This window comes from Bufo gargarizans, chromosome 2 (assembly GCF_014858855.1).
Source record: "Bufo gargarizans isolate SCDJY-AF-19 chromosome 2, ASM1485885v1, whole genome shotgun sequence".
Lineage (NCBI taxonomy): Eukaryota > Metazoa > Chordata > Amphibia > Anura > Bufonidae > Bufo > Bufo gargarizans.
In genome coordinates this window covers 514,407,825-514,479,913 of record NC_058081.1, presented here as the reverse complement: position 1 = coordinate 514,479,913, position 72,089 = coordinate 514,407,825, and positions in this window count along the sequence as shown.

The window sequence follows — 72,089 nt, the reverse complement described above, 5'->3', positions numbered from 1 at the left end:
CTACAAACCGGATTCCAAAAAAGCTGGGACACTAAAAAAATTGTGAATAAAAACTGAATGCAATGATGTGGAGATGGCAAATGTCAATATTTTATTTGTAATAGAACGTAGATGACAGATGAAACGTTTAATCTGAGTAAATGTATCATTTTAAAGGAAAAATACGTTAATTAAAATTTTCACGGTGTCAACAAATCCCCAAAAAGTTGGAACAAGTAGCAATAAGAGGCTGGAAAAAGTAAATTTGAGCATAATAAAGAGCTGGAAGACAAATTAACACTAATTAGGTCAATTGGCAACATGATTGGGTATAAAAAGAGCTTCTCAGAGTGGCAGTGTCTCTCAGAAGCCAAGATGGGTAGAGGATCACCAATTCCCACAATGTTATAGTGAAGCAATATCAGAAAGGTGTTACCCAGCAAAAATTGCAAAGACTTTGCATCTATCATCATCAACTGTGCATAACATCATCCGAAGATTCAGAGAATCTGGAACAATCTCTGTGCGTAAGGGTCAAGGCCGTAAAACTATACTGGATGCCCGTGATCTCCAGGCCCTTAAACGACATTGCACCACAAACAGGAATGCTACTGTAAAGGAAATCACAGAATGGGTTCAGGAATACTTCCAGAAACCATTGTCAGTGAACACAATCCACCGTGCCATCTGCCGTTGCCAGCTGAAACTCTACAGTGCAAAGAAGAAGCCATTTCTAAGCAAGATCCACAAGCTCAGGCATTTTCACTGGGCCAGGGATAATTTAAAATGGAGTGTGGCAAAATGGAAGACTGTTCTGTGGTCAGACGAGTCACAATTCAAAGTTCTTTTTGGAAATCTGGGACGCCATGTCATCCGGACCAAAGAGGACAAGGACAACCCAAGTTGTTATCAGGTTCTAGAACATATGCTCCCATCCAGACGTCATCTCTTTCAGGGAAGACCCTGCATTTTTCAACAAGATAATGCCAGACCACATTCTGCATCAATCACAACATCATGGCTGCGTAGGAGAAGGATCCGGGTACTGAAATGGCCAGTCTGCAGTCCAGATCTTTCACCTATAGAGAACATTTGGCGCATCATAAAAAGAAAGGTGCAACAAAGAAGTCCCAAGACGATTGAACAGTTAGAGGCCTGTATTAGACAAGAATGGGGGAGCATTCCTATTTCTAAACTTGAGAAACTGGTCTCCTCGGTCCCCAGACGTCTGTTGAGTATTGTAAGAAGAAGGGGAGATGCCACAAAGTGGTGAAAATGGCCTTGTCCCAACTTTTTGGGGGTTTGTTGACACCATGAAATTCTGATTCAACATATTTTTCCCTTAAAATGGTACATTTTCTCAGTTTAAACTTTTGTTCTGTGATTTATGTTCTATTCTGAATAAAATATTAGAAGTTGGCACCTCCACATCATTGCATTCAGTTTTTATTCACGATTTGTATAGTGTCCCAACTTTTTTGGAATCCGGTTTGTACAAGAAAGTATATAATTTGTACCAGCTCTACATATATAATTATATACAGAAGATGGCCAGGTTATACCAGCATGGTGCATATTACTATATACAAGTGTCACGGGCAGTGGGAGTGGACACACTGTGCCACCTAACTGGTTTGGCTTTAGCCTAAACCTACAGTAAAGGCGTTATCTTGATGGTCCCCTGGTATTCACCCTTTAACCCCTATACAGGGATCTGGACTTTGCTGCAGGGAACCAAACAGGCTGCTACTTCTTGGAGTAGTCTTGGTATATTTGGTCACTGACTCACGGGCATCAGAGACACCAGAGCAAGGCACCGAGAGGTCAGGCAATATATGCAGTCAGAAGACAGGCCGAGATCAGGGCAGGCAACATACTAGCGTATTAATGAGACAAGTCCGAGCTCATGGCAGGTGGCAGTAGGGCAGTCTAAGAAACAGGCTAAGGTCTGGGCAGGCAGCTAGATGCCAGAGTTAGTAGTCAGGCTGTAATATGGCAATCAGTAGTCAGACAGAATACATATTTGCTGGTCTCTACCAACTGCGAATCCCAAAGCTCAGGCACCCTCCCACTAAGGAAGGTGCTTCAATTACCCAGGGACTGTCAGACATTGGCTGGGGAAGAATTTGAATGTACGTGTGCTGGCCCTTAAGCTGCCAAGAGTGATCGTGTCCCCTAAAGAACAGACTGGGAGGCCTTAGTAACAGGATGCAAACTGCTGTCAGCAAGAATAAGACAAAGACAGGCTGCAGGTCAGAAGGGGAATCGGCTGGGTGAGTAGCATGGCGCCTGTGCCCGCCAGGAGCAGCGTGACTACAATAGCAACAAGTTCTTGAAGGAGATGTTGGATTTTGGCACCCTTTCTCTTGTATTTTACTTGTTCTTGTACTGCGCAATAGACTGACTGATCCAGTTAATGCAATCTTATACCAGATCACTGAGGATGTCAGAAGATGATAACATTGAAAAAATCATTGAGTAGATATCTGTTGAGATTTCCAAAGCAGTAGAGTACATTCAACTCAAATTTGGTGTCTTTAACTTGGATTAAGTTGTACACACCTAACTCTCTGAACCGGGATTCACATCAACAGATGTCATAGAGGTATACCTGCTATGCTCAAAACACCCCTAATAGAAAAATACCTCCACTTAACTTATGAGAATAAATTAACTTTATTGAATAAAAAATACAAATATATAGGAATCAATATAACAGCAGTCGATATTTCAAGAGAGGACAGTGTCAGTCGCCTTAAATCCACATATCCAAAATCCTAATTAATAACTACAGTATAAACCCAGCACCAGCAACAATCATACAAAAGGCTCCCAAAAGAGCCTAATTTAGTAGCTTTAGCATAGTGTTGGAAAGGCAATATGATTACAAAGCAAAAAGCAGACACATGTGGATTACTGACCGACACCGCAGCGTCCTCCTCTCAACGCCATTTCGCCCTAAGGCTTCTTCCGGGGATAGAGAACCACAATCAAACCTTCCTCTTTTTATACCTAACTTAATTAATTAAAACTCCAAGGCTGTTGGTGGATAGACCGACCGGAAGACGTCAGGGAGCGCATGCCAGGTCAAAACAAGGCCCGGAACGACAGTCACCACATACACATCCAGCCGCAATCTAGGATGACTGTGCATTTCAAACTGGAACCCACATGAAATGTCCGGCTACTGTGGTTATGCTTTCCACCACGTGGAATGTAAATAATATTCATTGTCAACCCGTCCATTATACTAACATCAAACATCATCTAGATGCAATTATATAGAATGTAAAACAAGATATCCTACTTTATATATCAAACATTTCTACATTTTAGTAATATGGTTAAAAACATAATTCGTGAAACAGGGACATGAATATACTCCTCAAAAAAACAGTGCAATAATTGCATATCATATGTGATTGAAAAACATAATTAGTGTTAAAAACATAATTGTACTTCTTAATAATGTACTAATTCAATCTCATATTTCATCAAATTTCAATACCCAGTCACAAGATTAGTAAACTTCAAAATGATTTGAATGACCTACATAGTAATTGTTAAAAATAAAAAAAAGATACAAAAATAAGTCTACTTCACACTGGCGTTTTGGCTTTCCGTTTTTGTGAGATCCATTCAGGGCTCTCACAAGCGGTCCAAAATGGATCAGTTTGCCCTAATGCATTCTGAATGGATAAGGATCCGCTCATAATTAGGGATGAGCGAACCCGAACTGTATAGTTCGGGTTCGTACCGAATTTTGGGGTGTCCGTGACACGGACCTGGACCCGAACATTTTCGTAAAAGTCTGGGTTCGGGTTCAGTGTTCATCGCTTTCTTGGCGCTTTTTGAAAAGGCTGCAAAGCAGCCAATCAACAAGCGTCATACTACTTGCCCCAAGAGGCCTTCGCAGCCATGCCTACTATTGGCATGGCTGTGATTGGCCAGTGCAGCATGTGACCCAGCCTCTATTTAAGCTGGAGTCACGTAGCGCCACACGTCACTCTGCTCTGATCAGTGTAGGGAGAGGTTGCAGCTGCGACTGTTAGGGCGAGATTAGGCAGTGATTAACTCCTCCAAAAGACTTAATTCAGTGATCGATCTACAGCTGTGGATCATTGAACTGCTGCTATTCAATTGCTCACTGTTTTTAGGCTGCCCAGAGCGTTTTTCAGTCACTTTTTTCTGGGGTGATAGGCGGCCACTTTGTGTCTTGTGGTGCGCCAGCACAAGCTGCCACCAAGTCCATTTAACCATCAATAGTGTGGTTATTTTTTTGCTATATTCTACATCAGGGGTTTGGCTGTGCTTGCTATTTTATTGAGGGGTGAAATACAATTGGCAAAATAGCAGTACCCTAAATCTGGTGTTTCAGCTGTGGCCAGCCAATTGTAATACTGTCTGCTGTCTGGCAAAGGATATATTTTTGTTCTAGGTTGAAATACAACTCCCAACTTAGCAATTCCCTAAATCAATGGTTTCTGCTGTATCAGGCCAAGTTTAAATCTATCCATAAAAGGGTATATTAGATTGAAGGTGCGGATAGCGTCATCCTCAATAACTTCACACGGTACCGTGCATTTCCAAGTTTAATTCTGTCCGTAAACATATACCTGTCACCCAGCGCCTAAATAATAGGCCTCAAATTTATATTCAGCTAAATCTGTGTTTATTGCTGAGGTTGGTCAATTCATTTAGTGTCCGCCAAAGCACAGTTTTTGTTCTGGGTTTAAATACAATTCCCAACTTAGCAATTCCCTAAATCAGTGGTTTCTGCTGTATGAGGCCTACTTCAAATCTATCCATAAAAGGGTATATTAGATTGAAGGTGCAGATAGGGTCATTCTCAATAACTTCACACACACGCTACCGTGCATTTCCAAGTCTAATTCTGTCCGTAAACGTATAACTGTCACACAGCGCCTAAATAATAGGCCTCATATTTATATTCAGCTAAATCTGTGGTTATTGCTGTAGCTGGGCAAGTTATTTAGTGTCCGTCAAAGCACAGTTTTTGTTCTGGGTTGAAATACAATTCCCAACTTAGCAATTCCCTAAATCAGTGGTTTCTGCTGTATCAGGCCTACTTTAAATCTATCCCTAAAAGGGTATATTAGATTGAAGGTGCAGATAGTGTCATTCTCAATAACTTCACACACACGCTACTGTGCATATACCAGTCTAATTCTGTCCGTAAACGTATACCTGTCACCCAGCGCCTAAATAATAGGCCTCAAATTTATATTCAGCTAAATCTGTGGTTATTGCTGTAGCTGGTCAAGTTATTTATTGTCCGTCAAAGCACAGTTTTTGTTCTGGGTTGGGTTGAAATACAATTCCCAACTTAGCAATTCCCTAAATCAGTGGTTTCTGCTGTATCAGGCCTACTTTAAATCTATCCATAAAAGGGTATATTAGATTGAAGGTGCAGATAGGGTCATTCTCAATAACTTCATACGCTACCGTGCATTTCCAAGTCTAATTCTGTCCGTAAACGTATACCTGTCACCCAGCGCCTAAATAATAGGCCTCAAATTTATAGTCAGCTACATCTGTCGTTACTGCTGTGCCTGTATTAGTGTAATACGGTACCTAAATAGATAGCCAGATAGTGTTAGGTGTCTGTTAAAAATGGCCTGAATTTGAATTCAATACATTGGGCCAAATAATATTTTTCTTATTGTGGTGAACGGTAACAATGAGGAAAACATCTAGTAAGGGACACGGACATGGTCGTGGTGGTGTTAGTGGACCCTCTGGTGCTGGGAGAGGACGTGGCCGTTCTGCCACAGCCACACGTCCTAGTGTACCAACTACCTCAGGTCCCAGTAGCTGCCAGAATTTACAGCGATATTTGGTGTGGCCCAATGCCGTTATAAGGATGGTAAGGCCTGAGCAGGTACAGGCATTAGTCAATTGGGTGGCGGACAGTGGATCCAGCACGTTCACATTATCTCCCACCCAGTCTTCTGCAGAAAGCGCACAGATGGCTCCTGAAAACCAAGCCCATCAGTCTGTCACATCACCCCCATGCATATCAGGGGAAACTGTCTGAGCCTCAAGTTATGCAGCAGTCTCTTATGCTGTTTGAAGACTCTGCTGGCAGGGTTTCCCAAGGGCATCCACCTAGCCCTTCCCCAGCGGTGGAAGACATAGAATACACTGATGCACAACCACTTATGTTTCCTGATGATGAGGACATGGGAATACCACATCAGCACGTCTCTGATGATGACGAAACACAGGTGCCAACTGCTGCTTCTTTCTGCAGTGTGCAGACTAATCAGGAGGTCAGGGAGGAAGACTGGGTGGAAGACGATGCAGGGAACGATGAGGTTTTAGACCCCACATGGAATGAAGGTTGTGCCACTGACTTTCACAGTTCAGAGGAAGAGGCAGTGGTGAGACCGAGCCAACAGCGTAGCAAAAGAGGGAGCAGTGGGCAAAAGCAGAACACCCGCCGCCAAGAGACTCCGCCTGCTACTGACCGCCGCCATCTGGGACCGAGCACCCCAAAGGCAGCTTCAAGGAGTTCCCTGGCATGGCACTTCTTCAAACAATGTGCTGACGACAAGACCCAAGTGGTTTGCACGCTGTGCCATCAGAGCCTGAAGCGAGGCATTAACCTTCTGAACCTTAGCACAGCCTGCATGACCAGGCACCTGCATGCAAAGCATGAACTGCAGTGGAGTAAACACCTTAAAAACAAGGAACTCACTCAGGCTCCCCCTGCTACCTCTTCTGCTGCTGCCGCCTCGGCCTCTTCTGCTGCTTCCGCCTCGGCCTCTTCTGCGGCTTCCGCCTCGGCCTCTTCTGCGGCTTCCGCCTCGGCCTCTTCTGCGGCTTCCGCCTCGGCCTCTTCTGCTGCTGCCTCGGCCTCTTCCTCCGCCTCTGGAGGAACGTTGGCACCTGCCGCCCAGCAAACAGGGGATGTACCACCAACACCACCACCTCCGTCACCAAGCATCTCAACCATGTCACACGGCAGCGTTCAGCTCTCCGTCTCACAAACATTTGAGAGAAAGCATAAATTCCCACCTAGCCACCCTCGATCCCTGGCCCTGAATGCCAGCATTTCTAAACTACTGGCCTATGAAATGATGTCATTTAGGCTGGTGGACACAGACAGCTTCAAACAGCTCATGTCGCTTGCTGTCCCACAGTATGTTGTTTCCAGCTGCCACTACTTCTCCAAGAGAGCCGTGCCTTCCCTGCACAGCCAAGTATCCGATAAAATCAAGTGTGCACTGCGAAACACCATCTGTGGCAAGGTCCACCTAACCACAGATACGTGGACCAGTAAGCACGGCCAGGGACGCTATATCTCCCTAACTGCACACTGGGTAAATGTAGTGGCGGCTGGGCCCCAGGCGAAGAGCTGTTTGGCGCACGTCCTTCCGCCGCCAAGGATTGCAGGGCAACATTCTTTGCCTCCTGTTGCCTCCTCCTCCTACTCGGCTTCCTCCTCCTCTTCTTCCACCTGCTCATCCAGTCAGCCACACACCTTCACCAACGTCAGCAGGCCATTCTGAAACTCATATGTTTGGGGGACAGGCCCCACACCGCACAGGAGTTGTGGCGGGGTATAGAACAACAGACCGACGAGTGGTTGCTGCCGGTGAGCCTCAAGCCCGGCCTGGTGGTGTGCGATAATGGGCGAAATCTCGTTGCAGCTCTGGGACTAGCCGGTTTGACGCACATCCCTTGCCTGGCGCATGTGCTGAATTTGGTGGTGCAGAAGTTCATTCACAACTACCCCGACATGTCAGAGCTGCTGCATAAAGTGCGGGCCGTCTGTTCGCGCTTCCGGCGTTCACATCCTGCCGCTGCTCGCCTGTCTGCGCTACAGCATAACTTCGGCCTTCCTGCTCACCGCCTCATATGCGACGTACCCACCAGGTGGAACTCCACCTTGCACAAGCTGGACAGACTGTGCGAGCAGCAGCAGGCCATAGTGGAGTTTCAGCTGCAGCACGCACGGGTCAGTTTCACTGCGGAACAGCACCACTTTACCACCAATGACTGGGCCTCCATGAAAGACCTGTGTGCCCTGTTGCGCTGTTTCGAGTACTCCACCAACATGGCCAGTGGCGATGGCGCCATTATCAGAAGATAAAATACCACTTGAGAAAACAGGGCGATGATGGAAGAGGAGGTGGCCCAGGAGGAGGAGGAGGAAGAGGGGTCATTTTTAGCACTTTCAGGCCAGTCTCTTCGAAGTGACTCAGAGGGAGGTTTTTTGCAACAGCAGAGGCCAGGTACAAATGTGGCCAGCCAGGGCCCACTACTGGAGGACGAGGAGGACGAGGATGAGGAGGAGGCGGAGGAGGATGAAGCATGTTCACAGCGGGGTGGCACCCAACACAGCTCGGGCCCATCACTGGTGCGTGGCTGGGGGGAAACGCAGGACGATGACGATACGCCTCCCACAGAGGACAGCTTGTCCTTACCTCTGGGCAGCCTGGCACACATGAGCGACAGTGCCTGCACAACGACAGCTTGAGTTGCCCACATTTTAACGTGTGCGGACTACTGGGTTGCCACCCTGACGAAGTTCGGTTCGGATTCAGATCCCGAACCCGAACATTTCCGGGAAGTTCGGCCGAACTTCTCGAACCCGAACATCCAGGTGTTCACTCAACTCTACTCATAATGCATCAGTTTGCCTCCATTCCGCTTTGGAGACGGACACCAAAACAGCATTTTGGTGTCCGTCTGATGAAACTGAGCCAAACGGATCCGACCCCATGACTAACATTGCTTGCCAGGGTGGATCCGTTTTCACTGACACAATCTGGCACAATAGAAAACGGATCTGTCCTCCATTGACTTCAATGGTGTTCAAGACAGATCCGTCTCGGCTATGTTACGATAAATTATGCTGAGAATCGATGTTCATTATGCTGAGAAGCAGTTAGATAAAAGCACAGTATTGAGGATGTGCGATCCAGTTCTGTTTCTTGTATATACATTGTAACGGTCACGTACACACACACAGGTGGGAGGATAGTGACCACTGTGCTCCACCCTCACCCCTGGCCCTGCCTACTTGCCTCACGAGTCCTGATGACAGGGGACAACTGGACGGCAGTCCCTAACTTAGGATACGTGCGGCAAGGACAGACAAGACAAATAACGGATAGTGAACGGACCGGGTCAAAACCAAGAGGACAACGCAGTACAGAGGGATAAGCAAAGAAAGGTTTGGAAAAGCCGGGGTCATAAATACCAGGAGAGTCGAGAAGTACCAAATGAGTCTGCAAAGAATAGTCAGGTGGAAGCTGAGGTCAATATACCAGGAAGGATGCGCAGTACAGAAGGAGCAGGCAAAGGATCGTCAGGGAACAGGATCAGGTAAGTACACAGGTATCCAACAACTGCCAGGAACCTAAATTAACAGGCAACCTGTGGCCAGCAGGCTGCCTGTATTTATAGTGGGGAGTGAGGGTTATGTAACGTGGCCAGCGTCACATGACCGACAGACTGACCAGTCGAGCACCGATTGATCAGCTCGGCGCTCAAGGCAGACCTAGGAGCAGGGAGCCTCCCAGCTAGCAAAGCCGCCCTGGGAACGAGGTCAAACACAAATCCTCGCTCCCGAAGCTAGCAGCAGGTCTGCAGCTGATGGGAGACCGAGTGCGCCTTCGGCACCCCTTTACAGTACCCCCCCTTTAATGAGGGGCCATCGGACCCAAGACTTCAGGCGATGGCCATTCAGGGCGTTCTTAATGAAATTTTCGAACAAGTCTAGGACCATGAACCTCCCTGGCAGGTACCCAAGATCTCTCTTTAGGTCCATACCCCTTCCAGTGAATCAGGTACTGCAAGGAATTACGCACCTTCCTGACACCACATACTCAACAGCATTATTAACAAGAATCGGCAGAGACGAGGCCTTCGATGGTACTACCGGTTAAAAATATTTTTTAAGTAGAGATTTATGGAACACATTATGAATGTGGAATGACTCGGGCAGCTCCAACCTAAATGATACCGGGTTAATCACCTCCGTGATCTTATATGGTCCAATAAAACAAGGAGCAAACTTTTTAGAATCTACCTTAAGAGAGAGATTCTTGGAGGACAACCATATCTTATCCCCAACCTGAAAATTCACTCCCCTTGAACGTCTCCTATCGGCCTTGAGTTTCTGAAAACTTTGAGCCTTTTCTAAGCTCGATTGAACCCGGGCCCAAACTGTGCACAGTTCAGAGGAGAGCCTATCCGCCTCAGGGTTAGAGGAGGAGACGGATGACCCAGAATGAAAACAGGGATGGAAACCATGGTAACAAAAGAGAGGTGAAACCCCAGCAGAAGAATTGACATGGTTATTCAAAGCAAATTCAGCCAATGGAAGAAATTTCACCCATAATTGCTGGTCATCACCAACATACAACCTCAAAAATTGTTCCACAGACTGATTAAGGCATTCAGTCTGCCCATTACTCTCAGGGTGGTAGGCAGAGGAAAAAGACAATGAAATTTGACATTTTTGACAGAAGGCCCTCCAGAATTTGGACACAAACTGCACACCCCTGTCAGAAACAATATTTTCCGGGATACCATGCAATCAAACAATTTCTTTCACAAAAATAGACGCCAGGGTTTTGGCATTCAGGAGTTTAGACAGGGGAATGAAATGGACCATCTTGCTAAACCTATCGACCACTACCCAAACTACAGTTTTACCCTCCGCCGGCTGTAGGTCAGTTATAAAGTCCATCTAGATATGGGACCAGGGTCTACTGGGAATGGGTAGGGGTCGTAGGTTACCAGCAGGGCGAGTTCTAGGTGTCTTGGACCTGGCACAAACCTCATAGGCTGACACGTAGGACTTGACATCCCTAGTTAGAGTGGGCCACCAATAAAATCTAGAAACCAGATCCTTAGTGCCCTCAACACCCGGATGTCCACAAAAGGCAGAATTGTGACACTCACCCAACAGCTGGAGACAATATTGTACGGGAACAAACAACTTATCTGTTGGGGTGGATACCGGTGCCAGATATTGTTCAGACCTAATGCGAGCCGAGATATCCTGGGTTAGAGCTGCTATGAAGATTTTTGCTGGTAGGATGGATTCAGGTGGTACCTTAGTAGGTTGAAAAGCATGGAAGCTCTCAGATAATGCGTCTGCCTTCACATTTTTACTTCCCGGCCTGAACGTAATGGAAAAATCAAAACGAGTAAAAAACAGAGCCCATCTTGCTTCACAGGGATTTAACCTCTTAGCAGACTCGAGAAACATAAGGTTTTTATGGTCAGTGACAACAGTTCCACAATGCCTTGCCCCCTCCAGAAAATGCCTCCACTCCTCAAATGCCCATTTAATGGCCAGCATCTCCCTATTCCCAATGTCGTAGTTTCTCTCCGTGGGAGAGAACTTCCTGGAGAAGAAGGCACATGGTCTCAGGTTAGTGAGGCTAGCAGGACCTTGTGAAAGGACTGCTCCTGCGCCGTCCTAGGATGCATCCACCTCCACAATAAAAAGTCTCTTCTGATAAGGCTGGATCAGAATGGGAGCGCTACTGAATGCCTTTTTTAATTTTTCAAATGAAGAAATGGCCTCAGTAGACCAATTCTCCAAATCCGCCCCTTTCTTAGTAACGTCGGTCAACGGTTTAGCAATTACGGAAAAATTCATAATAAATTTACGATAGTAATTGGCGAAACCTAAGAACTGTTGTAAGGCCTTTAAGGATGAACGTCTGACCCATTCCTTAATTGCTAGTACCTTACCAGGATCCATCTTGAAGGCGTGAGGAGTCAGAACATGCCCTAGAAACAGAATCTCCTGTACACCAAAGACACATTTCTCTTGCTTAGCGGATAGCTGATTCTCCCTCAACACCTCTAATACTTGTTTAACATGAGACACATGGGATTCGAAGTCAGGAGAGAATATCAAAATGTCGTCAAGATAGACAATAACAAATTTACCTAAGAACTCCCTAAGAATGTAATTCATGAAGTTTTGGAACACAGCTGGGGCATTGCTGAGTCCAAAAGGGATCACCTGATATTCAAAGTGTCCTGCTGGAGTATTGAACGCCGTCTTCCATTCGTCTCCCTCCTTGATTCGGATTAGATTGTATGCCCCTTTCAGGTCAATCTTGGAAAACCAGGTTGCCCCCAGAACCTGGTTAAATAAATCCGGAATCAATGGAAGGGAGTATCTATTCTGGACAGTGATTTTATTTACTCTCCGGTAATCGAGACATGCCCTTTACCAAGGCTCTCCTTAATATAATCTTCCATGGCCTTGCGTTCGGGCTTAGAAAGATTATAAATTCGCCCCTTAGGAAAATTGGCCCCCTCTACTAGCTCTATAGTACGATCATAAGGTCTATGGGGGGGGGGGGGTAGAACCTCCGGGGTTGGTGATGAGAATACATCAGAATATTCCCTAACAACAGTGGTTAAAGTATCAGACTTTACTGAGACCCGAGCCTGTATCACGGACAAACACGAGTCACACTTAGGCTCCCATCTCACCAACTCCCCCTTGGACCAATCTATAGTGGGGTTATGTAGTCGGAGCCAAGGCAACCCTAGTACCACCTCAGCCGGTAGGTTCTCCAGGACTAAAAGGGAACATCTCTCTGAGTGGCACACACCCACGGTTAGAGAAATCTCTGAGGTACATGAGCTCACCGTACCACCAATAAGAGGAGTAGCATCAATAGCCATGACATGGATAGGAGTTGGTAAAGCAAACATTGGAATACCCAATCTTACAGCGTACTCAGAGTCAATAAAGCTGGCTGCTGAGCCAGAATCAATAAAGGCCTTACCCGGCCATTTATCTACCCCCAGAGAAATCGTAATGGGTACCAAAAGCTTACATTTAGAAAAATCAGGGTGTACCTGGTCTTTAGGTTGCCTTGCCTTAGGAGAATTGACAGAGAGGACCTTCTTAGGACACTGGTTGATCCAGTGGTCAGGATCTTCACAGTAAAAGCATTCTCCATGTCTGCGGCGAAGATTCCCTCAGGTCATGCCAACCTGCATGGGTTCCTCGGTGGAGACCTCAGCATTGTCTCTGGGATAGGCCTCTGGCTAGACCACCATCTGGGAAGAGAACTGTTGTTCCTGTCGTCTCTCTCTAACCCGTCGGTCAAGTCGGACAACAAGGGTCATCATCTCCTCTAACGTCTCTGGAAGTTGATAACTGACCAGAAGATCCTTTAAATGATCAGACAGACCTGACCTGAACTGACTCTTCAGTGCTGGTTCGTTCCATCCTGAGGGGACACACCACCTTCTGAATTGGGTGCAAAAATCCTCCGCAGGTAGATTGCCCTGAACCAGTGCCTTTAGAGCTGTCTTGGCTACTAGAGCCCTGTCTGGTTCATCATAGAGGGTACCCAGGGCCTGAAAGAACCCCTCCACAGAAGTTAAACAACTGGCGCCAGTAGGTAAAGAGAACGCCCAGTCATGGGGATAACCCTATAGTCGGGAAATGATAATGTCCACGCGTTGACTCTCGGGGCCAGAGGACACGGGGCGCAAACCGAAGTAAAGTCTGCAACTCTCCTTAAAAGAGAGAAACGTCTTCCAGTCTCCAGAAAAGGGTTCTGGGAGTTTAATCTGGGGCTCAAAATGCAGACTGGAGGCCTGAGGAGTGGAAGAACCTTGCCCTAACTCGAAGAACATAGTTTTTCCCCTAGCTCCTGCACCATCTGTGTCAGATTAGATGGTCAGTCAGGGTCACCAGAGGATTCATTATACAGTGGTTATTGGGCCTGTTAATCTGCAACTGTCACGTACACACACACACAGGGGGGAAGGATAGTGACCACTGCGCTCCACCCTCACCTCTGGCCCTGCCTACTTGCCTCACGAGTCCTGATGACAGGGGACAACTGGACGGCAGTCCATAACTTAGGATACGTGCGGGAAGGACAGACAAGACAAATAACGGATAGTAAACAGACCGGGTCAAAACCAAGAGGACAACGCAGTACAGAGGGATAAGCAAAGAAAGGTCAGGAGAAGCCGGGGTCATAAATACCAGGAGAGTCGAGAAGTACCAAAGGAGTCTGCAAAGAATAGTCAGGTGGAAGCCGAGTTCAATATACCAGGAAGGATGCGCAGTACAGGAGGAGCAGGCAAAAGATCGTCAGGGAACAGGATCAGGTAAGTACACAGGTATCCAACAACTGCCTGGAACCTAAATTAACAGGCAACCTGTGGCCAGCAGGCTGCCTGTATTTATAGTGGGGAGTGAGGGTCATGTGACGTGGCCAGTGTCACATGACCGACAGACTGACCAGTCGAGCACCGAGTGATCAGCTCGGTGCTCAAGGCAGACCTAGGAGCAGGGAGCCTCCCAGCTAGCAAAGCCGCCCTGGGAACGAGGTCAAACACAGATCCTCGCTCCCGAAGCTAAGCAGCAGGTCTGCGGCTGATGGGAGACCAAGTGCGCCTTTGGCACCCCGTTACATACATGTATTGTAGAGTCTACGCTCTGTTCCCCTCTGGTATCAGCACTCCTCCCCATTTGGCCCAGGTGCTTTTAATTAGCAGGAGCCTGCATAAGGGTACATATTCCTACCTCTCAGTTGGAGCTCCTGAGAGTATGTGATAGGGTGAGTTTCATACCTGTTCACATGGTGAGAGTATGTGATAGGGTTGGTTCTACACCTGTTCACATGGTGCAGTACTGCACGGCGGCCATTGTTGCTTTAGTGCTGTCCTGGTGGGTCGGTGGGGCCCAGTGCCTGGGTGGCTTTGTCATACAGCTGGGGCATTGTTTGACTGCTGGGTCCCGCTGCCTGTTGGGGTGGTGCTGCCGCGTCGGCGGTCCCCGTGCAGTGCTGCGCCAAATTTAGAATAGGGTCCCATTCAAAGAGGCAACCTTGTCGCAGTGAGAGGGCCTATGCTTTTTGATCAAATTGTATACTAATGCCTCATGTACAACATGCAGCATAGGGGAAGGTATACGATAAATTACGCTGAGAAGCGATGTTCATTATGCTGAGAAGCAGTGAGATAAAAGCATAGTATTGAGGATGTGCGATCCAGTTCTGTTTCTTGTATATACATGTATGTTAAAGATAATACAAACGGATCAGTTCAGAACAGATACAGATGGTTGTATTATCTGAATGGATCCATCCATAAAGGAATCCGTACAAAACGCAAATGTGAAAGTAGCCTTAGAAGACAGTGAAAAGAAAAAGAAAAAGTGAAAAAAAGTGCTGTGCTTAGTGCCAAAAAGTAAACGAAGAAAGGTGAAGGTACACAAAGTGTTGAGGAATTGTCTCAAGTGTATGAAAAAAATGTAAAAAGACTAATTAATATAATCTTATCCAACGTTATATTCTACACATTGTATATCTCCATGAAGCAAAAATATAAAGTATAAAATGAGGGTGGTCCCAGTTTGAAGTCTAATTCCCTCTCATAGATAGGTCAATACCACGCCCCATATCTGTATGCTGAATTTGTTGGTAATATAGGTATAAGCAGCCTAAAGCAAATGTGAATAAAAAATAAAAATAATTAAAATATTAAGGTATAATTAAAAACAAACAGACCATTGCCGGACAAGAACAAAAGAAAAATCACAAATTATAAGTATGGGGAAAAATATCTCTTCATTTAAGCCCCCAGGGGCCACACAATCCAGTTCATAAATCCATCTTACCTCGGAATTTCTTGAAATGTCTGGGAATAGATCAATGCCAAGAACGTGTTCACTAACACGTCTCCTCAATTCTCTTGAGGTCATGTCCACAGATACCAGTTGGCATGGACATTGTGACAGTTTGGAACGCACAGTCATCCTACATTGCGGCTGGATGTGTACGCAGTGACGCGGGTTCTGGGCCTCGTTTTGACCTGGCACGCGCTCCCCGATGTCTTCAAATCTATCCACCATTACTATTCGGCCTGTCAATTGCCGTACGATGCCGTGATAATAGGTAACAGCCTTGGAGTTTTAATTAATTAATTTATTAATTTATTTATTAAGTTAAGTATAAAAAGAGAAGGGTTTGACTGTGGTTCTCTATCCCCGGAAGAAGCCTTAGGGCGAAACGGCGTTGGGAGGAGGATGCTGCGGTGTCGGTCGGTAATCCACATGTGTCTGCTTTTTGCATAGTAGTCATATTGCCTTTCCAACACTATGCTAAAGCTTCTAAATTAGGCTCTTTTGGGAGCCTTTTGTATGATTATTGCTGGTGCTGGGTATATAGTTATTTATTTGGACTTGGGATACGTGGATTTAAGGCGACTGACACTACAACACCCTCTATGTCCTCTCTTGGAGTATCGACTGCTGTTAATTTAATTTAATTTAATTTTTTTCTCATAAACTACATGGAGGTATTTTTCTATTACGAGTGTTTTGGATTAAGTTGTAGTCTCAGCTCAGATGCGCCATAAGGTGACTTGGATCTATGATTGAATGTTTGAATATCAGTTTTGGTACAATTTCATCTTTAATTGACAGAAACATTCATGACTCCTGCAGGGGCATGGCTAAATATATAGTGATCCGAGGGGTCTACTAATGGTTCTATAGTATTTACTGTTCAATTAAAATGAAAAAGTTTCAAATCTATAACATGAACAGTATCCTATACTAGATCTTTGGGGTCAGAAGACTTAACCAGTATTGGCCATATATATAGGACAGTGTAATAAGAAGATCATAAAAGCATTGAACCCATTCTAATCCTAACCTACTCACCCTAAATTTTTATCGCAAATTTTTCAATTGCCGATTTATGCAATCAAGAGAATAATGACCGCGATAACGAATTCTCGAGTATATGGCAAATATTCGCCCAAATATTCATGAAATATCACAAATTCAATATTGCCCTGATGCTCATTAGTGTTCCTGACCCACTAGCCTAAATCCGTACTCATTCATTCTAATACACTATCCCTCATCCATTCCTATTCTTCCTAACAATTACTCACATCTCAATGGGCCAAGATTTGCAGTGAACCCCTACAGATGACAAAATTCAAACACATGACTCCCAGCTATGGAAAGCCCTTGTAACAACCTTCTATAGGTTGGTGGCTAATGATGCTATCACTTTTTCATAATTCTGGATCATGTCTATGACACATTTGCTCAATTAATAATGCCATGAGACATATCAGGTTACACTGGCATGATTTGGTTTTAAGACCCCCATGGATCACTAAAATGATAATCCTAGGCCACTTCTTAGAGCACTGTGCCTCTCATACTACCAAGGAAGCACTATGGAAGGAAGGATGTCCTAGTGTCTGTGAGATTTGAAAAGATGTCCGCAGAAGGTGATAATGTAAGGGAATTTTTTGGGGAGGGGGGATGGTCGATGTAACCTTGCTCATGATGAATTGCATAGCTCATTAGTGACCCAGCCCATAATATAGTTACCTATGCTGTAGTTATTGGTACTCATCTAAATGCCAGTAATTGTTTAAAGCTCACTCCATACAGAAAACAAAGCCCTGGCAACCTCTTCTCCGATCATCTCGTTTATATGCCATCGATAATTGAATAAGACAAGAGAGGCATCACTCTGAGCTGTTGGGCTCTTAGCGACTATTTTCTTCAACCTTTCTACAAGTAAACAGAACATGTAAAGTATTAAGACTGCTCAATGTTCTCAAGTGTTACCGTGTGTGATTGTCCCTGGCAGCCATAAATTAATTAAAAGTAGACGGGAGCTGGAGAAGAAGAAGAAGCAAGGCCTATGTTTTCTTGCACGCTTCTCTCTGGTGTGCAAAATAAGTAGCGTGTTCTTTTGTTCCTGCATGCCCTGTTTCATTTCAACTCTCATTGTCCTCATTGTTCTGTGAAACAGGAGGGGTCTGGGCTAGGAGCAGCCAAGGTCCCCGCTAATGACGGGAAGTCTTTAAAGTTAGCACTACATTTCATCTTCTCTGCAGGAGAGATAGGATGCATCTAGTGTTTGATCCCCACCGTGCAAGTTTGCTTCTAGTTAATTAACAGATCCCTATTACACACTCTCATCTCCAAGCACATAGGAGGCCCATAAGGAGGTGATTCAAGGCCAGTCGTGAAGAATTAGCAAAACCAGTTGTTTTAAGACTAATGTTCCAAGAGAAGAAAGAAAAAATCCTCCATAAATGTCCTTTCTCAGGTTCTGGCTGTTTTTCTGCTTTGTTCATGTCAGTTGATATCTGATCCTTTATCTTCTGCTCCTTCTCCGAATGTTTTAATTTCATTTTTTTATTATTAGAAGTTTTGTGATTTTTCAGAATATTTAAAGTGTTGATAAGAGATGAGCAAATCAATTCTAAATGAATCAAGCTCATCTTGAATTTCCCTAAAATTCAGATTTCAGACAAATCAGACTCTTTTATTCGATTCTGACAAATCTCTCAAAATGGTGGACACCATTTCAAAGGTCAGAAAACACAGAAGAAGGCATCTGCCACCAAAAAGGGATATTTTGTGTAACATTACTAATGCTGTCATGGAAGAGGGTTGGATACAGTCCCAGGAAATCCCAGAGTGCTGTACACATTTTTTTAGGGCAATCTGAGCCCTTCTATCTGAGTGCAAATTTTATTCATCTTCAAATCAATTCTGCCAACTGATTCAATAGAATCGAGCCCAAAATTAATTCCACGAATTTCGCTTATCTCTAGTGTTCACCTGAAAACAATTTTATAACCATGAATGAAGTCATTGCCCCTCCAAGTCATATCCAGCACAAGAGGCCTCACCTAGATGATAGCACGGTATTAAAATTTATGGACATTATAGAAACCAATAAGAGAGACTACTGAAGGGTATTCATAATTCTTTTCAAAGTAGAGGAGCCAGGATTGTGCTGCTACCTCTCCATCAAGGCTCAGGACTATATTATATTTTTAGAAGACATTAAGGAAGATTTTTGTAACAAAAACATTTATCTGTGGGCACTCGCACCCTGGAAAAGGTCTATGGTGTACCAATATTCCTTAGACTTTTCCTGCTATTGATCAGCACAGGGCGCACTATGAATAGCACAGGCAGCGCATTGAATGTAGGCAGGATAGTATAGCTAAATAATAAAGTACATGGAAGATATACTATATTGGTATTCAGGTTAAATTGCCATGTTGGCACTTTGCGATAAATAAGTGGGTTTTGGGTTGCAGATTAGGTACTCTGTCGGTAAAAGGTTCACCATAACTGCCCTAAGATAACACAGTGCTAGACATTTCGAAGAAGAAAGCTAATAGTTTTGGGGCCCTTTGAAGAGCCCTCTGGCCTGTTCAGTTTGGGAGCCCTGCTACTCCTATCTTCTGACTTAATGTGTGATTTTTCTTTAATTCAATCCTTCACCTGTGAATCCTGGCACAATGATCAGGGTTATGCTAGAAAAACAGCATTTCTTACTTTAACTATGACACAAATATGCTATTAACCCATGATAAGAATAATAATGGGGGATGTAGATTTATTAATAGTTCCAACCTTGACTTACAGGCATAGTATTGGTGCCTAGGTACTATATGAAAATAATGGGAATTGTTTTTGTATCAGCACAGGCGTCCTGTCCTCAGCTTTTAAACAGACCCAGCATTATTCCCTGTATATATGGATGATGTATGGTGTAATTATAGCAGTATATTTGCCCTAGCCTTGGCTTTTACAAACACTGTATTAGTCCCATAATATAGGAATGATGGTGAATTGTATAAAAGTCGAATCCTAGACTCAACTTTTATAGACATAGCCTTATTTTCTTGGTAGCAGAATGATGGGGAATGTGGTTATGGAGCACAATAGTTCTAGTCTTGACTTTTACAGACACAGTATTAGCCTCCTGGTATGAGAAGCACAGTAGTCCACCACTCAGAATGATGAGAGGACTTCCGATTCCGGCACCAGCATGGAAGGCAGCATGTGCTAGGAGCTCCAACCCCTGTAGCACCACAGATTACTTTATCCCGTACAAACTGACAGCTCCAACACTACAATCAGTTGGGAAAATCTACTTGAATAACCAATCACCGGTGTATGGACCAATTAGTTATACCCATGGGGAACAAATCTAAAAGAAACCCTGCAAAGCTCTGCAAGGTGCCAACAGAGACCAACATGTCGGCGCAAATAGAAGAAGACGGAGGCTTGCAACCCCCGGTCATAATGGGCTCTGAAAACCTTAGCCCAGATATGGAGGAGGACAGGCTGGACATAGACTATAAACATATAGCTGTGGAAGGTGCTGCCCGCATTTTACCTGACCTCCAGGAAGCTCTCTCCTCCACAGTGTCACAGTCCTTTGTGGCCTTGCAATCTAAAGTCTTGCAACATATCACACGCCTCGACTAGTTGGAGGCCAGAGTGGCAACAGATGAAGCTGAAAATTAGTTGATCCAGGCTCACCTCATTAATGCCCTGGCTGAAAATGCCAGACACTGGAGTAAGATAGATGACCTCGAAAACCGGCAGAGTAATCTCCGCATAGTTGGCCTCCCAGAAAGTATCCCAGTCAGAGACCTCACCACCATCTATGGGTCTGACCTCCTGGAGCCCCTGAGATTATTAACCCTCTGTAAGGTGGAAAGGGCACATAGAGTGGGCCAAGGCGTCCCACCTGAAACCAACAACAGACAAAATAGACAATCTTGGACTTCATCCCGGGGTAACAGACCACGTCAAGTAATTGCAAAGTATCTAGATTACTCAGACAAAGCGGCCATATTAAGAGCTTACAAGCAGGGAGTTGGTATGGAGACACTATGAGGTCATCAAATTCTAATATTTGGAGACTTTTCTGCTGAAGTGACTCGCTGCAGACATGCTTTTACCCCTATTTGCTCCACACTCTTTAAAAAAGGAACCCGTTTTTCTTTATTATATCCCGCCATCTTAAATATCTTCCATCTAGATGGATCAACAACAACCTTTGTCGATTCAGAAGAGGCCACCCGCATCCTAATGTGCCCCCGCCAAGGAACCAGAACACTCCTGCCTCTCACCTATACAGAAGGAACCTCGACATCTCTTCCAAAAAGGAGTGATAGGATGGCCACAAGATGCCCTCTGCCCAGAAACGAGGATCTCTTACTCCTGGTCTTCAGATATAGGATAACTGAACAGTAACACGTCCCTGAGGGAGATAAGTATCCCGCTTCACACTAACATGCTGGGGGTCTGTTGTTGTTAATATGTTGAGAGTATGTCCTGAAAACTGTGATTGGAAGCAGACACTAGCTGGGAAACCGTTTGTTGAACTTTAATGTTCGATTTTGACTTGATTTTGCTTATACACCTAATGGCGCCCACGCTGATGGCAGGCGCTGTAAAGACCTACCGGTGGGAAAGTCAGCATTTGAGTTAGCCCCTAACAACTCCCAGCGAGTTATTGATGATGAGGCTGGGAGCTTTAGAGTTTATTGCGTACTATTTCTACAAATTTTTCTTTAAATTTTTTTCTTTTGCCATTTTTCTTAGCATTTTACATTGTGATGCTTTGTGGAAGCTGATGGGTGGGGACACTCATGTTTTGGTTATATATATTGTTCCTTCTGCTGGAAAAAAGTAAAGTCCGATATAAGGTGCCAGTATAGATCTCTCTACTATCAAAGGTTGCAGGGAAAAGTTCTACCCTTAGCAACCCATCAACCCTGTTACAGGTTAAAGTTAAAGAAAGGGGTGTTGGGGGGAAGGGTGCTCTCTCTGTTTTGATGGGGTGAATTAGTTCAGTGCAACGAAGATTTCCCCAATGACTAGTCCTTTGAAGATAGTGTCTTGGAATACAAAGAGTTTGATGTCCCCTGCCAAGCAGGGACCTAAGGATATGAGATGGTCCAATCTCATCAGAGATGCAGACTTAATTGACACATAGCGGTTATAAAAATAGTCAACCTTGAAGGTAGGTAGTACACGCATTTCTTGCATGCCCATCGTTCATGGTCGCGCCTAGACTACATATTAATTAATAGTAGGAGTATGGGGCACTTCTCAGAGCCAAAAGTAGAAGACATGGTTATCTTTGATCATTCACTGGTCTCGATAATGCTCCGGTATGGTATACCCAGGGGAGAAGACTTCTTTTGGCGATTTCCCTCTAACTTGATTAATGATAAGGACTTCCGAGACCTCCGTTGAGGCTGGTGCCTAGAGTATAATCATGATAACGAGGGAAAATCCGATTCTCAACTAATGTGGGATGCAGGAAAGGTGGTACTCCAAGGAAGAATAATGGCCTACATGTACAATAGGAAGCGTTAAGTCAAGCTGAAGCTCACTCAGTTAAGTGACACTCTGAGAGCTGCTTTCCAGGGAAGTCCATCTCATTCCTTGCAGAAAAGGTGGCAACAAGCTAAAGTAGAATATGAGATATGGCTTCAATGGGAAAACTTATCACAATCACGGTGGGAAGCATATTTATTTCGCCCATGGAAATAAAGTAGGTAGTCTACTAGCTAGATTAGCTAGGGGACAAAGACCCTTCGACCAATATATAAAGCCTTAGAGATAGACATGGAGGGGTGAGCTCTTAACAGAAAGAAATAAATTAGATCCTGAGAGACTTTTATGACAATCTGTACGGATCTTCTCTGAAACCAGCAGAGGGAATGGAGGAATGATTGAAAGACATCCCATTACCAACACTATTAGAACTAGACAGAGAATCACTTAATGCCCCAATTACCACAGAAGACGTCACTAAAGACATTAAAAACCTATCCTTGGGTAAAGCTCCTGGACCAGATGGTTATACAGGGAAATTATTTTGCATATTATCCCAGAACATAGCCCCAACTGTCTCTCCCAAATATACACTGGAACTATGCATGGTACAGGTATACCAATCCAAACAAATACGGCACATGTAAAGGTTTTGCCATAGCCTGGTAAGGACCCTACATTAGCAGCTTCATATCGCCCGATCTCATTGATCAATGTAGATCTTAACATAGCTTCTAAAATACTAGCTGACAGACTGGCACTCATACTGCCATGGTTGATATCCCCAGCGCAAGTAGGCTTTGTACAAGGGAGTACAAGTTTTAATAATACTCAGGTTGGGCAGGAGCAATAGGCTGCTATTTGTTATAATCGATTGTGTCCACCTACATTTGTGAGTATTATTAAAAAAGGTTTTATCTACTGAATAGCTGCTCTTCACTATTGGAGCTTTCATGTTATATATGTGAGGCAGGGACATGCCTCATGGTTGTTAGGGGAGATATATGGCAGGATTTGCTGTGTCTTCCCTCAGAATCGCCAGGTCTGAAGAAAGACCAGGTGCAGTAATCACCTGGGGATAAAGGAATCCTCAGAGTGAGAGGGGTGGGGACTTGCACACAGAAGGCTGGAATGGCTCTGTGTGGTCTGAGCCGAGAGGGCTGAGAGACCTCTATTCCCAAGGAGACATTGTTGTGGGAGCAGCCAGGAGGCTGAGGGACATTGGCTGACAAAGCCGCATGGGTTCACAGGGTGTGGACTGTGACTTAGGTGAGTCAGGAACGTCATGTTTAGTTAGAGCCCAGCCGGGCAGGTGTTTATTTTGTATTTGTGTTTGGTTTGCTGAGGCGCAATAAATGCACTGTTTGGACCTGAAACCTGGTGTCCTGAAGCCGTATCTGTGAGAATGACCCCGAAGAAGAGCTAAACCCCCACAATTGGTGTCGGATGCGGGCAGGTGTCCCTGCTGATGAGTAAAAGTGCTGGAAGCCTGCTAGTTTGCAGAGCAGAGACTGCTGGTGTTAAACTGGACGTTTTTTTTTTCTGTGGTACAAACAGTGCAGGACTTAAAGGGCCAGTAGTCAGGTAAAAGAGACTGATCAGTGGAAATGGCTGCAAAATGGTATAGCCCGTGGGAGAAATCCTGCGAGTTAGTGATCGGCGGAATCCTGCTGGGGGTCATTCTAGACTCCCGCCAGCAAGTGTCTCGGGTCCTGCCTGTAATTCTGGAATTTGTAACAAGGGGGCCAGAGACAAAAACTACGGTGTCACTGACCTTTGTGGCGGACTATGGCTCTGTGCAATGGGAGCTGTTAAAATGTGAGACACTGGAAGTGGAATTTGTACTGGGCAAGGACTTTCCATTTTTTGGGCAGTTGTGGAGCGGAGTTCCTGATAAAAGGCAAAGATGTGCCGTTGCCAAGGGCAACCGTCGGGAAGAAAAGGAGGTGAAGAGCGGTGCGGTTCTCGGGAGTGCATATCTTCCCTGCGACTGTGCCCGGAGTCCTAGAGAGGAAGTGCGGAGGTGCAGTAAAGCTGTTGCTAGGAGCAACCACAAGCTTGATGAGTCCGCGGGAGAGAATGTCACTGCTTTACCAGAATGGTTGATTACAAAGGGTAAGACAGTTAATAACAGGATCAATGTGGCAGAGCCAGTGACAGTGAGCCTGCGGCAGGGGATACCTGCTGGGCCAGTAGGTAATAAGTCACACAGAGAAAAAACTGTGTCTGAACAGGCGGATAAGCCTGCTGTGATTGCTCCCTCGCAGAAACCTGCAGGGGAGAAGGTTTCTGTGTTTCCTCAGTTGCCCATGACCAAAGCTAGTTTTGGGATGACAAGGATCCGGGATCCCATGATAGCCCGGGTAAGAGGTAGCACAATATTGAAACCTGAGACTGGTAAAATAATAAAGGTGCTGGACAGTCGTGCGGAGAAGGACTATCCACTGATTTTCACTGAGCGTGAGACTCCACTGAGAACAGAGACTGATGAACTTGATGTTACAGATACACTCATGCATGAGGGAGTGTTGGGGTGTACTTTTCCCTTATGCTGGGAGTTGTGGAGTAATGGAGACACTTCTGCAGAGAGTGCAAAAACTCCTGCAGAACTTGTACCTGTACCTTTAAGTGAGGATCTAAGGGACCTGCATGGGAAAAGCATATTGACCATTGGAAACAATGGTGCTGGTCAAATACAAAGTGATGGTGACAAAAGTGCGGAAATGCATAAGGAAAATGTGATGTCATATAAAATATGTGATAATAATGACATGCCTTTTCCTTTGCAGGCTGTGATTGGGGAAAAAGCTCCCCCTGTGGGTAAACATGTGTCTGATATAAAAGGGTTGATAAATGTTGAAGAAACACCGCTAGGAGACCCCATTGTAGACAACGTGGCGGGGCTAGAGGGTGTACCACACGGACCAGAGGTGGATGTGCAGTCTCCACAGGTTTCTATGATTAATAAAATGTCCCAGGTGGGGATTGACTCAGGGGTGCCCCTAGAGGCCAGGGTTAATAATGACACGAGCCGTATAAGTGGCCTATGTGCCGTGACAGTTAGCAACTCCGAGAGTGAGGCTACCATGTCAAGACCCAGCAAAACTAAAGTCGTTACTAGTAGCAACCAGGTGACAGTTATATCTGACGAGACGAGAGTTCAGTCGGGTGACAGCCTAGTGTCTGAAGCTCATATCCTGACAGTTGTAGATGACCTGACAGGACAGTACAGCTACAAACTTGATGTTATCGCTCGCTCTGCACAGTCCCTAGATACACTAGAGACGGGGCTAGCGGTTCTCGCAGAGCAACTGCAGGAATCTCCAGAGGAGTCACAGAAAGAGATGAATGAACTGAAGGAACTAGAGTCACTAATAGAAGCGGAAATTCTCCAACTTCAAGAGGAACTTGCAGTTTCTGAGCAATCCAGACTTCATGCAGAGCAGGAAAGAGATGAGCTGGCTGATGAGGTTCTAAACAGCGCCTCAGAAAAATCTGCTCTCTTGGAGGAGAAAAGACATTTGGAAGCCAGGATGGCTCAACTTGATCAAGAGTTATGTGATCGCATGGTGGACCTGGACCACCAGAGACAAACTGTGTCTAGATTGGAGAAGAAACAAAAGAAGTTTGACCAGCTCTTGGTTGAAGAGAAATACATATCGGCTCGATATGCCGAAGAACGCGACCGAGCGGAGGCTGATGCTTGGGAGAAAGAGTCCAAGACCCTCTCCTTGGCTAGAGCCCTTGAAGAAGTGCTTGAGGAGCAAAATGAATTAGAGAGGCTGAACAAGCAACTCAGAGCAAAGATGGAAGCTCTCATGAGCTCAAAAGATGCCATCTATGAGGTGGAGAAGCATAAGTGTGCTCCTGCACAGCAGGTGGAAGAAAGTGAGAAACCAGAAGAGGAAGATCCTCTGGAAGGTGCCTAGAAGTCAGAGCCTGGTAAGAGTGGTTCTGGAGATGGTGGTGCCAGGGTACTGGCCAAGGCAGAGAAGGTGGAAAAGGTATCAGCTGAACCAGTTGATGGGGCTGATGTCGATGCAGAGGCCAAGAGTCTCATGACAGTGCGTAACCAGGACCAGGTCGCAAAAGACATCCCCCCGCCTACAAGGCCTTCCAAGTAGCCAGCTGCCTGCTGGGGAAGAAATATGAGGAGACGGACGACCAGTATGCAGATCCGGGCTATTGCGATGGGCTGTCTCTCCTGACTCCTCCCCAAAAGGAGACCAGTGTCCTGGGGAAAACGCCAGAAGACAAGAAGTATGCTGAAGACCCCAGTGCCTTGATGCGAAAGGGAAGGAGGAATTAAGAAACCAAGGATATGATGCCATGTCCCTGAATGGGGAGAAGGCTAATAAAGTAAAGGCCAAAGAGACAGAGGCCAAGGAAGCTAAGGCCGAGCTCTTGAAATGGGAGAAAACTTTGGATGTCCCAGAGACCAAGGTTAGGGCGGAAAGAGCGACTGCTGAAGTGGGAAAAGCCACTGAAGACGCAGAAGACTCTGAAGCTGGCTCCAAAACACCTGCTGAGAATAATAGTAAAGGGGTCCAGAGGCGTGGAAAAGGAGCGAGACATAAGAAACCTGCTCTGCTGAAGGAGCCCTGCAAGGCAAACGAGAAAGGGTTGGGACACGACCATGACTGGGACCAGTTCAGTCAAGAGTTGCCGCAGTCCAAGAAAGGACGTGAGGGGCCTGTGCAGAAGCCAGGAAATATAAAAAGACAGTACCTGCTCATGAGATGGACAAGAAATACCCAGAGGCCTTGTCAGCTCTGTAATAAACTCATGAGGGGGACAAACCAAGCGCTGTTGTCCTGGGTCTGGCAGAATAAGGGGAAGACTGTAGGCCAGATTAATGCCCGTTCACGTGCATCTGGATTTGATGCTAGTGTTCACCCCTACAGGCTTGAACAAAGGGGGAGGTATGTGAGGCAGGGACATGCCTCATGGTTGTTAGGGGAGATATATGGCAGGATTTGCTGTGTCTTCCCTCAGAATCGCCAGGTCTGAAGAAAGACCAGGTGCAGTAATCACCTGGGGATAAAGGAATCCTCAGAGTGAGAGGGGGTGGGGACTTGCACACAGAATGCTGGAGTGGCTCTGTGTGGTCTGAGCCGAGAGGGCTGAGAGACCTCTATCCCAAGGAGACATTGTTGTGGGAGCAGCCAGGAGGCTGTGGGACATTGGCTGAGAAAGCCGCATGGGTTCACAGGGTGTGGACTGTGACTTAGGTGAGTCAGGAACGTCATGTTTAGTTAGAGCCCAGCCGGGCAGGTATTTATTTTGTATTTGTGTTTGGTTTGCTGAGGCGCAATAAATGCACTATTTGGACCTGAAACCTGGTGTCCTGAAGCCATATCTGTGAGAATGACCCCGAAGAAGAGCTAAACCCCCACATATACAGGGAGTGCAGAATTATTAGCCAAATGAGTATTTTGACCACATCATCCTCTTTATGCATGTTGTCTTACTCCAAGCTGTATAGGCTCGAAAGCCTACTACCAATTAAGCATATTAGGTGATGTGCATCTCTGTAATGAGAAGGGGTGTGGTCTAATGACATCAACACCCTATATCAGGTGTGCATAATTATTAAGCAACTTCCTTTCCTTTGGCAAAATGGGTCAAAAGAAGGACTTGACAGGCTCAGAAAAGGCAAAAATAGTGAGATATCTTGCAGAGGGATGCAGCACTCTTAAAATTGCAAAGCTTCTGAAGCGTTATCATCGAACAATCAAGCGTTTCATTCAAAATAGTCAACAGGGTCACAAGAAGCGTGTGGAAAAACCAAGGCGCAAAATAACTGCCCATGAACTGAGAAAAGTCAAGCGTGCAGCTGCCAAGATGCCACTTGCCACCAGTTTGGCCATATTTCAGAGCTGCAACATCACTGGAGTGCCCAAAAGCACAAGGTGTGCAATACTCAGAGACATGGCCAAGGTAAGAAAGGCTGAAAGACGACCACCACTGAACAAGACACACAAGCTGAAACGTCAAGACTGGGCCAAGAAATATCTCAAGACTGATTTTTCTAAGGTTTTATGGACTGATGAAATGAGAGTGAGTCTTGATGGGCCAGATGGATGGGCCGGTGGCTGGATTGGTAAAGGGCAGAGAGCTCCAGTCCGACTCAGATGCCAGCAAGGTGGAGGTGGAGTACTGGTTTGGGCTGGTATCATCAAAGATGAGCTTGTGGGGCCTTTTCGGGTTGAGGATGGAGTCAAGCTCAACTCCCAGTCCTACTGCCAGTTTCTGGAAGACACCTTCTTCAAGCAGTGGTACAGGAAGAAGTCTGCATCCTTCAAGAAAAACATGATTTTCATGCAGGACAATGCTCCATCACACGCGTCCAAGTACTCCACAGCGTGGCTGGCAAGAAAGGGTATAAAAGAAGAAAATCTAATGACATGGCCTCTTTGTTCACCTGATCTGAACCCCATTGAGAACCTGTGGTCCATCATCAAATGTGAGATTTACAAGGAGGGAAAACAGTACACCTCTCTGAACAGTGTCTGGGAGGCTGTGGTTGCTGCTGCACGCAATGTTGATGGTGAACAGATCAAAACACTGACAGAATCCATGGATGGCAGGCTTTTGAGTGTCCTTGCAAAGAAAGGTGGCTATATTGGTCACTGATTTGTTTTTGTTTTTGAATGTCAGAAATGTATATTTGTGAATGTTGAGATGTTATATTGGTTTCACTGGTAAAAATAAATAATTGAAATGGGTATATATTTGTTTTTTGTTAAGTTGCCTAATAATTATGCACAGTAATAGTCACCTGCACACACAGATATCCCCCTAAAATAGCTAAAACTAAAAACAAACTAAAAACTACTTCCAAAAATATTCAGCTTTGATATTAATGAGTTTTTTGGGTTCATTGAGAACATGGTTGTTGTTCAATAATAAAATTAATCCTCAAAAATACAACTTGCCTAATAATTCTGCACTCCCTGTAGAACTACTAAGGAATAAGGACATCGGAGGATTTGTGGTGTTTACTGTGTCTGAGGTGCCTGATTTCCACCTGCCCCTGTAAGTATAATAGGGAAAGGTACAGGTGAGAAGCATATACTGTGCTACACTATTGGTGCGCTTTTCCTACATGAGCTGTAGTGGAAAGAGGAATATTTGGAGTATACGGCATCCCACTAGTGCTTGCATACCTGGAGGATCTTTGAGAGAGGAGGAAGCAGTGAATAATTGCGCGGACCTGAAAAAACATATGCTAATATTGTGAATTGAACCAACTTAACTCCTGGGACCCGCAGCGGTAAAACCATTGTGAAACCACAGTTTGGAACTTTTGTGACTTTTTTTTTGTACAAGGGAAGGCTGCAGTTACAAACATTTGTAGGGTCCTGACAGTCCTATACGAGGTAAAGATGCACCCTGCAGCTCATCCATCCCCAGCTAGTCACTATTAATGCTGAGAAAGCTTTTGACAATGTAGACTGGGGTTGGATGGGAATTGTATTGGATGGTATAGGCTTCCATACTATCTTATGGCACTATATACTAACCCTCAAGCTAGAATACAAACCCCTGGATTTCTCTCCAGCCCTTTCTGCTTGAACAAGGGCACCAGGCAGGGCTGCCCGCTCTCCCCACTTATATTCAACCTGTCAATAGAACCCCTGTCCCGCAAGCTAGGAATGAAAAACAAAATAGAGGGCACCAGATAGGTAGAACAGAGCTCAAACACACACTCTTCGCTGATGACCTGTTGGTCTTCTTGAAACACCCACGCAGAGACCTGAAACATCTATTCCAGCTTTTGGCACAGTTTGGTAACTTGTCAGGTTTCAGGGTAAATACAACCAAATCTGAGCTTTTGTTCTTGGGCTACAACAGGTCGAGGGAAGATAGCCAACCTCTAGAAGTGTCAATACAAATAACTTCCAGATCCATAAAGTAGACCATTCCTCTCCTTCTCAAACACTCCAATATTAACACTCTAGAAACCGCATTTAGGTCTTTCTCATAGGCAGGAAAGAAGCCCAGTATATCGCTGGCTAAGTTGCAACTACCAAAAACCTTGGGAGGCCTAGCATTGAGGGACTTAAGGTGTTATAACTTGGCCAGCCTTATGAGGCACTGCATTGACTGGATCTAGAGGCATTATTACACACCAAATTTGCGGCAATACCTTCTTCAGTTAGAACCAGCTGCTTGGAAAGGGTCACGTAAAATATTCAATCTACCTTTCATGCTCTCAAAATACATGGGCATCTAGGGACAACCGGAATTACCAGCAAGGTTAGAATCTAAACACTTTGTAAGATGGAGAGCTGTAGATATCAAGTATGCAAAGGATATGTGGAATATGCAAGAAAAGCAATATTATTCTTTCAAGGGGTTCCTCAGGAATAGAGTTCTTGATCTCACTAAGGAGTTCATCTGCAATAATTTTAACCATCTGCTGGGTCAGGGTCATAGGAAAAAGTCGCTATCGGGACTGTATCAGGGAATTAGGCATACCAAGCAGAAAAATACTGCGGAAAAGCTCTTCTCCCAATTGAAGGAGTTCCCCTCCATGGGTAGTAGAAAAGTGATTCTGTAGGGCTGGGACAAAATAAGAAAGGCAATTACTAATGAGGGATGGAGGGCAACACATTTCAGGATGATTCACAAAGCCATATATGGATTTCAGTATGTCTCCCACACTCAATCCCAAACCAGATTGACTAACTGCCCAAAGTGCCATCTTGGAGGCTCTGATATGTGCCAAGGGGTGTGGTCTTGCCCGGAATCGAAGAAATTTTGGAAGTTAATCGGGTTTCAAATTAAACAACATCTGAGAATATCGATTCCATTGACTCTCGAACTTGTCCTGTCCCATGTTCCTCCTGAGGGAAAGACAATACCCCCAATAATCCACATATCACTCCTAGCGGCTAAACGTTTCCTCTTCAGAGACTGGCTACAACCCCCGAGTCCCGTCAGCGACGGATGTTTTCCGTCACATTAAAATATGCTTTGATATGGAAAGAGTAGAGGCAGAACAATACAAAGGAAGATATGTTAAAACATTTTTTAGGAGATGGGAGGTCTTTGTCAATGCTGTGTTCTCGGATGCCGAATTCAAAGAACTGATGAAACCCTTTGTGTCTTCTGAATGGTACCTAAAAAGGAAAATTGCAAACACCCTGGGGAGACTTCAGGTGGATTACAGATTAGCAGGGAATATGAAATGGAGAGAGAGCACTAAAATGGGGAAGGGGGGAATGTTGAGGGTTCACATGTTATTATGCCTGATCATATACGATGGACTAAATGTTCAACCTAAATGAGAACTTTCTTTAGGCTTACTATGTGATTGATCTAATATATGTTGTATTGACATGAAAATGTAAAAACTCCAATAAAGATTATATTATAAAAAAGAATGATGAGAGATGCGGTTCTGGTATCACAATAGTCCTAACTTAGGTTTTAAAGGCACTCTCTGTATCCTGGAATATGAGAATGATGGGGTAAGTAGTTATAGCAGCAGGGTAGTCCTAGCCTCAGCTTCTACAGACAGAGGATTAGATCCCTGGTACCAGAATGATAAGGGATGTATGGAAGCACAATAGTCCTGGCCTCAGATTTCTCAGACACAGTATTATTTTCCTGGTATGAGAATGATGGAGGATGTAGTTATAGTAGCGCAGTTGTCTAGGCCTTGGCTTTTACAGACACAGTATTAGTCCCCTGGTATGAGAAGCCATTAGTGATGTTCTGTTCCATTTCTCTGGGCCATTAGATCGATACCACTAATGCTTTCCCACTATAGAGACATCTCTGTCCTCCGCTGTCCCCCGTATACGACTCCGTGCTGTCCTCACACAATAAAACACAAATCTCCTTGTGGAATCAATAATTAGCAGCTTTAGGGGGGCGGTGAGGTTCACGTTAACCATTCTGCTTAACAAGATTCACATTCATACCCATGTCTCCTGAAAGTAAAGGTCCCCTGGAAATATCAGTCCTGGAGTCATTTCTAAAGATATCTGGATCTGGGAAAGCTGGGTGACACAAATGTGGCAGCCATGACAGCTAACACATAGTTTTGCCTTTCTGGACTGGGAAAGCTGAGTGAAAAAAGCAACTCTTTTGGAATCTGTAATGGTGCTATGTTATTTGTCACCCAGAAATAATATATAAATGCAACTAAGAAATAGCAGAATGGAAATTTCGGTGGGCGACTCCAGGAAAATGTTCTTTTTTATGACTTAAAGGAATTCATTTTATTAGGGAATTGCTTCCTTCTTTTCCAATTTAAAGCACGCATGCTGGAAATAATAAAAAAAAAAAGAAATATGAGACCTGTGACCTTTCCTTGTTCTATCATTGTGAGCTGTTGCCTTCTTGTGTCAGCCAGTCTGTCTCTTGACTTCTTCTTCTTGCAGTTTGGTCATGGAATCACCCAAGCTCCATAGAAATGCACAATCCCTGCACAGCCATGTTTTTGGTCTCCCACACAGGTACGACATGTTGGATAGCTACCATTAATGGTCACTGTTGCAGTACCCATAAAGGTTTTAACTTGTTACCCAGCTTTTTACAGACCCCAGCATATTAATTTCATTGTTCTTGCTTCCAGATGTCTGAGGGGTCCCAGCAACTGTCAGTGTTCCTTGGTGGTTTCTATTTGACATCAAGAATAACGCTTTCTGCTAGTCTATTCTTGTGTGAAATGTGTTGGTACTGCCAACTGAGGCTTGGACAGCAGTGTAAACATAGCCTAACTATCAGTATTCACTCTATTTCTTGCAACAACTAGAAGGCCCAGGATGAACAATGTGGAACACCACCAGAGGTGCGCTACAGTGCCTTGAGCTGGAGTTATCACCAGTAAGCCAAGCAGCACCTGTCATTATAATTTATGAGGACTTTATATTCACTGTTCTTCACAGTGCAGCCACTGGCAAGGAAGTGTCAAGCCGAGCACGGATCACGAGACGATGAGAGTCCTCCTCTAGATATCACACCAGTAGGGATGAGCGAACTCGAACTGTATAGTTCGGGTTCGTACCGAATTTTGGGGTGTCCGTGACACGGACCCGAACCCGGACATTTTCGTAAAAGTCCGGGTTCGGGTTCGGTGTTCGTCGCTTTCTTCGCGCTTTTGTGACGCTTTCTTGGCGCTTTTTGAAAGGCTGCAAAGCAGCCAATCAACAAGCGTCATACTACTTGCCCCAAGAGGCCATCACAGCCATGCCTACTATTGGCATGGCTGTGATTGGCCAGAGCACCATGTGACCCAGCCTCTATTTAAGCTGGAGTCACATAGCGCCGCCCGTCACTCTGCTCTGATTAGCGTAGGGAGAGGTTGCGGCTGCGACAGTAGGGCGAGATTAGGCAGATTAACTCCTCCAAAGGACTTGATTAACTGATCGATCTGCAGCTGTGGATCATTGAGCTGCTGATCCTCAATTGCTCACTGTTTTTAGGCTGCACAGACCGTTTGTCAGTCTCATTTTTCTGGGGTGATCGGCGGCCATTTTGTGTCTTGTGGTGCGCCAGCACAAGCTGCGACCAAGTGCATTTAACCCTCAATGGTGTGGTTGTTTTTTGGCTAAAGCCTACATCAGGGTGAAGCTGTCACACCAAGTGCATTTAACCAGCAATAGTCTGTTCATTTTTTGGCCATATACAAAATCAGGGGCAAGCTGCGCCTGTCACCAAGTGCATTTAACCCTCAATGGTGTGGTTGTTTTTTGGCTAAAGCCTACATCAGGGTGAAGCTGTCACACCAAGTGCATTTAACCAGCAATAGTCTGTTCATTTTTTGGCCATATACAAAATCAGGGGCAAGCTGCGCCTGTCACCAAGTGCATTTAACCCTCAATGGTGTGGTTGTTTTTTGGCTAAAGCCTACATCAGGGTGAAGCTGTCACACCAAGTGCATTTAACCAGCAATAGTCTGTTCATTTTTTGGCCATATACAAAATCAGGGGCAAGCTGCGCCTGTCACCAAGTGCATTTAACCCTCAATGGTGTGGTTGTTTTTTGGCTAAAGCCTACATCAGGGTGAAGCTGTCACACCAAGTGCATTTAACCAGCAATAGTCTGTTCATCTTTTGGCCATATCCCAGTCTAATTCTGTCACTAAATCCATACCGGTCACCCAGCGCCTAAATACTAGGCCTCAAATTTATATCCAGCTAAATCTGTCCCTAGTGCTGTAGCTGGGCGAGTTATTTAGTGTCCGTTCAAGCACATTTCTTGTTCTGGGTTGAAATACAATTCCCAATTTAGCAATTTCATAATTTAGTGGTTCCTGCTATATCAGAGCTATTTGAAATCTATCCCAAAAAGGGTATATAATATTGAAGGTGCACATTGGGTCATTCAGAATAACTTCACACACACCCGCTACTGTGTATTTCCAAGTCTAATTCTGTCACTAAACCCATACCTGTCACCCAGCGCCTAAATACTAGGCCTCAAATTTAAATCCCTCTAAATCTCTCGTTACCCACCGCTGTACTGTTGTTGCTGGGCAAGATATTTAGTGTCCGTCAAAGCACATTTTTTGTTCTGGGTTGAAGTACAATTCCCAATTTAGCAATTTCATAATTTAGTGGTTTCTGCTATATCAGAGCTATTTGAAATCTATCCCTAAAAGGGTATATAATATTGAAGGTGCACATAGGGTCATTCAGAATAACTTCACACACACGCTTCTGTGCATTTCCAAGTCTAATTCTGTCACTAAATCCATACCGGTGACCCAGCGCCTAAATACTAGGCCTCAAATTTAAATCCCTCTAAATCTCTCGTTACCCACCACTGTACTGTTGTTGCTGGGCAAGATATTTAGTGTCCGTCAAAGCACATTTTTTGTTCTGGGTTGAAGTACAATTCCCAATTTAGCAATTTCATAATTTAGTGGTTTCTGCTATATCAGAGCTATTTGAAATCTATCCCTAAAAGGGTATATAATATTGAAGGTGCACATAGGGTCATTCAGAATAACTTCACACACACGCTTCTGTGCATTTCCAAGTCTAATTCTGTCACTAAATCCATACCGGTGACCCAGCGCCTAAATACTAGGCCTCAAATTTAAATCCCTCTAAATCTCTCGTTACCCACCGCTGTACTGTTGTTGCTGGGCAAGATATTTAGTGTCCGTCAAAGCACATTTTTTGTTCTGGGTTGAAGTACAATTCCCAATTTAGCAATTTCATAATTTAGTGGTTTCTGCTATATCAGAGCTATTTGAAATCTATCCCTAAAAGGGTATATAATATTGAAGGTGCACATAGGGTCATTCAGAATAACTTCACACACACGCTTCTGTGCATTTCCAAGTCTAATTCTGTCACTAAATCCATACCGGTGACCCAGCGCCTAAATACTAGGCCTCAAATTTAAATCCCTCTAAATCTCTCGTTACCCACCACTGTACTGTTGTTGCTGGGCAAGATATTTAGTGTCCGTCAAAGCACATTTTTTGTTCTGGGTTGAAGTACAATTCCCAATTTAGCAATTTCATAATTTAGTGGTTTCTGCTATATCAGAGCTATTTGAAATCTATCCCTAAAAGGGTATATAATATTGAAGGTGCACATAGGGTCATTCAGAATAACTTCACACACACGCTTCTGTGCATTTCCAAGTCTAATTCTGTCACTAAATCCATACCGGTGACCCAGCGCCTAAATACTAGGCCTCAAATTTAAATCCCTCTAAATCTCTCGTTACCCACCGCTGTACTGTTGTTGCTGGGCAAGATATTTAGTGTCCGTCAAAGCACATTTTTTGTTCTGGGTTGAAGTACAATTCCCAATTTAGCAATTTCATAATTTAGTGGTTTCTGCTATATCAGAGCTATTTGAAATCTATCCCTAAAAGGGTATATAATATTGAAGGTGCACATAGGGTCATTCAGAATAACTTCACACACACGCTTCTGTGCATTTCCAAGTCTAATTCTGTCACTAAATCCATACCGGTGACCCAGCGCCTAAATACTAGGCCTCAAATTTAAATCCCTCTAAATCTCTCGTTACCCACCACTGTACTGTTGTTGCTGGGCAAGATATTTAGTGTCCGTCAAAGCACATTTTTTGTTCTGGGTTGAAGTACAATTCCCAATTTAGCAATTTCATAATTTAGTGGTTCCTGCTATATCAGAGCTATTTGAAATCTATCCCAAAAAGGGTATATAATATTGAAGGTGCACATTGGGTCATTCAGAATAACTTCACACACACCCGCTACTGTGTATTTCCAAGTCTAATTCTGTCACTAAACCCATACCTGTCACCCAGCGCCTAAATACTAGGCCTCAAATTTAAATCCCTCTAAATCTCTCGTTACCCACCGCTGTACTGTTGTTGCTGGGCAAGATATTTAGTGTCCGTCAAAGCACATTTTTTGTTCTGGGTTGAAGTACAATTCCCAATTTAGCAATTTCATAATTTAGTGGTTTCTGCTATATCAGAGCTATTTGAAATCTATCCCTAAAAGGGTATATAATATTGAAGGTGCACATAGGGTCATTCAGAATAACTTCACACACACGCTTCTGTGCATTTCCAAGTCTAATTCTGTCACTAAATCCATACCGGTGACCCAGCGCCTAAATACTAGGCCTCAAATTTAAATCCCTCTAAATCTCTCGTTACCCACCGCTGTACTGTTGTTGCTGGGCAAGATATTTAGTGTCCGTCAAAGCACATTTTTTGTTCTGGGTTGAAGTACAATTCCCAATTTAGCAATTTCATAATTTAGTGGTTCCTGCTATATCAGAGCTATTTGAAATCTATCCCAAAAAGGGTATATAATATTGAAGGTGCACATTGGGTCATTCAGAATAACTTCACACACACCCGCTACTGTGTATTTCCAAGTCTAATTCTGTCACTAAACCCATACCTGTCACCCAGCGCCTAAATACTAGGCCTCAAATTTAAATCCCTCTAAATCTCTCGTTACCGCTGTACTGTTGTAGCTGGGAAAGTTATTTAGTGCCCGTCAAAGCACATTTTTTGTTCTGGGTTGAAGTACAATTCCCAATTTAGCAATTTCATAATTTAGTGGTTCCTGCTATATCAGAGCTATTTGAAATCTATCCCAAAAAGGGTATATAATATTCAAGGTGCACATTGGGTCATTCAGAATAACTTCACACACACGCTTCTGTGCATTTCCAAGTCTAATTCTGTCACTAAATCCATACCGGTCACCCAGCGCCTAAATACTAGGCCTCAAATTTATATCCCGCTGAATTTGAATACAATACATTGGGCCAAATAATATATTTGTTGTTGTGGTGAACCATAACAATGAGAAAAACATCTAGTAAGGGACGCGGACGTGGACATGGTCGTGGTGGTGTTAGTGGACCCTCTGGTGCTGGGAGAGGACGTGGCCGTTCTGCCACATCCACACGTCCTAGTGTACCAACTACCTCAGGTCCCAGTAGCCGCCAGAATTTACAGCGATATATGGTGGGGCCCAATGCCGTTCTAAGGATGGTAAGGCCTGAGCAGGTACAGGCATTAGTCAATTGGGTGGCCGACAGTGGATCCAGCACGTTCACATTATCTCCCACCCAGTCTTCTGCAGAAAGCGCACAGATGGCGCCTGAAAACCAACCCCATCAGTCTGTCACATCACCCCCATGCATACCAGGGAAACTGTCTCAGCCTCAAGTTATGCAGCAGTCTCTTATGCTGTTTGAAGACTCCGCTGGCAGGGTTTCCCAAGGGCATCCACCTAGCCCTTCCCCAGCGGTGAAAGACATAGAATGCACTGACGCACAACCACTTATGTTTCCTGATGATGAGGACATGGGAATACCACCTCAGCATGTCTCTGATGATGACGAAACACAGGTGCCAACTGCTGCGTCTTTCTGCAGTGTGCAGACTGAACAGGAGGTCAGGGATCAAGACTGGGTGGAAGACGATGCAGGGGACGATGAGGTCCTAGACCCCACATGGAATGAAGGTCGTGCCACTGACTTTCACAGTTCGGAGGAAGAGGCAGTGGTGAGACCGAGCCAACAGCGTAGCAAAAGAGGGAGCAGTGGGCAAAAGCAGAACACCCGCCGCCAAGAGACTCCGCCTGCTACTGACCGCCGCCATCTGGGACCGAGCACCCCAAAGGCAGCTTCAAGGAGTTCCCTGGCATGGCACTTCTTCAAACAATGTGCTGACGACAAGACCCGAGTGGTTTGCACGCTGTGCCATCAGAGCCTGAAGCGAGGCATTAACGTTCTGAACCTGAGCACAACCTGCATGACCAGGCACCTGCATGCAAAGCATGAACTGCAGTGGAGTAAACACCTTAAAACCAAGGAAGTCACTCAGGCTCCCCCTGCTACCTCTTCTGCTGCTGCCGCCTCGGCCTATTCTGCTGCTGCCGCCTCGGCCTCTTCCTCCGCCTCTGGAGGAACGTTGGCACCTGCCGCCCAGCAAACAGGGGATGTACCACCAACACCACCACCACCACCTCCGTCACCAAGCGTCTCAACCATGTCACACGCCAGCGTTCAGCTCTCCATCTCACAAACATTTGATAGAAAGCGTAAATTCCCACCTAGCCACCCTCGATCCCTGGCCCTGAATGCCAGCATTTCTAAACTACTGGCCTATGAAATGCTGTCATTTAGGCTGGTGGACACAGACAGCTTCAAACAGCTCATGTCGCTTGCTGTCCCACAGTATGTTGTTCCCAGCCGGCACTACTTCTCCAAGAGAGCCGTGCCTTCCCTGCACAACCAAGTATCCGATAAAATCAAGTGTGCACTGCGCAACGCCATCTGTAGCAAGGTCCACCTAACCACAGATACGTGGACCAGTAAGCACGGCCAGGGACGCTATATCTCCCTAACTGCACACTGGGTAAATGTAGTGGCAGCTGGGCCCCAGGCGGAGAGCTGTTTGGCGCACGTCCTGCCGCCGCCAAGGATCGCAGGGCAACATTCTTTGCCTCCTGTTGCCACCTCCTCCTTCTCGGCTTCCTCCTCCTCTTCTTCCACCTGCTCATCCAGTCAGCCACACACCTTCACCACCAACTTCAGCACAGCCCGGGGTAAACGTCAGCAGGCCATTCTGAAACTCATATGTTTGGGGGACAGGCCCCACACCGCACAGGAGTTGTGGCGGGGTATTGAACAACAGACCGACGAGTGGTTGCTGCCGGTGAGCCTCAAGCCCGGCCTGGTGGTGTGTGATAATGGGCGAAATCTCGTTGCAGCTCTGGGACTAGCCAATTTGACGCACATCCCTTGCTTGGCGCATGTGCTGAATTTGGTGGTGCAGAAGTTCATTCACAACTACCCCGACATGTCAGAGCTGCTGCATAAAGTGCGGGCCGTCTGTTCGCGCTTCCGGCGTTCACATCCTGCCGCTGCTCGCCTGTCTGCGCTACAGCGTAACTTCGGCCTTCCCGCTCACCGCCTCATATGCGACGTGCCCACCAGGTGGAACTCCACCTTGCACATGCTGGACAGACTGTGCGAGCAGCAGCAGGCCATAGTGGAGTTTCAGCTGCAGCACGCACGGGTCAGTCGCACTACAGAACAGCACCACTTCACCACCAATGACTGGGCCTCCATGCGAGACCTGTGTGCCCTGTTGCGCTGTTTCGAGTACTCCACCAACATGGCCAGTGGCGATGACACCGTTATCAGCGTTACAATACCACTTCTATGTCTCCTTGAGAAAACACTTAGGGCGATGATGGAACAGGAGGTGGCCCAGGAGGAGGAGGAGGAGGATGAGGAAGAGGGGTCATTTTTAGCACTTTCAGGCCAGTCTCTTCGAAGTGACTCAGAGGGAGGTTTTTTGCAACAGCAGAGGCCAGGTACAAATGTGGCCAGCCAGGGCCCACTACTGGAGGACGAGGAGGACGAGGATGAGGAGGAGGTGGAGGAGGATGAGGATGAAGCATGGTCACAGCGGGGTGGCACCCAACGCAGCTCGGGTCCATCACTGGTGCGTGGCTGGGGGGAAAGGCAGGACGATGACGATACGCCTCCCACAGAGGACAGCTTGTCCTTACCCCTGGGCAGCCTGGCACACATGAGCGACTACATGCTGCAGTGCCTGCGCAACGACAGCAGAGTTGCCCACATTTTAACCTGTGCGGACTACTGGGTTGCCACCCTGCTGGATCCACGCTACAAAGACAATGTGCCCACCTTACTTCCTGCACTGGAGCGTGATAGGAAGATGCGCGAGTACAAGCGCACGTTGGTAGACGCGCTACTGAGAGCATTCCCAAATGTCACAGGGGAACAAGTGGAAGCCCAAGGCCAAGGCAGAGGAGGAGCAAGAGGTCGCCAAGGCAGCTGTGTCACGGCCAGCTCCTCTGAGGGCAGGGTTAGCATGGCAGAGATGTGGAAAACTTTTGTCAACACGCCACAGCTAACTGCACCACCACCTGATACGCAACGTGTTAGCAGGAGGCAACATTTCACTAACATGGTGGAACAGTACGTGTGCACACCCCTCCACGTACTGACTGATGGTTCGGCCCCATTCAACTTCTGGGTCTCTAAATTGTCCACGTGGCCAGAGCTAGCCTTTTATGCCTTGGAGGTGCTGGCCTGCCCGGCAGCCAGCGTTTTGTCTGAACGTGTATTCAGCACGGCAGGGGGCGTCATTACAGACAAACGCAGCCGCCTGTCTACAGCCAATGTGGACAAGCTGACGTTCATAAAAATGAACCAGGCATGGATCCCACAGGACCTGTCCGTCCCTTGTCCAGATTAGACATTAACTACCTCCCCATAACCATATATTATTGGACTCCAGGGCACTTCCTCATTCAATCCTATTTTTATTTTCATTTTACCATTATATTGCGATGCTACCCAAAGTTGAATGAACCTCTCCTCTGCCTGTGTGCTAGGCCTAAATATATGCCAATGGACTGTTGCAGTGGTGGCTGACATGAAGCCTGATTCTCTGCTATGACATGCAGACTAATTCTCTGCTGACATGAAGCCAGATTGTCTGTTACGGGACCTCTCTCCTCTGCCTGGGTGCTGGGCCTAAATTTATGACAATGGACTGTTGCAGTGGTGGCTGACGTGAAGCCTGATTCTCTGCTATGACATGCAGACTGATTCTCTGCTGTCATGAAGCCAGATTGTCTGTTACGGGACCTCTCTGCTCTGCCTGTGTGCTAGGCCTAAATATATGCCAATGGACTGTTGCAGTGGTGGGTGACGTGAAGCCTCATTCTCTGCTATGACATGCAGACTAATTCTCTGCTGACATGAAGACAGATTCTCTGTTACGGGACCTCTCTCCTCTGCCTGTGTGTGTGCTGGGCCTAAATATATGCCAATGGACTGTTGCAGTGGTGGCTGACGTGAAGCCTCATTCTCTGCTATGACATGCAGACTGATTCTCTGCTGACATGAAGCCAGATTCTCTGTTACGGGACCTCTCTCCTCTGCCTGTGTGTGTGCTGGGCCTAAATATATGCCAATGGACTGTTGCAGTGGTGGCTGACGTGAAGCCTCATTCTCTGCTATGACATGCAGACTGATTCTCTGCTGACATGAAGCCAGATTCTCTGTTACGGGACCTCTCTCCTCTGCCTGTGTGTGTGCTGGGCCTAAATATATGCCAATGGACTGTTGCAGTGGTGGCTGACGTGAAGCCTCATTCTCTGCTATGACATGCAGACTGATTCTCTGCTGACATGAAGCCAGATTCTCTGTTACGGGACCTCTCTCCTCTGCCTGTGTGTGTGCTGGGCCTAAATATATGCCAATGGACTGTTGCAGTGGTGGCTGACGTGAAGCCTCATTCTCTGCTATGACATGCAGACTAATTCTCTGCTGACATGAAGACAGATTCTCTGTTACGGGACCTCCCTCCTCTGCCTGGGTGCTGGGCCTAAATATATGCCAATGGACTGTTGCAGTGGTGGCTGACGTGAAGCCTCATTCTCTGCTATGACATGCAGACTGATTCTCTGCTGACATGAAGACAGATTCTCTGTTACGGGACCTCTCTCCTCTGCCTGTGTGCTAGGCCTAAATATATGCCAATGGACTGTTGCAGTGGTGGGTGACGTGAAGCCTCATTCTCTGCTATGACATGCAGACTGATTCTCTGCTGTCATGAAGCCAGATTGTCTGTTACGGGACCTCTCTGCTCTGCCTGTGTGCTAGGCCTAAATATATGCCAATGGACTGTTGCAGTGGTGGGTGACGTGAAGCCTCATTCTCTGCTATGACATGCAGACTAATTCTCTGCTGACATGAAGACAGATTCTCTGTTACGGGACCTCTCTCCTCTGCCTGTGTGTGTGCTGGGCCTAAATATATGCCAATGGACTGTTGCAGTGGTGGCTGACGTGAAGCCTCATTCTCTGCTATGACATGCAGACTGATTCTCTGCTGACATGAAGCCAGATTCTCTGTTACGGGACCTCTCTCCTCTGCCTGTGTGCTAGGCCTAAATATATGCCAATGGACTGTTGCAGTGGTGGCTGACGTGAAGCCTCATTCTCTGCTATGACATGCAGACTAATTCTCTGCTGACATGAAGACAGATTCTCTGTTACGGGACCTCTCTCCTCTGCCTGGGTGCCGGGGCCTAAATATCTGAGAATGGACTGTTCCAGTGGTGGGTGACGGGAAGCCAGATTCTCTGCTATGGAACCTCTCTCCAATTGATTTTGGTTAATTTTTATTTATTTAATTTTTATTTTAATTAATTTCCCTATCCACATTTGTTTGCAGGGGATTTACCTACATGTTGCTGCCTTTTGCAGCCCTCTAGCCCTTTCCTGGGCTGTTTTACAGCCGTTTTAGTGCCGAAAAGTTCGGGTCCCCATTGACTTCAATGGGGTTCGGGTTCGGGACGAAGTTCGGATCGGGTTCGGATCCCGAACCCGAACATTTCCGGGATGTTCGGCCGAACTTCTCGAACCCGAACATCCAGGTGTTCGCTCAACTCTACACACCAGCTATCAATGAGATATTCATCTTATGATCCAACAACAAGAAATTATTGTCAAAATCTTAGACATTTTCTTAATAAATATTGAAGACAAACTAAAAGTCTTTCTGGTTCCTCCAGAATCCTGACCCGATCCTAGAGGATACAGGTTTTACATATTCATTGTATGGTAGGCACTGTGTAATGTATTCATCCCGACTCTATGGAGAGCCCCTATAACTAGGTGTCCTGGTGAGGGCTTCAAGACCGGGCCGACACTGAAGGCAGCAATTAATTGTAGAACTGAGGGGGCTCTTCATGTTTGAAGTGAAGCTTAATAAATGAAGACGAAAATCTAATTTTATCACTTGACACCAAGAAGAATATTCTATAAGGTTGAAGACGAGTGAAACAGATCAGTTCAAAGAATTAGCTAGAACCTAGAAAAAAAACAGGACGATATGAACTGCAGTCTATAGAGGGTATAGAGGGCAAGCAAGTAGTAGGGGTGTAGTTACATGGGAGCACAGAGTTAGCAGTTGCATCTGAATCCTGGTCCCTAAGAGGGCTAAGGACCTTTAACTACATGAGAAGATGCCAGTATTAGAAATGGCACGTGGTAGGTGGCTGGTGGGCTGTTACAGGTTTGTATTGGGTCCCAGTAGTTTCCAGTTGTGTCACTGGTGAAGTACCAGAGAGGCAGCCATTGCAGCTGTTATGAGGCCCCTGGAAAAGGGGCTATTGCCTCCAGAGGTGGTTGACCCAATGGATAAGGGAATCCAACAAGCACCAAGTAGCACCAGTCATTAGATAGGTCCCACAAGATCATCGGTGTAGTGATATGACCCAGTATCAAAGTTGGAGAGTCCAATTTTTATCTCTCTAAACTTGGCCAATACTTGAGGAGGATGAGCATCTTCGCGTTTCCTATTCAGCCACTGTAAATTATGAATTCCATCACTTTGCTATGACCTCATATGGCAAATTAAAATTTTATCTGGCTGAAAAAAAAAATACATGAAACAAGCAACCCGAATGTTCCCTGATCTGAATCATTCAGTTAGAATCCATTATTCCAGAAATGTATTGGAAAGTATATATAAATATATTTAAGTTTTTTTCCATTTTTTTAAAAAACTCATTGGTTGGGTACTTTGTTTTTTATATTGGTTGGGTACTTAGTTTTCTATCCTAAATTTTATTTCTGTACATTAGTAGACATTTATGTCTATTAAAATGTTATGTATTTAATCATTTTTTTTCAGGATTTAGAGTAAAATGCTGGGAAAGAGGGTCATAGGTGACTACAGTGTATGAGCTCCCGGAATGTATTACCTGTTTATTTGTAAAATGTGTTAATTGCCTGAGTGGTAACATGAAGCGAAATAACTGAGGTGAGATTTTCTCTGTGCGTGCCCTGAATTGTTTCACCTTTAATAGTGGCTAATGAGACCCTTGGAAATGTCAGTATACTGCAAAAAGCCGAGGAACAAAGAGGAAATTGCTCAATTGCCTGGTGACCGGCTACATCAGATCATACAAGCACACTTACTATCAATAATGACTGAAAGGGGTTAAACTCTCTGTGGAAACATTCCAACCTAGGCCAAGAGGATGGAAGCAGGCAACAAGAAATCCGGGCTCAGGGAATTTGGAAAGGATTTTAAAGTCGGAAGTAAATTTTCACTATAAATATGATTGCGTCACTTACCTGCACACTGATGTACACACACCATTACATACATATAAACTATTATGTACATACACACTGACATACACACACACATTATTACATACTTACCATATTCAATTACATACCAGCACTATTATATACATGCACACTGAAATTCGTACATTATTACACCCATACATACATACCCTGACATACACACTATTGAATACATCATACACATTGATTTACACACACTGTTACATGCATACACACTGAAAAACACGCTCTATTATATTCCTACACATGGACATACACAGTGACACGCATACAGATGTAGCCAGAGTTACAGTTGTGGTCAAAATAATAGCAGTGTGTTTAACAAAGTGAATAAAGCTCAAAATCCTTCTAATGGCTCTTAGTTCCATACACACAAATGCATTGGGAACGCTACACATTCTATTCCAAATCAAAACATGAAGAAAAATATATCAAATTTGTGTTGTTCCTCTAAAAAAAATTGAAGAAAAGTGAATATTAGACTGTTCAAAAAAATAGCAGCATTTGTATTCTTCTTTACAAACTCAATTATTCACTATATAAACTGAAAACTGTTTGAAGATTTTGCTTTCCTTTGAATCGCTGAACTAATATTTAGTTGTATAACCGCTGTTTCTGAGAACTGCTGTACATCTGTGTTGCTTGGAGTCAACCAACTTCTGGCACCTGTGAACAGGTATTCCAGCTCAGGATGATTGGACTACATTCCACAGTTCTTCTCTATTTCTTGGTTTTGCCTCAGAAACTGCATTTTTATGTCACCCCACAAGTTTTCTATTGGATTAAGATCCGAGGATTGGGCTGGCCACTCCATAACCTCAATCTTGTTGGTCTGGAACCAAGATGTTGCACGTTTACTGGTGTGTTTGGGGTCGTTTTCTTGTTGGAACACCCATTTCAAGGGCATTTCCTCTTCAGCATAAGGCAGCATGACCTCTTCAAGTATTCTGATGTATTCAAACTGATCCATGATCCCTGGTATGCGATAAATAGGCCCAACACCGTAGTATGAGAAACATCCCTATATCATGATGCTTGCGCCACCATGCTTCACTGTCTTCACAGTGTACTGTGGCTTGAATTCAGTGTTTGGGGGTCATCTGACAATCTGTCTCCGTCCACTAGACCCAAAAAGAACAATCTTACTTTCATCAGTCCACAAAATGTCTCTTTAGGCCAGTCAATGTGCTTTTTGGCAAATTGTAACCTCTTCAGCACATTTCTTTTTTTCAACAGTGGGACTTTGCGGGGGCTTCTTGCAGATCGTTTGGCTTCACATAGGCGTCTTCTAATTGTAACAATACTCACAGGTAACTTAAGACCTTCTTTGATCTTCCTGGAGCTGATTGTTGGCTGAATCCTTGCCATTTTGGCTATTCTTCTATCCATTTGAATAGTAGTTTTTCGCTTTCTTCCACGTCTTTCAGGTTTTGGTTGCCATTTTAAAGCATTTGCAATCATTTTACCTGAGTAGCCTATCATTTTCTGCACTTCTATATATGTTTTCCCCTCTCCAATCAACTTTTTAATCAAGGTACGCGGTTCTTCTAAACAATGTCTGGAACGACCCATTTTCCTCAGAATTTCAGAGAGAAACCAGCGTGTACGACATTTGCTGCCTTCCTTCCTTAAATAAGTGCAATAATTGCCACCTGTTTTTCAAAGAATGAATGACTTCACTCATTGAACTCCACACTCCTACTATTTTGAACATGCCCCTTTCAATTAGTGGTTAAATTACACAGAATCATCAGCATGCATGTCCTGACTGTTGGGTCTGTTGGATTTCTATTACTCTACTACACCTGCTAGTAAATTAATAAAATTGGCCATGTAGAAATATAATTTCTATCAAAAACAGTGATTGATTAGGTTAGTGATTTCTGACTGCTATTATTTTGAACACAACTGTATATTGACTACAGGCTCACTAGAATGTTACTTTAACACAATTTATTGTATCGCTGTAAGAGTGCGACAATACGGCAGTCGTGAGCAGCTTGCGACTTGGGTGAGCTGCTTTCAAGCACTGCGCAGCTGTACTGGCTGCTGTGGGCTCTAATTTAATTAATGAGACTGCCCTGTTCTCCAAGTCTATATTGCAGGGTATTGAATGTGGCTCACTGCCATTAACAACCGACCAAACAGTGCCGTCTGATTCGTTTTATTAGAGCCCACTGCAGCCTGTATGGCCATGCAGTACTCGAATGCAGTGTGGCTGGGTCGCAAGTGCCACACAACAGTGCAGTGTTTTTGTACCCAAATGTGATTTTGTTGCATTACTGCGTTAAGCTAGTCAAGATAACATTGGCTACATCTGTACATGTATAATATACACAGACATATACATATATATATATAAAGAATACACAGATCTTACACATGCATATTTCCTCAGGATTTTACTCACAGATGCTCAAACTTTTCCAAATTGCTTTGCTCATTTCTACCATCAGATTCTTTAGTCTGAGACTGTTCATTGTGATGAATCACAAAGGTCTAAAGATACGATGCAAGAAAGCAAGACCAGTCCTAGTGGAACAATTTCTATATGAAATAGTACATTATCCTGTTGCTCAGAGCAGTTCAGTCAGCATCTAAGTCTCAGATTTCCAGAACAGAGGGGTTGAAGGCCTGTATGGACTTCCAGAATCTAAGGCTTGACTCCCAGTTGAGAATGTTCAAGCTGCACTGATGCAATCTTCTTAGAGGTCTATTTGATCCCATAGGTCCTTATTGGGAAGTCCGATTCTAGAGCAGAACTCCCAAGTGTCCATTTTTGGAGGGACAGTCCCTCTTTTTGACCCATGTCCCTCTTTGCTCCTTAAATGTCCCTCTTTTTAATCTGAGGTATAGATTTGCATTATTACATTCACAATATTGACCTATAAAGTGTTTATCTTTATATTTGAGCCCCTTGTGTATATTTTTCCATTATTTGATGCAGTTGGGATTTTAGAAATGTCTATATTGAGATTATTTTTTGCACCATTTTGTAAGAGAAAACTAATACATGGATCTTTCACACAATGAACCATAAGTATCCCTCTTTAATTGTCCAAAAAGTTGGAGGTATGGTCTACAGGTCACTTAAGTTGGTCTTAATGAGCTGTTTCCAAAAATGGACGTGGCTCATAATCACTTATCACAAGGTCAGAAAATAAATGCCAATCTATAATACCCTCCCACAATAGATGGACAGTCTACTGGTCACTGAATTGACTGTCTCCCCTAGGCCAGTATTGGTGATGGAAAGCTCCTCTTTGATAACAATGAAAAAGGAGTTACAAAAAATAGAAATAGCAACATAAAAGCAAAAAAAAAAAAACTAAACTCCGATGTGTCAATGCTATCAGGGATATTCTGAATGTCACTAAGTAATCTTCATTAATCATGTCAACAACCAACGCAGACTTCTACATGAAGCAAGATATTGACTTCCGTCCAAGTAGCGTTTGAAGGAGACAGGTCGGGATCCACAGGTTAATGTGCTGAGGGAATACAACAGCAGGACGCTGGACAGTTTGCCTGGGTGGAAACAAAGAGACACTGGGCCGTTATTCCCCTTTTATGAAGCATTCGAGTGCCAGATAGGAACCTTCGTCAGCCAACATACAGCATTCGCTGGCACCATCACTTGCGTTGACTTTTGACACTGACAATATGCTGGTGATAGGAAGAGGTGAAGAGCCGACTATCCAAAAGAAGAAGAAATATGATGATAAGGGAGAATAAAAGTAATTAACTCAATGCCATATGGAAGGAAAATGTTTTGATTACAACCGGGCCAAACTTCGTGCCAGGCTGAGCTTTTTGTCCAAAACCATATGTATAATTATCCGCGCTCACATGCATTTTAATTAGCATTTGATGAAGTAAAAGAAGGTTTTTTTCTAGGTTGCTACTTTCTGTCATAATTTCCACTTGTAGGTGGCAGATTCTATGGCTGCACGTTGCCAAGTGCGGTGTGACTACGATCCAAGTTTTGTAGCTTGCAGATTACAATAGTGTAACAATATATGCCCGAGAATTAAAGTTTATGAGCAAGCGAGCCATGTCACACACTTTCCAAATGTCATATCTGGCAAGTCCTGCCCAAGTAAATATATGATACACAGGGTGGAGGCAGGAATACTAATATAGTCATCATGAGGAAAACATGACTGCCATGATGCTGCCCTCCACACGGTACTTCCTCCTATATTCCTAGTCATTGCTCTCCATCCAAGGTCACGAGTTTAATCTTGACCCGGTCTCTTTTTATCATCGATACATGCTTATCATCTGGTATTCACACTTTTCTCTATGGTGGATTAAAATATAGGTGGTTTGGTTGAACAGCAAAGACCCAAGGCTCTTGTGGGCCCACCATCTTAGACTAAGTTGTGTCTAGACTCCAGCCATATGTTTTTGGGGGGTTTTCAGGGCTGAACCAAACTGATATATGTGTATGTGGTGCCCTTAGTTCAGGTCCAGAGTCTGGTGTGTAGACTGATAGCGCTGGACAGAAAAATGTAGCATGCAGCGTTTTTTTCTGTACAGTGCTATAAGACATCCGTCATCACAGCTGATGTCCAAGATATCTTATCTATAAACCATTCCATCGACAGCTATGGGATTGGTTCTAGCTTCAGCTTCCCTCTGATGTTCTCTACACCACGCTGGAGGGAAACTGAGCCGGACTGATGAACATATATGAAGGGGCCCTTACAAAAAAAGCACGTCTGTGACACAGTCAGCAGTGGTTTGTATTGTGATGCACTTGCAGTTTAGAAAAATCAGGGTTCTCTTGGTGCAGTGTGATCCATGCTTTTTCTTTTTGTCAGAAAATAAAAAATATTCTCTTCAAAAATTCTTTAAAAAATATGGTTAATATACAAACATGATTTAAACAATAGGTCATTTTCTGATCGCACATTCCCTTTAACATTTCTTCTACAAAGGTTATGATTTACCTCCTGACGTGCAATCTTATCTGGTCATTGCTCACCTTTTGAGATTCCTTCTTCCAGGAGCTCTAGCTACAAGCTGGCTATATCTACCTGTCTCTAGGCTCTCATGCTTCCATAGTCACTTCTTTCAAGGTCATTGATTATTTCCTTACAATTTTATGTACTAGATTATAGACAAGTTACTGACCCCCAAATTCTCCAGTCATTGCTAATGAATTCACTGAATGCTTCTGATAATCATTTTTCTATTGATACCCTACTGACCTTCTATCTTCTAGGCTACTTTCACACTTGCGTTAATATTTTCCGGTATTGAGATCCGTCATAAACGCTTCAGTTTTGTCTCCATTCATTGTCAATAGGGACAAAACATAACTGAACATATCGGAATGCTCCAAAATGCATTCAGTTCCGTTCGCATACCGGAGAGCAAACCACAGCATGGGATGCGGATCAAAACGGATCCGTCATGATCCACAATGCAAGTCAATAGGGACGGATCAGTTTTCTCTGACACAATCTGACACGATAGAAAACGGATCCGTCCCCCATTTACTTTCAATGGAGTTCATGACGGATCCGTCTTGGCTATGTTACAGATAATACAACCGGATCCATTCATAACGGATGCAGATGGTTGTATTATCAGTAACGGACGCGTTTTTGCTGAACCCTGCCGAATCCAGTAAAAACGCTAGTGTGAAAGTAGCCTAAGATTCTTTTATTGCTTACCTACTTTCATGTCATTGTTAAAGAGCCACTAAACCTAGAATCCAAGCAATGAAAACAGAACAACCAACAAAACGTAATATAAATATAATATCCGTATGTATCTTTGTTATTTGCTATAAGACATCCCAATTGCAGACCATGAAAAATAAACTAGAGAAGCAGCACACTGGTTTCTCAGGCTGCAGTCATGTCTCCCCCCACTCTGATGCTAGTGCACATAAGCCAGGAAGTTTTGGAGGAAGGGGGTGAATTTAGTCTGGATAATTTTTGTCTACACAGTGAGTGTGGCCATTCTGGCCATTTTGTTGGAAGAAATCTCCTAGTTACTCATAGTACAAAATAGATTTGGTAACGGCACCAGTCATAGTACTAGCTTTAGTATATACTGTACATGGCACCACCAATAATACATGCCGCTGAATAACAAATCTGCCCAGTGATAATTATAGTTGTGCCGTGACAGTGACGGACGGACTGGGGTGCCCAGGGCTGACGGATGGACTGGGGTACCCAGGGCTGACTCTGGAGGCCCACCCTATATATGCAAATATCGCACATTTATTTTTTTCAGCCTTCAGAATGCAGTTTTTTTTTATTTTTCATCATAGCATTTCAAGATCCATCTTTTTATTTTTCCACCCACATAGCTCTGCTAGGCTTAATTTATTAGTGCCACAATGTGCGGGTACATATCTTTTATTGATTAACCTTTATTTCAATTTTTACTTTTTTTTTTTTTTGCGAGGGGAAAAGTAAATCAGACATAGTTTTTCATCTTTTTAATGATGTGTACTGTGCAGTTTAAATAACTATATAACTTGTGGCAATACCAAATATGTCTAATTTATTTAATATTTTACTAATTTTGCACTGCAAAATGCTTTATGGAAAAACAGTAATTTTTGTGTCATAGCATAACTTTTTCATTTGTCCACCAGAGCTACTGCTAAAAAAAAACAATTGTAATGGCATTTAGGCCCAAACACTGCACATATAGGATTTCCAGTTGTGGTCAACAGTGATGGCCAGTTCGCAGTGTTCGCCCGCGAACACATGCGGGCTACTATCTTGACTCACAAGTCCAGTGATGCACAGGTAAGCCCTTACCTGTACCTGTGCCGCGAGCCGGTATGAAATCAAATGCGGTCACCGGGAGCAGGCAGTTCCAAGAACATCTGCCGGGTGCCTTCATCGGGCTGTTCTCAGAACTGCCTGCTCCCGGGGACCGCATTTGTTTCAGACCGGCTCCCGGCACAGGTACAGGTACAGGTACCTGTGCATCGCCGGACTTGTGAGTCAAGATGGCAGCCCGCATGTGTTCGCTGGCGAACAATGCGAACTGGCCATCACTGGTGGTCAACACTTTCCATGCTGCAGTAGGGAAAACCTTCTCTAGTGCAATGAATGGGACTGAATGCCACTGCAATTTTATTTAATTATTTATTTTTAGCAGTGGCGCTCAGTTCAGCACTGTATGTGTCAAAGGGAAGCAGATCATACTTTTTTTAAAAATTAATGTATTGTTACACTAGCTTCACGTTTGCGTTTAGAAAGCCGGCAGGTTGTTGGAGATCACCGTATGTGGCATAGTTGAATAATGCTGTGAACCGCCGCCATTCACAACTTTTTGTCTCAATGAAAGCTGCCATTTCTGCCAGAAAGAAGCCGAATTCCTGTGGGATCCCTTAAAAATATTCTTCTAAAAAAGGAGGGCTAAATAAACTAAAAAAATAAATAAAAAAGGAAACCCATCTCCAAAGACCAGGTTCTCGAAAGGTGTCTGACAGCAGCTGGTGGGCCTGCTGTGTCTGTTCCAGGTCATGATGGTTATCTTCTATATAAGACTTATAAGACTTAAAGGGATTCTGTCACCTCCCCTAAGGCAAAAAACGATTTAAAACCAGCCATGCAGCACAGCTTACCTGGATTAGGCTGTGCTGTTCAATCTTGAAATCCGTCCAGCAGTTAGTTCAAAAAACGAGTTTGATCAATGAGGAAATGCGTCCTGAAGGTGCCCAGAGGGGCGTTTTTTTCTTCTGAGAGAGCCCAGTCCCGCCCCTTTTTCAGTGCCCAGCCCGCCTTCCTTGTATTTTCTAACTGCCGCCCCCAGCCTGCCACAGCCTCTCCTGCCTCTCCTCCCCCTCCCTCACGCCGAACGAAGTCTCGCACAGGCGCAGTACCCACTGAGGGCTGCGCCTGTGCGATCATCAGGAGACTGAGGGCGGCAGCTTCATCTTCGTCACTGGGCATGCGCCGAGCCCAGTGACGTCCGATGCTCGCTCTTCCCTGCTGACTGAGGGAAGAGCGAGCATCGGACGTCACTGGGCTCGGCGCATGCCCAGTGACGAAGATGAAGCTGCCGCCCTCAGTCTCCTGATGATCGCACAGGCGCAGCCCTCAGTGGGTACTGCGCCTGTGCGAGACTTCGTTCGGCAAGAGGGAGGGGGAGGAGAGGAAGGGGAGGCTGTGGCAGGCTGGGGGCGGCGGTTAGGAAGTAAAAGGAAGGCGGGCTGGGCACTGAAAAAGGGGCGGGACTGGGCTCTCTCAGAAGAAAAAAACGCCCCTCTGGGCACCTTCAGGACGCATTTCCTCATTGATCAAACTCGTTTTTTGAACTAACTGCTGGACGGATTTCAAGATTGAACAGCACAGCCTAATCCAGGTAAGCTGTGCTGCATGGCTGGTTTTAAATCGTTTTTTGCCTTAGGGGAGGTGACAGAATCCCTTTAAAGGAGGTGAATGGACCTAGGGCTCAGAGAGCACAGAAAGTGATTGTTAGGATTTACACTTTCTGCTCAGCATAACTCAAGAGTCCAGGCTCACTGATGCGGATCCGTCTGAAAAATGCATTGAAATACCGGATCCGTCTCTCCGGTGTCATCCGGAAAAACGGATACGTTTCCCCCCCCCCCCACAGATTTAAAGGTCTGTGCATGCGCGGACCGGAAGAACGGATCCATCAATAAGGCATTTTTAATGCCGGATCCAGCACTAATACATTTCAATGGAAATGAATGCCGGATCCAGTATTTCGGCAAGTGTTCAGGATTTTTAGCTGGAGAGAAAACTGCAGCATGCTGCGGTATTTTCTCCGGCCAAAAAACGTAAGAGGGACTGAACTGATGCATCCTGAACTGAATGCTCTCCATTCAGAATGCATTAGGATAAAACTGATCCCTTTTTTTCCGGTATTGAGCCCCTGTGACGGAACTCAATACCGGAAAAGAAAAACGCTAGTGTGAAAGTACCCTAAGCCCGACCCTGCTCTCCACACTTTACACTCTAGAGCAAAATCAGTACTTAAAGGGTTTCTGTCACTAGAATTTTCACTATTAAACTGGCTGACATTAGCGATGTGGTAATGTCAGCTGCACCCAACTATGCTATTCTTGTGATTATTCATGCCCCTGTTAGTGCAGAATTCTTACTTTTATAATATGCAAATTAGCCTCTAGGAGCAGGTGGGGCGTTGCTCCTGCTCCTAGAGGCTCCGTTCTCTTACCTCCTTACACACCCTCCAAGTCTTGATTGACAGGGCCAGGCAGCGTTCGCATCCTCCTGCCGGCCCTGTGCACTGGGGAAATCTCGCGCCGTTCAGTATTTGGCACAGGCGCAGTGAGGAAGCTTTCAGCCAGCGAGCGTCCTTCCCTCATCGCGCCTGTCTTTCCACATCTGAAACTGTGTCCTGAGGACGCAGATATAGTTAAAAGTTCTGCCGTTGTCTTACCAGCCTCTCAGGGGCCCTACTGGTTATAGTATCTCCAGCAAGAGGGTGCGGGGCACAGAAATGCAGTGACAGCGCTTGCGCAGAGAAGAGGACAGAAAGACCCCTTAGTGATTAGCTCAGGGGCCCACCAAGGGATTTACCGGGTCTCCAGTGGGCCAGTCCAAGCCTGTGCAGTGATAATTCTTTCCTTCACTGCAGTCTTGCCTTTCAGCTGCTTTAGAAAGCTGGGTAGAATGTGGAGGTATGCTGGAGACCAAACTACATATATAGTATATACTCACAGTTCTCCTAATATTATATTTAGGGATATAGGGGGTCATTTATTAGGACCAGCATCTAAAATGCCGGTCTTTATAACCCCTATAGCTGGCAGTGGATCCGCAGAAGTTATGAAGAGGCAGTTGCCCACCTACTCTGTGCCAGAAATACGCCTAATATAGACATATTTCTGGATAGTAAAAGACCCCCATAGTGTATGCAGAACGTATTTACTAAGTGTAAGGCCTCATGCACACGACCGTTCAAGACTTTTAATCAATTTTTCCTACACTGATGGAAATCTTTCATACCTATATAGGCAAACTTGACACTCAGGCACCTGACAAAGCTGATTAGCACAGTGTCCTACTGCTGTATAGTATACCTGCACACACAGGGGGATGTCTTGTAAGAAGCTGCTGAAGTTTAGCAGTTCCTACCCCTTTCACAGTGCTCTGAGAGTGCTTTGAAATGCACTTCTTGTTTGCTTGTGAGGTCATGTTAGCGCACATATACTGAGCTTCGACTCTTATAGCAGCCTGTCTCCAGCCAAGGATGGAGAGACAGGGAGGAAGGAGATACTTGTCTGGCTGCAAGAACTCTCCTAAAACTGCTTTCTGTAGTAGTTTGTAGATGTCCAACCTGAAAGAAGTAAAGACAAACTTTCCTTAGCAAGTTAGGATTTTTTTTCTTGTTTTTCTAGGTTTAGTGTTCCTTTAAATTATCATTACTTCTTCTTTCCAGGTCATTGCTTACATTTTGTTTACTTCCAGGTAGTTTTACTCAAAGTTCACTGGTATCTTTCAAATACTTCTTACCCACTGACCTTCTCCGACCATTCTTCCTGGGATTGCTACGTTACCAGTCTTTATTCAACTTTCTGACATGTCTCCTAAGGCCTCATGCTCACGACCGTTCAGTTTTTTGCGGTCTGCAAACCGCGGATCCGCAAAAAATGGAAGACGCCCATGTGCCTTCCGCAATTTGCGGAACAGAAAGGGTGGCCTATTGTAGACATGCCTATACTTGTCTACAAAACGGACAAGAATAGGGCATACAAATTTTTTTTGGTGGGGCCACGGAACGGCGCAACAGATGCGGACAGCACATGGAGTGCTGTCCGCATCTTTTGCGGCCCCATTGAAGTGAATGGGTTTTTGCGGCTCGGATGCGGACCACAACAACGGCTGTGTGCATGAGGCCTAACACTATCTTCATGGAATACCTCCTGACCATTAGCTCCTTTGAATCATACAACCCACTTTCATCTATAAGGTTTTCAAACATTGTACTATGAAAAGAGTCAACCACTGAGACATGCTTATCCTCTGCTGGAATCAGATGTACCACAGTTATGCAAAACTGAAATGAGGACAGAGTTGTTGGGGGTTCCATACTGTGGAGAGCTTTGTGGGTGAGAATGAGAAGTTTAAAGGGAGTCTGTCACCACATTTGGACATTATAAACTGCTTACATAGCGTTCTGGCATAACTTTAGATTAATCAAATGGTACCTTTGTTGCGTTCTGGCCGGCAGCGCAAACCCAGCTGCAAGGAGGCGGATCAGAGTCGCGCAAGAGAAGAGGAGGGCATCGGAGTGCGCATGCCCCATCCTAGCAAGGCTGAGCACAGGTGCGGGATTTTGCAGGGAGAGGAGGAGGATGCAAGAGAAGAGGAGGGCGGGCAGAGGCTGGGCGGGGATATTAACAAAACAGGATGAGCAGCCTGGGCTCCAAAGAAGTTAACGCCGCCCCTGGGCTCTTGCGAGCCCTCATTTACATATGAATAAAAGCTTGTTTTTGCCACAGGTGAATCACAGAAGAACGCAACAAAGGTACCATTTGATCTTATCTAAAGTTATGCCAGAATGCTATGTAAGCGGTCTATAATGTCCAAATGTGGTGACAGACTCCCTTTAAATTGAATCCTGTACTGTATGGGCAACCAGTGCAATGACTGGCACAGATTGGAGGCTTCAGAGTAACGGTTAGAAAAATAGGTGACCCTGGCTGCTGCATTAAAGATAGATTGGAGAGGGGAGAGTGGTGAGGGGAATACCAACTAGTAATGTGTTACAGTGATCGAGAGGGGAATGGATCAAGGCAACAATGAGAGTTTTTGTTTTTCCATAGTTAAAAAAGGGCAGATTCTAGAGATGTTTTTGAGATTCAGGACAAATGATTGAATATAAGTGTGCAACGTGCCGCCCCCTAGGGTCGATCGTGTCTCAGGTTTATTAGGAATGCCAAGTGGTGTGGTCTTAATAATTTCTGTGTGTGTCACAGTGCTCCTACCTGGATACCGTTGATCCCCAGGGTTAGGCCCCGCAGCAATAAAGGGGAGAGTTGTAGGAGGTAGAAAATAAGTTGTGTCCAGACTTGGTGAAAGCTTAATAGCTTTTTTTTTTTTTTTTTTTTTTTTTTTTTTTGTTTCAAAAAATTTATTGGGCAAAATACAAAACATTTACAATAAATAAGATTTTTACAATCTCTCAATTCTTAGTGACCCAGCTAATTATATATAAACATAAATATATTCAACTCGTCTTTTCATAGCAATTAGAAAACCCTCCCCTCCCTCCCCCCCAATATGTGGTGCGTCAAAGTAGGACCCCCAAATATGAAACAACCTGACCTCAGCTAATCAAATCCTCCAACCGTCCCATATCCTACTCCACTGGTACTCAGTTTCCCTCCGTTTATATATAATTTTCTCATAGTTCTTTACCTTATCAGTTAAGTTTAACCATGTATTTATGTCTGGAGCGGAACGGGCAAACCAGGTCCGACTGATCAGAACTCTAGCCAACATCAGTATTCTGCTCAGGAAAATCTTTTGATACTTGTGATTTTTTAGTTTGGAAAGATCATTAAGAACAAATACTTGTGGTTCAAAAGGAATTTGAATTTTTAGTTTATACATAATACAGTTATTGATACTATTCCAATAATTTATAAGTTCTGGACAAGTCCATATCATATGGAGAAAGTCCGCTCCTACAGTGTCACATTTGGGACAGTTGGACGAATCTCTTAACCCACATTTATTCATCCACAAGGGAGTGATATATAATCTGTGACAAATATAGAATTGTATTAGAACATGGTTGAAGTTCTGGGATAATAAAGATAAATTCCCAAAAATATTCTCCCAGCCTTCTATTTGTAAATTCGGACAATCCACCTCCCACGCTTTTTGTCCTGGTGAGTGTATATCACTAAACCGTGTCTTTAGTAATAACTTATATATATTGGAAATTTTTATTCTAGAAGGTGTACCCCCTACCCAATCATTCAAAAACGGTAAATCATCTATATCCAACAGCCGCTTATCATCCAAACTAGATAATACAGATCGCAATTGAAAATACCTAAACCATGAAAGATTTTTTATAGTGTGTGTCATTTCTATAAAAGGTTTAATTTCTCTATCTTTAACTACCTGTGAAATATATAAAATGTTATTATTCTGCCAAAATGTGTCAGCTGCAATTTCATCTAGCCCTTGTAAATAGAAATTATGCCAAAGAAGCGTAAATATAAGTGAACCCTTAACCTTCAACCATGTCCTAATTGTGGCCCACACTTTCAGGAGTAGTTTTATAGTCTCTCTGTAGCCTTGGTCATAGATCTTCAATAGCCCAGATTCCAACAAAGTGAAAATATTATTGTGAGCGTGACTAGTTACCAACTTCCCCAGCAGTGCACTGTTCTCTGATTCATAACACATTAGTAACTGGGCTGCAATAAAATACCCCTTAAAATAGGGGAGATTTAAGCCCCCGCACTCCACAGATTTATACAAATATTCCAACTTAATTCGAACTCGCTTTCTTCCCCAGATTAAATCATTAATTATTCTTTCCATAAGTTTAAAATGTTTATCTTGTATCCAAATAGGTGTATTCCTAAGCACATAAAGAAATTGTGGTAGTATCACCATTTTAACTAATGAAACTCGATCAGCTCTAGATAGGGGAAGTTTCAGCCAGATTCCTATTTTTGCTCTGATCTTTACCATTATAGGAATCAAATTAAGTTCTAAAAAATTTTCAACTCGAGGCGATATAGTCAAACCCAAGTATTGAAAAGTATCAACAGTATCCAACTGTGTAAAAGGAACCTCTTTCTGTAGCAGGGGGTCTATTGGGAGCAGACTGGTCTTGGCCCAGTTTATAAGAAAACCAGACACCTCTCCAAATAGTTTAACCATTTGAATAATCCTAGGGAGAGTAGTTTCCGTATGATCTATAAAGAACAAAACATCATCTGCATATAATGAAATACGGTCTTGTATTCCTAGTGTCCCAAATCCTTTGACCTGATCATCCTGCCTGATAGCAATCGCAAGGGGTTCGATATACACATCAAATAATAAGGGAGATAATGGGCAACCCTGACGGGTGCCTCTGTTTAAATCAATACTACTACTCAAAATTCCATTAAGGCTCAATTTGGCCCTCGGAGATCTATATAATAACTTAAGAATGCGTATGAACCTTTCTCCAAAGCCCATCCTAGCAAGAACCTTCCAGAGGAAGCGCCACTCCACCCTGTCAAAGGCCTTAGAGGCATCCAATGACAGGATGGAGCGGGCGGTCCCCCCAGGGGCCTGGATATTAGAAAAGAGCCGATGTAAATTATGATGTGTACCCTTATTTTGAATAAAACCGCTCTGGTCCGGATGTACAATGGAGGAAATGACCCTAGAAAGCCTTGTAGCGAGGACCCTCGCAAGAAGCTTTACATCTGCATTGAGCAGAGAAATTGGTCTATAAGATTCTAAATCTAGAGGGTCCTTGCCTTTTTTTGGGATTAATATTATTATAGCCTCCATCATTGAATCTGGTAGTATCCCATCCTTCATTGATTCAGCAAAGACCTCCAACAATCTGGGAAAAATACAGTCCCCATATTTAGTATAGAATTCATATGGAAGCCCGTCTGAACCAGGAGTGGAGTTAGCTGAGCATAGTTTAATAGCTCCCTCAAGTTCCTGCATTGAAACCTCCAATTCTAGTGCTTTTTTTTGCGTCTCAGTAATAGTTGAGAAGTTGATCCTATCTAGATAGGAATCTATCTTATCCTCTGTAATGTTGGAATCAGCTTTGTACAGGTCAAGGAAATAATCAAGAAAGGCCTTCTCCACCAGGCCCTGTCTAGTGACTATCCTACCATCACTCGCTCGAACCTTATCTATATGTTTTTTTGGTTGTTGATTGGAGATTACTCTAGAAAGGAGTTTACCAGGTCGCCCTGACTCTGTAAAGTATTTTTGCCCTTTAAAAAAAAGACTCTGTTGAGCCTTATCCAGTAAAAAGTTAGCATATATTTGGGTGGCTTTTTGCATATTTTCCCTATTCTTCTGCGTCTTATTTATATGGAAGGATTCTGTCGCCAACACTGCATCTTTTTCTAGATTTTTCTGTTTTTTAGCATATTCCCTTCTAAGATTCGTAATGTTACTAACCATCAATCCCCTCATATACGCCTTAAAGGTGTCCCATACCACTTGAATTTTTGCTGAGCCATAGTTTATATCCCAAAATCGGCCTATTTCATTTTGAATTATTTCATGTGTCTTTATAACTGATAGCCAATAAGGGTTTAGTCTAAAGGGAGGTTTTGGTGTATATCTTTCCTGAGATAAGCATAGTTCAAGTAATAGCGGAGAGTGATCGGATATTGACCTTGTTTCATATTTCATTCGCTTTATCAATTTCAGATGTTTACTATTTATCAATACAAGATCTATTCTAGACAACGATTTACCTGCATTACTAAAGCATGAAAAAACCCTTTTCCCCTGTCCCAGAGTTTCCCAAGCGTCCTCAAATCCAGCCTCCAGGCAAAACCGTGCAAGGGGAGACCCCTGGACCGGACTGTCCCTCCCAGCACTCATAGAAACCCTGTCACGTATAGGATCGATGACACAGTTAAAATCGCCAATAATCAATGTTGGACATTCTGGCCATTTATCCATGAATAATAGAAGAGAATTGAGAACCGAAAAAGAAAATGGCGGTGGGATATAGACAAAGGCCAAAATACATAGCTTTCCCCCTAACCTACAATATAAAAAGATAAATCTCCCCTGTTGGTCGACAGAGGATGCCTCACAGACGAAATCAATAAGTCTATGTATCAACACCGTAACACCTCTTGAATAATTGGAGAGGGTCGAATGATACGAATGCGCAGCCCATCCCCTGTCGACCACTCTAGTGGTCTCTTCAGTAAGGTGGGTCTCTAACAAGCATACTATTGCTGGTAGATGGGCCTGAGTCAGGTCAAAAACCGCTTGTCTCTTACCTCTTTCCCCCAAACCCCGTATATTCCAAGCAAGAATTCTAATCATCGTCATCAACAATGGTTAAGTGAAGAAACAGGAGAGAGGGAGAAAAGAGAAAAAAGAAGAAAAGTAGTAAACCAAAAAAAAAAGGGGAACCACACCTACTTTGACGCACCACAACCCAACCCCCCCCCCCACCCCTCCCCCCCCCCCCACAAGCAATCCACCACATATTGTAGTAGATTTCTTTCCTATGACCAACCCACCCGCACTCCCCCCAGTGCAATGACTGGCACAGATTGGAGGCTTCAGAGTAACGGTTAGAAAAATAGGTGACCCTGGCTGCTGCATTAAAGATAGATTGGAGAGGGGAGAGTGGTGAGGGGAATACCAACTAGTAATGTGTTACAGTGATCGAGAGGGGAATGGATCAAGGCAACAATGAGAGTTTTTGTTTTTCCATAGTTAAAAAAGGGCAGATTCTAGAGATGTTTTTGAGATTCAGGACAAATGATTGAATATAAGTGTGCAACGTGCCGCCCCCTAGGGTCGATCGTGTCTCAGGTTTATTAGGAATGCCAAGTGGTGTGGTCTTAATAATTTCTGTGTGTGTCACAGTGCTCCTACCTGGATACCGTTGATCCCCAGGGTTAGGCCCCGCAGCAATAAAGGGGAGAGTTGTAGGAGGTAGAAAATAAGTTGTGTCCAGACTTGGTGAAAGCTTAATAGCTTTACTTGAATAAATGTGCATCCAGACAAGATCAGATTTTCTCTTGGTTTCAGCAGGTTTTGAGATGTTGGCAGGAAAAATTGAATATTCTACTTTCTCTCTGTGCTGTGCTAAACTCAGGCTTCAGTCTGATTACTGGACTCTGTAGCTATTCTAGTACCTTTGGAGTGGGGTGCCTTTGACTGTTGACCTCGTTGTGATACTCTGTCTCCTAATCTGTAAGGAGTCATGGTGTTCTATAAGCTGCTTCTTTGGGAGACTCCTGCTGCAGGAGGGGGACTCTTCCCCTTACTGCTACATCTTGACTCGTCTGCTCCCCAAACTAGACTAGAACTAAGAATGACTAAACACTTCATGTAGCCCCTCCCTTGGTAGGAAGCAGAACTAGGCCACTTCTGCCCAACAGGGGGGAGAATGGAATTGTAAGTTCCATTCTATCTAAAGATATGTCTGACATATCCGCTGCCACCTGCTGGTGAACCAGGCACATTACATAAACATAGCAGATTCATAGCAATTTTATGAATGCACTGTCAATGTCAATGTAGAAGGACCTGGAATAAATACACAGATGACATTAGAGGTTAGCCTATTAGGGACAGTGGCAGGGTGTAGGAATGGTAGTACAGCACTGGGGTACTACAAGTGGTGAATGAAAGGTTAGTGTTAACCATAACACCAAGACAGCGGACGCGCTTCCTAGGCGTGATGGTAGTGCCACATGCTGAGATGGTGATATGTTTAGGTAGGTTAGTAGATGGAGAAAGCACTAGTACAGATGTAGCAGGGTTAGCACTCCAACTCTTAACTCAAATTTCTTAACTCATCGCGTTATCTTGAGACAAAAGCCATTGAAAAGCAATTGAAAGTGTTTGCTTAGATTAGATAACACAACTCAGAAATCTCAGAAAACAGAAGCGTTAACTCTACTCCATCCATAGTTCAGTTTCAGATAGAGAGAGGACATTATGTTAGAGACAGTGGACAGACAGTCACTGGTGTTCTGTAGTACAGCATGGGTGATGTCATGGGAAGCTGGGTGTCATCGGCATAGAGATGGATCTGAAAAACAAATCTGTTAATAATCTGTCCAATAGGGGCTTTGTAGAGAGAAAAGAGGAGAGGACCTAGGATTGAACCCTAAAGACCCCAACAACAAGAGGGAGAGGAGGGGAAGTAGAGCCAGCAAATGACACACTGAAGGAGCAGCCAGAGAGATAAGAAGAAACCAAGAGAGAACGGTCCTTAAAGAAAACCTGTCATCAACTTTTTGCTGACATCACTTAGGGCAGCATAAAATAGTGACAGAAATGCTGCTTTAAGCAGTGTGTCACTCATGAGCTAAAGTACGTGGTTGCTGCAAACCAGCATCATAATCATTGCAGCACAGGCCTTGAGTCATGGTTAGTCTTAATCTCTTGCACTCTCACCCATCTGCTATTGATTGGCAATTCTCTTGTCACTGTCCCTCAGGTGAGTGATGTCAAGGAGACTGGCTGAGCATGAAGGAATCTAACAGCCTCCTTGATTTCTCTTGATTCAGTATTGATAGGGCTAATGACCACTACCCTTTTCTCAGCTGTTGTTCAGTGGTCATCACTTCTACCCTTTATAGTATGACCCCACCCTTCTGACTATGCGGTAGATAGCTTAATTTGGGTTTTAGCTGAGCTGGTGTGAGGTCGTTTCTGGTGTTCCTGCTCGTCCCTCTCTTCAGAAGTTAAGTGTCGCGTTTGTGTTTGTTATATTCCCTGTTGTTTGTATCTGGGCCTGAGACAGAGACTTCCATTCGTCCATCTGGAGAGGAATGGGTTGTCTCTGGTCCTAACCTTATTACAGGGCCTTATAGGGATATTAGGGCCTAGGTATACCATATATGAATATTCCTACCTTCAAGGTCTATTCATATTGATAGGTAGTTAGGGCCCGGATCAGGGTTGTTTAGGAGGTGTCCTGTTCCTTTCCTAGTTTCCAGCCCCAGTTACTGTCCCTCTTCACTCCTGTGGGAGAAAACTAGCTAGAAGACTGTCAGTCATCAGCAGGTGGACAGGGAGAGCAAGACTTTATGAATAACCATGACTCTTCTCAAGTGGCCGTGACTCTTTTCCAGGCCCAGTCTGCAATGATTGTGATGTTGGTTCTCGGAAAGCACTTAATTTTAACTTTTAAATGACAGACTGCTGAAATCAACTCACCTGTCTCTACTTTATTCTACCATTAGTATGGGCAGCATAAAGTTGATGACAGGTTCCTTTTAAGGACAATAGATTGGAGCATGGTGAGGAGGAGATGGTGGTCTACAGTGTCAAATTCTGAGATTGAGTAGAATTAGTAAAGAGTAGTCATCATTGCATTTAGCTGACGGAAGGACATTTGTCACTTTGGTTAGGGCAGTTTCTATAGAATGTAGAGTGGGAAAACCAGATTGTAATAGATCTAGGAGAAAGTTAGCTGAGAGATAGCAGAAAAGGCAGAGCAGGCTAGATGCTCCAGAAGTTCAGAAATGAAGGGGAGATCAGAGACAGGTTTGTAGTAAGTTGCACAGGATGGGTCAAGAGAAGTTTTTTTTTTTTTTTTTTATAATGGCAGAATGTTTGAAAGAAGGGGAAAAGAGAAAATTTTTGTTAGGTGAGTAGTAGCAGCTGGGGAGAGAGACTGGAGGTGGTGTGAGGATATAATGTCAGTAGTGCATGTGGTAGGATGAGAAAAAGAGAAGGGTATGGAGACTTCCTCTTCTGTGATTGGGTTGAATGTGGAGAGTGAGCCAGAAGAGATGCGAGGGGAAAGGGATCAATAGTATTTAGAAGCTGGGAGCTGATTTCTTCATGGATATTTTCGATTTTCTCTTTGAAGTAAAGTGGGGAAAATAAATATTTGACACACTAGCGATTTTGCAAGTTTTCCTACCTGCAAAGAATGGAAAGGTCTGTAATTTTTATTGCAAGTACACTTTAACTGTGAGAGACAGAATCTAAAAAAAATCCAATAGGCTCCTTGCCTATTGTCCTGTAGCCCATCTCATCCTTGGGCAGGTCTACAATTTTTTCCCTGGTGTCCTTAGACAGCTCTTTGGTCTTAGCCATGGTGGAGAGCTTGGAGTGTGATTGATTGAGTGTGTGGACAGGTGTCTTTTATACAGGTAACTTGTTCAATCAGGTGCAATTAATACAGGTAATGAGTACAGAGTAGGAGGGCTTCTTAAATAAAAACTAAGAGGTCTGTGTGTCACGACCATGGTCATGGTCGTGACTCCTGTAACCGCGTGCAGTTGCCTGCGGTCTGGTCTGGTTGTCAATCACAGGTGAGGGCTGAAGTATGTTGCCTCACCTGTGGTTGCTGCTGGCAACATTATGTGACAGCATAGCAGCCTGAGCTGATGCTATGCAGCTTGCTGTAAGTGCATGCGGTTGCACCTGGCAACCTGCCTATGTAGGTGTGCCTTGTGTCTGGTTTTGTGCACAAGGTTTACTTATGGGTGCACGTCCCCTTTAAGTGGTTGTCTTCCCTTCCCTGGTGTGAGAAGGGTTAATTCCCTTCCTAGTGTGTGAGCACTGGGTGTGTCTGCGTGGGTGTGGCTACATGGGCTATAAAGCCTCAGCAAAGACCTGTAGTCTGAGGGGTACTCCAGCCTTGTTTGTAAGCTGGAGTCATCCTCCTGGTTATTACCATCTGCCAGTGAGGGCCACCCTTGTGGTCATAAGTTTTTAAGTGATGTAATTTTATGTTTATGTGGTGTTTATGCTTACTGCGGCTATGGATCTGGCTTCCTGTGTTTTTATGTGTGTGTGCTGTGTCCTTTTATGTTTGGGTGTAGACACCAGCTTGTGTGCACGGGATCCAGTCAGTGTGTCTGTGGCAGGTAGGTGTGGAAGTGTTTTTCACCCTCCTGCCATATCCATAGGCTGTTTATGTTCCTATTCCCTTGCAGCTTGGCCAGTTTAGACTCCTGTTTCTCCGCGTCCAGGAGGAACAGATTGTCTACCCAGCTCCTAGCTCAGGGATCTGCGGAGGGTTAATAGGGATCCGAGGTTCCGGAGCATGAGCCCTCCTACCATCAAGGTCGGCTCATGCAGCTAGGAGTCAGGGTCAGATTAGGGATGCGCTAGGAGGTGACCTGCTCCCTAATTCTGTTGTTTCTGGCCTAGCAGCTTCCACGTACAGTAACATCACATGGATTAGAGTTACCCCCACTCTAATCCGTGACACTGTGAGAGCCGGAATTCTTGCTGGTTGGTAGTTGATCAAATACTTATTTCATGCAATAAAATGCAAATTAATTATTTAAAAATCATACAATTTGATTTTCTGGATTTTTTTTAGATTCTGTCACAGTTGAAGTGTACCTACGATAAAAACGACAGACCTCTCCATTCTTTTGTAGGCAAAACATACTGATAGGGAATTTAGATTGTGAACACCACTGGAGACATAGAGTGATGATAATGTCTGTAAAGTGTATTATAAAAGCAAGTAAAATAATAATGATAATAGTGCACCTTGCAGGTCAATATAGCACCTACTGTATCTATATGTACACTTCAGCCTTTACTGCCCTCAACCTTGGCAGATATGATCATCATTAACCCCTTTATCAACCTATACCCCTAAGAATTTGTATTACTTCTATCCCCTTCTCTACTCAAGACTACAGAGATATTAAGGTCCTCATACACAATGGAGTATTGTTGGCAAATCTGCTGAGAACGGCGGGTTAGGCCTTAAGTCTAATATATATGGGGAGTTCCCGACTCTTGATGACAGATGATGTCGGGGGAACAAAGGATTGATCAAAGTGAATAGCTTTGTCCGATTCTTCCATTCTCTCAGGAGATAAGCCTCTGCCAGAAGTGTCTGCCAGTGGATCTCTTCTCTATGAAAGTGCATGTGTAAGGAAGAGTCAGGAGATATGCTGTAGCTGTCAGCTGAATGTGTATGGCCGCTGACATGCAGTTCTCTTAGCTTAGTAGAGCAGGTAGAAGCAGGAGCCCACTCTGCTCAGCTAATCCTGGCATAGTACATGGGTACAGGGTACCCATGTGCTATGCCAAGAGTTAGTAATCTTACGGGGAGCACGGGCAGGAGCAGCAATGTGTGCTCCTGCCCATACTCACAGCGCTGCTGCGGCCCATTTATAAACTGTGCTCCATACACCACTGAGCAGTCAGCGGTGTACAGAGAACAGAGTTTTAGGCCCCATTCACACGTCTGCAATTTCGTTCCGCATTTGACGGAACAGAATTGCGGACCCATTCATTTCTATGGGGCAGCAGGATGTGCTGCCCGGATACGGAATTGCGGACCCGCACTTTTGGGTCCGCAATTCCGTTCCCGAAAAAAATAGAACATGTCCTATTCTTTTCCGCAATTGCGGACAAGAATACGCATATTCTATTAGTGCCGGCAATGTGCGGTCCACAAAATGCGGAAACGCACATTGCAGCTGTCCGTGTTTTGCGGATCCGCGGATCCGTGGATCCGCAAAACACGTTACGGATGTCTGAATGGAGCCTTAAGCGTACAGCAAATGGTGTGCTTTCGGCAGGGAAAAGTGTAGTAACAATAGAATATTGATTAATAAAGTATATTAGAGATAGTTTTATTAGGGCTTTAGGGACAACATATTAAAAGTTTACATAAAGGTTTAGTTACTCTTTAACCTTTACACCCGCCCATGTAAAAACATATGATATAGTATACAGAGAGTATCATGGACATTTTGTTGCATCTGTCTTCGGCACCAACAACCCTCCACCCTCCTTTGAAACCACTATGTTTGGTCCTGCGCTTTGTTCTCGTTGCGCTTCTATTAGACTTAGGGATGTCACGTCTTATGATTGAATTACTCTATCAGACACCCTTGTCATGGATCAGACATCCCAGTGAATACAATGGAATTTGAGTCACTCTCACCCAGTAAAATGTGTCAGTTTAGCTTAGAAATGCCGCTAATACAGCTGGTGAGCCGCGCTCTTGAAAGCCACTCTCAGCGTGATCCGCGTGTTTATATGTCTCTAACATCAACAAAACTACCACTTAAATTATCGTTCTGGTTTCGCCATCACTTAGGATTCAGCCTTGAAATACCTGATTAGCATACAAGCTCCTTATAAGTGACAGATAAAAGGAAGAAATCCTGAATCCAAACAACTGCGAACAAAGACTGTGGACGCAAAGTAATGAGAGCGGTCTTGGATTTGACACTAAAAGCCTTGTGCACTAATTGAGTGACTCGTCTTTGTCCTGCATTTCTCGTTCTGCCATTTTATAAGCCACGTTGCCAGCCTCTCCGGCCTCGCCTGCCTCCCTCCATTCCAGTCTACTGTTCCTGCAAATTAACAGTAATTCATTATGACACAGCATATCGTCTCCGCTAAAAGACGCTGCCTGCGTCACCTGACCCTTCCCTTCTACCCCTCCTCAGCCCTTTCTTCTCCCCAAGCCTCTTGACTTCCCGGGGCCCATTGGTGTCAGGAAGCATTGTGGCTTGACTGATATGCACCAAGTAAGTTATTCCTACTGACAGTTTATTATTGCAAATGTCAGACAATGGCTGACTCCTTCTTATGCCATAAAGGTTCCAGGCCTGATAGATTTGACTAGTGTGTCATAAGGGACTAAAGATGGATTTTATGAGCAGGCTAGGGAGAAACATGGCCGAACAGTTGCTGTATAAGGCTACATGCACATGACTGTATGTGTTTTGCGGTCTGCAAATTGCGGATCCGAAAAAAAAAAGGATGACGTTCCGTATGGCATCCGTTTTTTTTTTTGCGGATCCATTGTAATAATGCCTATCCTTGTCCGCAAACTAGAAAAAAATAGGACATGCACTATATTTTTTGCGGAGCATCGGAACGGACATACTGATGCGGACAGCACACGGTGTGCTGTCCGCGTTTTTTGCAGACCCATTGAAATGAATGGGTCCGCATCCTATCCGCAAAAAAAAAAAAACTGATCGGACACGGAGACAAAATACAATCGTGTGCATGAGGCCTTACTCTTATGGGTGGAAGTCCAGATGTTTACATACAGTTAAGCAAGTGGACCCAGTAAACACCACAATATGGTGGTACTATAAATTATTTAAAAATCATACAATGTGATTTCCTGATTTTTTTTTATTTTTTATTCTGTCTCTCAGAGTGGGAATGCACAGACAATGTGAATTTCAGACTCCACCATGATTTCTAAGTGGGAGAACTTGCAAAATCACGGGGTGTTCAAATACTTCTGTTCCTCACTGTACGTTTACAGTATGATTATGGTTCACAGGTGCTTTGATTGCATGTGCATTGCATGGTGATATTATTGGGGTAGAATAATGTATGTGGGGTGAATAAAGCCGAAATGATGAATACATTGTGGTCTTGTACCTAGGTATGTAGAATTTGAAAAGAGATAATGGAATATCATGAAAAATAATTTGCGATCTATTCCTGGTGATTCAATATTGTGCATATTGGGGGCTGACAGTTTGATAAATGGTTATATTGATGGTATGACTGTGTGATGAAGCTTCCTTTTATAGCCAAGGAAACAGTAGCTCAGAAATGGATGTCAAAAAAGTGCTCATACCAAGACTGACTGGTAAATAATCTAAGGCTAATTTCACACTATCGTTTTTATTGGATCCGGCAGGGTTCAGCAAAAACGCTTCCGTTACTCATAAAACAACTGCCTGCATCCGTTATGAACGGATCCGGTTGTATTATCTTTAACATTGCCAAGACAGATTTGTCATGAACTCCATTGAAAGTCAGTGGAGGACGGATCTGTTTTCTATTGTGGCAGATTGTGGCAGAGAAAATTGATCCATCCCCATTGACTTGCATTGGGGGTCATCTATCTTGCTCCGCATCCCAGGGCGGAAAGCAAACTACAACATGCTGCGGTTTGCTCTCCGGTATGGGAACACAACTAAACGGAACAGAGCATTCCGTTCTGTTCGTTTTTGCCCCCATTGACAATGAATAGAGACAAAACTGAAGTTTTTTTTTACGGTATTCAGCCCCTATGTCAGATCTCAATAACTAAATACTAAATTGTTAGTGTGAAAGTAGTCTCAGCTGAAAAAGTTAGATATAAGGGGAATAAAAAGGAAAACAACTTTAGAAAAAGTTGGCAATCACAACAAAAGGCTTGGGCTAGCTACTCTAAGTAAAAAGTCAACTACAATTTAGGCTACTTTGAAATTTGCAGCGTGCATTCACTGCAGGAACAGCCTGCTGGAATTCTCAGGATCCGGGGCTGCCAGATGCAACAGGAATGACCGCTGGCCCTATTAAAGGTGTTATCCAAGACCTATAATTCCACCCCCCCCCCCCCCCCCCTATATGCCTAGGTCCCTCACACAGATTTGTACTTACCTCGCTCCCCGGCACCCGCATCACTTCTGATGTCGACACGGCCATCGCTCATCTCTCCGTCGCACTGATGAAAACATCCGGCGTTTTGGGTGCAGCCAATAGGTGGAGATGGGAACAAGCCTCCCTAGCGTCACCTGCGATGCTAGGGAGGTTCATTCCCATCATGGCTTGCTATTGGATGCCCCCTATAAGGGATCGCTCTCTCTCAGGGGGTCGCAATCACAGACTTCTCCTCTGACAAGGGGGTTCAAGTCAAAAAAGGTGCTTTATTTTGGCACTTCAGCACCATCACACACATAAACATCGAAAATAAACACCTGCCGGTGTGGGCTCTACCTAATACACATGTTGTCTCTACCTCACCTATAGAGCGCCGTTCACACGGGATTAGATCTGGCTTCCTCAGCCATATACGGTCCAGCAGCCTCCAGGCTGTGACCACACCAGCACCCTTGGGGGGAGATGGTCCAGAAGTCCTCCTGACTTTGACCATGCGACCCTCTTTCCGTAGGCGTCGCTGGGCCCCCCCAACTAAAGGCTTTACAAAGCCTCGTGGTCCCTCAGCCCTAGTGGCGTCGCTAGAGGGGGGGCGAGTGGGGGGGGGGGCAATCGCCCCCCCCCTATGTTGTTCCTTGCCCCCCCGGGTGCCTCCCGCTGATTCCTCCGAGTGAATACTAATGAGCGCTTCCATTATGGAAGCGCTCATTAGTACCGAAGGACCAGGAAGTGGTGAACGCTCTGTACTCACCACTTCCTGGTTCTCGGCTGTCGGCTGTGCAGGGCTGCGCACAGCGTGAGGACGCTCTGTGACCTCACGCTGTGCGCGCCAGTTTAGAGCACAGTCGACTGAGGAGGGAGAAAATTGCAGACGGCGTCCATCCAGGAGAGGTAAGTGGTTTATTTTATTTTATAAAAAATGTGGCTGCTGGGGGCATTATGGGGGCTAATTGGAGGCATATGGGGGCTAATTGGAGGCATATGGGGCTAATTCGAGGCATATGGGGGCTAATAGGAGGCATATGGGGGCTAATTGGAGGCATATAGGGGCTATGGGGGCTAATTGGAGGCATATGGGGCTAATAGGAGGCATATGGGGGCTAATTGGAGGCATATGGGGGCTAATTGGAGGCATATGGGGGCTATGGGGGCTAATTTGAGGCATATGAGGGCTAATAGGAGGCATATGGGGGCTAATAGGAGGCATATGGGGGCTAATTGGAGGCATATGGGGGCTAATTAGGCATAATTGGGGATAATTAGGAATAATGGGGCTAATTAGGCATATGAGAGCTAATTAGGCATATGGGGCTAATAAGAGGCATAATATGGGCTAATGAGGCATAATGGCTTATAATGGGGGCTAATGAGGCATAATGGCTTATAATGGGGGCTAATGAGGCATAAGGGCTTATAATGGGGGCAAATGAGGCATAAGGACTTATAATTGGGGCTAATGAGGCATAAGGGCTGATATGGGGGCTAATGAGGCATAAGGGCTGATATGGGGGTGATAAGAGGCATAATGGGGGCTAATAAGAGGAATAATGAGGGCTAATGAGGCATAAGGGCTGATATGAGAGGCATAATGTGTCATCCACAGATGCCCCCATAACAGTGTGTCTTACACAGATCCACCATAACAGTGCGCCTGCGCACTGACGAGAGACATAAAGAAGGGGAAAGAATCCGCAGAAGCAAGCAGAGGACGGCACAGCAGACGACTGAATAGCTTCTTTTGTAAGTAAATTGCTTTATTATAAAGGTATCCCTGCAGACCGCAATTCTCTCGTATTTTGTAATCCTTTTTATATATACTTATTTTGTTTTTGCCCCCCCATTTTTGACTGTGGTATCTTTGTGCCCCCCCTATATATTGTTCCTAGAGTCGCCACTGCTCAGCCCTCCTGGCTGAGACCACACAGAGCCTCTCAGGCTCCATCAGCCTTTCTTCCTTCAAGTCATATACAGAGGGTTGCTTTATCCCTCCTAGATTACAGCAGCAGGCCTCACCAATGATCACCTTTGGCAAAAGACAATACATGTACTGGAAGTGTGTGGACTGGCAGATCCCACTACTAAACCTATCCCCCCCAGTCCACATGAAATCCATCCCAGAACAACATCTAGACAAAACTGTCTCAACAAACTACACTTTGCTGAAACCACTGCAGCTTTTTGGATTTCAGTTATCTCACCCAGCTGAGGTATCTGGGTGGGATATACACGCCTCCCAGCACTTA